This window comes from Temnothorax nylanderi, unplaced genomic scaffold (assembly GCF_030848795.1).
Source record: "Temnothorax nylanderi isolate EJ_2023f unplaced genomic scaffold, tnyl_v1.0 TNYL_tig0330_pilon, whole genome shotgun sequence".
NCBI lineage: Eukaryota > Metazoa > Arthropoda > Insecta > Hymenoptera > Formicidae > Temnothorax > Temnothorax nylanderi.
The window spans coordinates 133,743-205,831 of NW_027249392.1; the positions used below are offsets into that span (position 1 = coordinate 133,743).

The following is a 72,089-nucleotide window of genomic DNA, read 5'->3' on the forward strand; positions in this document are numbered from 1 at the left end:
ACCCGGAGGAAAAAGTTTGTCTAAGAGGCGGTTTAAGACCCTCGGTTCCAGGGTCACGCTGACAATGAGTGCCGGAGCGGGTTTCCGCAGTCTACCCATGACCAGCCTATAAGGGAGACCCCAAGGGTCTTCGTCGAGCGTGGATATCAGTTCCTGCCATGCAGATGACTTGGCTCTGCGTATTTCAAATTTTAGTTCATGATTCGCCGAAATGTAGGCCACCCTCTTGGCCTCCAGAACCTCCGGTCTATCTTTATTTCAACCACGAGTCCAGGCCCTCCTGGCTGCGATAGCGGTGGTTCTTAGCCGCGCGATGGTGTCATTCCACCAATACGCTGAACCCTTTCTACGAGCATGCAGGCGGGGAACTGCCGCTTTACATGCACCAGCGATGCAGTCGTGTATTCAGCGGTCAGGTTTAGCCTTAATAAGATATTCTGGGTCCTTGGGAGTGACCGCACACGTCCATTCGATGGCCTCCCGGTATATTCCCACATCCATCTTCTTGAAGTTCCAGCGGGCCCCGGATGGTCGTGTAGGGCGCTGTGTAGAGGTATCCGAGTTTCGAAAGGACATATATCGGTGATCCGATATGGACTCCATATCTCCACGTACGGACCATTCCGCTATTCTGCCGGATAAGCCCGGAGAAGCCCAAGTCAGGTCTATAATTGAGTTTCCCCGATGGCTCTCAAAAGTAGAGTGGTTACCTGAATTTATTAAGCGTAAGTCAAGTTGTGCGGCAAGTTCCTCTAGTGATTCACCCCTAGCGTCAGCGAAGTTTGAGCCCCATGATTGGGCATGTGCGTTGAAATCACCGCACACAACGATATTATTGTTGTGTGCGATACTTGAACATAAATTGGCCAACTCCTCAAGGAAGTCTAAATATTCACGCAAGTTAATATTCGGCGAGACATAACAAAACGCCATAAAAATGTTTCCGAAATTAATGAGGACAGAGTTACGTCCACGAGCCATAAGTACGGCAGGGTAAGCCGCGAGCTTCACATTAACGTATATAGCCTGTAGATTTGAACCTGCTCTGAGTCCGGCTGACCAGGCCGCGACTCTGGGACCGGTAATTCGACGGCCAGGCTGGCCGGGTCGTGGCTCGTCGACCGGTGGCGGAATTCCGTGGGAGATGGCTGATCTATTCCTCGGCGGAAATCTCGTCGGGGCGTCCCCCTTCCTGGATCCTCCGTGCTCGGGCTGTTACTCAGCGTTACGGGCTGAGCGCTCGGACTGCGAGACGCTCTGCTGTACCGGCTGTGAGCCCCAGCGTGACCTGCCCGTCGGCCATCCTTCCGCAGAAAGCCTCCACCTGCAATTCCCGCGGTGCGACCCAAGTCGTTACAAAATTCAGTGGCCACCTGCTCAGCGCCACCTCACGCAACCTGTAAGTCTCGCAAATATAATTAGAATCTAATTCTAAACGCAAACGCCTCGCCCCTCTCGGGTGGAGGCACCACCCCTGACGCTTCTCTCGGCCAAGCTACCATCCGGACAGGGGATGGTAGCTTGACCTTGTCATGTCACAATTTATGTGCTCCCGAAATATCCACAATGAGATTTTCGTGCTCATCTCCTTCGGCCGACCCGAACGTGAACACTCCATACGTACAAGAGTAAATTACCAGTTAAAATACAGATAGCGAATTAGATTTTGTCTTAAAATGTTTATCGATTAATGTGCTCCCGAAATATGCACAATGAGATTTTTGTGCTCATCCCCTTCGGCCGACCTGAACGTGAGCACCCCATACGTACAAGAGTAAAGTACCAGTTAAAATACAGATAACGAATTGGTTTACGTCTTAAAATGTTTATCGATTTATGTGCTCCCGAAATATGCTGTCACGGATTTTTCGGCCGGAGCAAAGGAACGCTAGGAGAGTCGAGTGATAGGCCTCTCGGGATAATCCCTCGCGCGAGTCAGGCAGTTCTCAATTAAATCCGAGTGGGCGCCAGACGCAATGCCCTCGCGTCCACTAAATTCTCGATAACTTTAACGCGAAGTCGGGAGAACCAAAGCCTGTCGCACGAGGGGCCAGCCAGCTCGACCTAACGGCAGAGGGGCAGGGTAGAGGCAGGGCGGCGCAGTTTCGTCGAACGAACACAAAATAATTCCACACAAATCGCTAGCTATTCAATGAACAATAGGTTTCGTTTATTAAAATAAAAGTAAATAATCAGCGTAGTAAATTTTGAATAATAAAGAATAAACAAGTCTGGTTATTCGGGCAAGCAGAGAATTCACGGAAAAGAATCTTAAATTGTCGTTGAATAATAGATCACACGGAAAAATAAACAGGTCGGATGAAATTAAAACCAAATTACAAGTGAGTAATACGCAATAAAGAAAACTTGAATTTAGGCGATGTCCGGAGCCGAAATGACGGCAATATAACACTATGAAAAAGTGGTTGACGAACAGATGTATCGCGGAAACAACTTAAATCTAACTTATCACTAATGACGCAAAGTAACTAATTTGTATTGCGATGTTCGCAGGTAACGTCGACGCGATTTCAAAATCCCTCGCGACACCCTTATCACGAATAACACAAAGACGAAGACAACAATTCTGTATTTACGCGATGACCAATAATCGTTTCGTACAAATCGCGAATGACGACGCAGCGCTGGTCTCTACGCAGCACGCAGGCAGGTACCCCGCAGGGCCACTCTCCGGCGACGCGCGATAAAGGAACGCCGACGCGAACCCCGAGAGCAGATTGCTGACGCTCGTTACCACGCGAAAGGTTCAAATACGCGAATTCTATCTACGACCGGATGTCGTGATATCCACGATCTCGCGACCCCGCGGTCGCGATCCCCAGGAGGCCGATCCTAGCAGCGCACGGATATGTCGTCGCGAGGCTCCTCGTGACTGCCACCGACCGCCAACACCAATACGTTTCCGCCGCGTCCGGCCTCTCGCCGATCAGCTGCGCCGTGCGTGTCCGCCTCGTGCCCCGCGGTCGGACTCCTCCCTGGGTCTCGCAATATCCTCGCGCCGCTCCGTCCCTTGCCGTGGGTCTCGCTCCCGTCGTTGGCTCCCGCAATCCTGGTCCCGAAGCACGGTGCCTCGGCGAGGTGCCACATTTTCATACAATACAAAGTAAAATAAAATGAATAAATGATACGCATTCTAAAGTTTCGGTAGCCCCCCTGGAGATTTCGCGGTCGCTCTCCTGGCTCGTCCGAGGGCGCGAACCCGCGCCTTGTGACGGCGGCGGGGCGCTCCCACGCGCGGCGAACCGTCACGTCACAATGCACAATGAGATTTTTGTGCTCATCCCCTTCGGCCGACAAACCTCCCCGAATGTGAGCACCACCATACTTACAAGAATAAAGTACCAGTTAAAATACAGATAACGAATTGATTTTTATTTTAAAATGTTCCTTAATTTATGTGCTTTTGAAATATGCGCAATGAGATTTTCGTACTCATTCCCTTTGGCCGACCCGAACGTGAACACCCCATACATACAAGAGTAAAGTACCAGTTAAAACACAGTTAACAAATTGATTTTTGTCTTAAAATGTTCCTCGATTTATGTGCTCCCGAAATATGCACAATGAAATTTTCGTGCTCATTCCCTTCGGCCGACAAACCTCCCCAAATGTGAGCACCACCATACTTATAAAAATAAAGTACCAGTTAAAATACAGATAGCAAATTGGTCTTTATCTTAAAATGTTCTTTAATTTATGTGCTTTTGAAATATGCGATATGAGATTTTCGAGCTCATCCCCTTCGGCTGGTACTCTTGTAAGCATGGTGGTGTTCACGTTCGGGGCAGTTTGTCAGCCAAAAGGGATGAGCACAAAAATCTCATTGTGCATATTTCGGGAGCACATAAATCGATAAACATTTTAAGACAAGAATTATTTCGCTATCTGTTTTTTAACTAGCACTTTATTCTTGAGGTCACACTTTAAGGTTATTTTTGCGTATAAGGGATGTAGCACAAAAATCGTCAGCTTGCAGTATATTTTGTAGGATCGTGCACGATGTTTCGCAGAAAGTTACATGGAATTCTAATGATTGGTTTTACAGCAAAAGAGACATATCTAACATAGGGGTTGTTTTCCGCAAATGAGAGTGGAGCAATAAAATTGGTCAATATGTATTTTGCGAGCAATGAAATCATAAAACAGGTTGCGATCGATAAATTTCCGAAATCATTATTATTTTTGGCACTTCTTTCTTGTATGACGCACATTTTGGGGTTGTTTTCGGCATAAAGGGTAGCGCACCAAAATTTATACTCGTGTATATTAAAAGCACATAATTAGCACTAAATTATGGCATAAGTGCGTTATTATTATTTTTTTTTTTAATGGGCGTTCTAACTTTTTTAAAAGTTAGCATAAAAATCATTTCTTGCTAAATGGCTGGAGCAATAAAATCAGGATTAGAGCAATAAATTAGCACATAAAGAGTACTAAATCCTCCGTACGTTTCATATGATTGTGCCCATGTTGGCATGTTAACTTAATAGACATGCCGTAAGGGGTGTTTGCGTGTTACCGGCATGTTATGTGCGCCAATCCTTATGAATAAAATGGATTTGAAATATTTTAATTGCTTAGAATTGAAAGAGGCTACTTACTCCGTCGGCCGAGCACCGTGAGCCACGCAGTCTGGTGTATGTCTACGGTTGGGTTTAAAATTAAGTGTGTTGTTTTGTGACATTATTCATGTAAACAATATATATCTTGATGTTTGTTGGAAAAGGTTATTTTTCAACTCCGCACGCGCGCTATTTAAATTTTAGGTAATCTATCTCAATATCAAGATATGCGTGGTGGAGGGTCTCAGTGTCGCTTTGTAAATTGAGACTGTTGGTCAGTCTTTTTATGTGTATCATTTCAGACACTAGTCATCTCCCATAAATACGTTCTTCATCCAGGATTTCTACCCTATCCCATGCAAATTCGTGATTTTTAAGTCTGTAGTCCGTGATGACCGAGTGTTGTGATGTGTTTTTTTTTAATGTGATTGCGAAGTTTATTAATTCGTGTTTTTAGGAGGCGTGTTGTTTGTCCTACATATAAAGCATTGCAATCATTGCAAGGTATTGTTACGCTTGTCGCGCGTCTGCCGCACTTTCACTCACACGCGACGCGTACTCCGACACTCACACAAAAAAACAAAGCTCGTTAACAAAGAAAAAGAACTCGTTTATTAATGTAGCTCGTTTGTACAAGGAGCTCGGGTAAACACGTCCGAACGTGACGGTATCCCAGAGCGTAATCTGAATATCATAATTGTAAACAAGACAGCCGTCGCTAAGGACGATTCGCAACTTCTGCTACGGGGCGACCCGCATGAGCGCACGGCACGGGCGTACAGCACGGGCGTAACACTACCCCTCCTCTTCCGAGATTGTCGCCCCGACAATCCGGAAGAGTAGTTTCTTGCGGTACAGCTTCTTTATCGTGAGCCCCAGGGCACCAAATACCTGCCCTCCTCGAGTTGCTGCTCAGAGTTACCGGACTCTATTTTTTTGGTCCCTGGTAGCCGCACACCAGTCTCCGTCCGAACCTCTTCTGGAGAGAGCTGGCCAGGCTCCCCCCTCTCCGACGGTCTCAGGACGACTTCGTAAGCTCCGCTTCCCCGGTGTAGACTCCCCCGCTGCCGGCCTCCTACGTCGTCGTTCCACCAAATCTTCGGACAAGGGGGGGGGGGGAACTTGTGTGGACCCAACGCCTTTTCAGGCTCCCCAAGTTCCTGCCTCAGCATTTGCTCAACGTCCCACGGGAAAACCACAACTCCAAAAACCGTGGGCGAGGCAGTCTTCTTATAATAAGAAACTCCCCTCCGAAGAAGTCTTCGGCCGTTGTTCTGCCACGGTATCTCACACCTCCACCTGAACCGCTGACTTTCTCGGATTTCATTCCTCTACAAAAAACAAATAGAACGCACAGAGACAAGAAAACATTTGAATAATAAAATCAAATTACAACACTTTTCTCAGTGTTCCACAACTTTTTATTAAATACACATTACAAATTCCAAATAGCGTTGCCCAAACAAAACGTCACACGCAAAAAAAACAGAACAGAATTTTTTTAAAAATCCCAACTTACAAAAAAAACATTCCCGAGCAATTTCTCCCCTTGTCGAGATCAATTAAGTCTCGCTTTTCTCGAAATTGGGGCACTCGAAACGTAGATGCCCCGTCTCTCCGCAGGACCAACACTCCCTCCGGTCAGTCCTGAAACCATCCCGAGGCCCATTGCCTTTTCTATCCTCTTCCTCCTGCTTCCCTTCTCCCCCCTCCCCTTCTAAGCTTCGCGAAATGCGACTTTCCCCTTTTTCGGAAGATTTTTCAAAAATCTCCCCCCCTTTCCCAAATCCTCCGAATTTTCCCCCTGTATGGCCTTAACGGCCTTCGCTCTCTCTACCGTCAATTTCAAAGAGATTAACCGCTCCATTTGTAACGTCCGTCGGATAAAGTGGTCCGTGACGGCCGTCACAAACTGTAAACAAGCGATTTTTTCACGAATTTCGTGGGGGCATTCAGGATATGCGAGGCGCGACAGTCGTTCTATATCAGAGCCGAGAGCGGCCAAGTCCTCCCCGAATCTTTGTCTGCGATTCGTGAGCGCGGAATAGTAGTTCTGCGTTAAACGCCCCTCGCCGAAACGCAACTCGAGCTTCGACTTCAACTCCGCAAAATTAAGACACTCAATGTCTTGTACCGTCTCGAGAATCGTGCGCGCCTTCCCTCTCAGGCTCGAAGCCAGTGCGACGGTTTTCGTCGCATTGTCCCAGAAATTCGCTCGCGCAATCAAATTAAATTGCGAAAAATACTCCTGCAGTGGGACTGTCCCATCGTAAGTATCGGGCTTTAACTTATAGCCGAGCCCGACGCCTATTCCTGTGGCGGCGTCACCCGCGCGCGCGGTACGGATGCCGACATCAGCCACATTCGTGCCCCTCCCACTCGAACATACGACGAAGTCACTCATGGCGCTCGCGCTCGTGCTTCTCTCAATCGGACGCGTGTCTCTTTCACTCGCGCCGCCCGCGATCGTGCTTCTCTCAATCGGACGTGTATCTCTTTCACTCGCGCCGTCCGCGATCGCGCTTCTCCCAATCAGACGTGTATCACTTTCACTCGTGCCGTCCGCGATCGCGCTTCTTTCGGTCGGGCGTGCGCCGCTCTCATTCGCGCCGCCCGCGATCGCATTTCTTTCAGCCGGGCGCACGTCGCTTTCACACGCACTGTTCGCGATCGCCCCCCCCCCGCGCGACCCGCGTCCCTTCACCGTTCGCGCTTTGTACCCCCATGTCCCCAGACGCTCTAATACTGGAAAGACTTAGCTGGGGATTGTCGTTGGAGTTTGTCCCCCCAAATCTTGTAGGGTGATATCTGCGACGATAGGTGAAGGCGGTAAACCCATAGGTGTGCCAAAGGTTTGTTGATATTATACCCCGTTGAACACGAAGAAAGTGGACTTGAGAACAAACCGGACTGCCATCAGAAATTCGTCACGCGATAATGTACAATTGTTTTCGATGTAGCTCCATCTTTTTATTAAACTTTCAATGGCCAAGTTTGTGGGGATGTTGGTAAAGAGTGATATAACGTCTAATGAAATTAATTTGTAGCCATCAGGTATATACAAAGTATAAGTCTTGTAACTTGTCGACTAATTGGAAACTGTCCGATTGCTATCGGGTGTTGGTATTGATTTATGAATGATGACGTGTAAAAATGTAGCTAATTCGTAAAGTGGGCTATTAATTGACAATACCTACTATTATTCTGAGCGGCGATCCTGGTTTATGAATTTTCGGCACACCATAGGCTCTAGGTAACATTCCGTCGGTGCAGTTAAGTCTTTTATAAGTGTGTTCATCAATAAACTCGTGTTTTTTCCATCTCGCGAGCATGTCGTGGAGGCCTCGAATTAGTTTTTTCGTGGGATCTTTTTTTATAACAGTATACGTGTTGGGATACTCTCCTAGCATGGAATTTATTTTCTCAAGATAATCTGTCTTATCTAAGGCTACGGTGACGTTGCCTTTGTCTGCTCTTGTAAAGATTATATTCGGATTTTCACATATAAAGTGTCGCACATTAAGAGAGGCATTAATTAGTTCTTTGTCTATAGGGGAGGTTTTAAATGAGTAATTTAAAAGGTTTTTTGTTATAGGAGTTATTCTATTCCGTGTGGTGGTACGAATGTTATTAGGGAGTTTATAGATGTTATGTTCTGTGCATTTTATGAGTTCTGTTATGAGTTTAGTTTTGTTATATGTTGGTAAGCACAAATTCTTCCCCAGTTGTAAAAGTTGTTGGACTTTAATTGGTATATATGAGGCGGTAAGGTTGACGAACCATTTATTCTGGATATGTAAGGGGGAGGGGGAAGGATCATTGAATGAGGAAGGGTTTAATGAGATTGTGTGAGTGGTGGTCAAGTTCGGGTTGAACGGTTCTAGGGAAAACCATTTAGATGTTGCTGTTTTTATGTGTGGATTTTCGTTTTGTGTCGGACCTGTGTTTGGAGGTGACGCTTTAGATGTGTATGTTGCTATTTTGCAAAAATAACGTACCGAGCGTATCTTGTTTTTCAAGGATTCTTTATGTTTATTGAGTAACCATTTGAATTTCTTGTCTAGCCTATCACGTTCGCTCACGAAATGGAAGTACAAAGATTTATTTTGCGTGTTAAAAAAGTTATTACACAGTGAAATCGGTAGCATATGTGTTATAATTTTTGTTAATTTAAAACAGCGCGGTTGTAAGGCGCGGATCGTATTAAGCGCGTCGTATATTTCATTACGAATCATACTCATAGCAAACCTTTGTAAAATAATGTCAAATTTGTTAACGGATCTTCTGTCTTGCAAATTGTTGGTATAGTGTCTGAATCGATTTATGTGTGGTAAAATAATGTTAGATCTTATGCAACTTTTTAAAAAATTGCTGCGTAGATGCATCTTAGAAATTGATTTCTGGGAGTTGATCCACGTTTTTATGCGTTTAACGACGTCAGTTCTGAAATCATACTTAATAAAGTGAAAAAATGATGTGGTACGCATACTTTCAACTAGCGTTGATCAAGTTAATGTAGAGGCTCCAGTAATAAACATTTAAAGAAACGTGCAATAATTAAATTATATTAAGCCAATTAATAATTTTTAAAATAAATAATTTACTTGAGACTAAATATTCATTATTGAAAAAATTAATAATTATTTTCTACTAATTATTAATTTTTAAAAATAAGTAGATAGTAATTCATTTTCAAAAATATTAATTATTTTAATAATAAAAATTTATTTCTACTAATTACCGATTTACAAAAGAAATTAATTTATTTTCACCTAAATACTAATTTTCACGCAACTAGAAATTTATCTCTGACAAATTACCAATTTTTTAAGTAATGCATAATTTACTTGTACCTAAATATTATATTTTATGTACCTAATTAGTAACTTTTTGTGACTAATTAATAATTTGCTAATTCAATAAAAATTTAATTTGTTTCCCTGCTTAACACTACAAAATGCGTGATATCAGTACAAAATTACCTTTTTCAAAAAAGGTAAAAAAAGGCGCCAAGTACACGCAATGTATTTTGTAAATTCAAAAATCCAACCTAAATGGTAGTAGTTTTATTTCTCCTTAACAAAATTGTATCACAAAATTGCGTTACCTAACTCAACCTAAGTGACATATTATTTCAAAAAAATATATGAAATCTTTAAATTGCGCCAAGGCGGCAGTGTGGTCTAGTGGTAGAGCGCCAGACTCGTAATCTGAGGAACCAGGTTCGAGTCCACTAGAGCCATGTAAACATGGAAAGTTTTTTCCGAAAGCTGCGCCCTCCGTGCAAGATAGGCTCTTGTGCGGAGCAAACTGGGCTCCGTCTTTCGGAAAGAGACGTTAAGCCGTTGGTCCAAAGGGTTAAGTGAGAGGAGAAGGGTAGTATTGGATGAGAATTGAATAAAGGGTTGGGAACGTCCCTACAAAACGCCTTGCAACCCTGAGGGGAGTCAATAAACGTATTTATCTTATCTTATCTTATCTTTAAATTGCGCCAATTACAAAGAGAATATTTGTATTGCTTTGAAAAATAATTGTTATGCAATTACTTTTAAAAGATAAAACCTAAGCGGTACATATCTTTGTGCTCCCATTTAAGGGTCTTCCTATTCCAATCCAAGTAGTAGCTTTAATTCTCCTTAACAAAATTATAATATTGCAAAGAATCATTTTAATCACAAAGAATTTAAGAGGTAACAGTACAAAATAAAAATATTTAATTAAAATAAAATAAATGAATTTTTCTTGTAAAAAACTTGGCGCTGCTTTTTTACTCCCGTCGCATTCTTCCCTAAATTATTTTTATTGTTTTTTATTCAAAAATTTGAGTACTTTATTAAATTTTTAGCAGAAGTTTAGCAGCGCCAAGTTTTTTTACAAGAAAAATTTATTTATTTTATTTTAATTAAATATTTTTATTTTGTACTGTTATCTCTTAAATTCTTTGTGATTAAAATGATTCTTTGTAATTGATGTATCCCGCTCCGATCACGTGCACAGCACGAGGGACTGCCGGAGCTTCGGCCGACCGGCGAGTAGAGCGTGCCTCGAGCCTCGAGTCGTGTGCTTCGTCCCTGTCGCGCTTTCGTTTTACACTATTGTGCAATCGGACAATTCACCTAATGAATAAAGCTGTGATTGTTCCCAAAGGACTGAATAACTGAGTATTCATTAATGACGACGAAGATGGGATGCAGTTCGCAGTGATCTGGGTGATTCCGAGAGGCGATAACCTGAAAAGAAGTGATTCGAAACCACGTGGTAAATCGCTTGGGAAAACCGCATGTCGGATTCTCTCGAAGGGCCTGCGGAAGAAACGGACGGAGAGGACGACGGTTTGTTCGAAACTGAAGCGAAACATTCCACACCAGCCGACGGCTCGAAACGAAGGATTCCGGCGATCTTGGTGCACCGGGAAGAAGACCCGGAAGACGAACACATGGCTCGCACCATCGGCGCCGTAACCGAATTTCATTCGGAAAGGGACACCTGGGAAGATTACCTGGAAAGGTTTGAATTCTACCTTGAGGCGAATGAAATTACGGAAGACAGGGGTAAGAAATGCACTCTATTAACCGCTATCGAGGCTAAGACTTATGAGACGATTAAATGCTTGATCGCTCCTACTAAAGCAGTCGATGCTACATACGCGGAAATAATTCGTAAATGTAATTACCATTTCGGTAAACCCGTAAATGAGCTCGCCCGGATACAGTTCCAAAAACGCGACCAAAGACCGGGAGAATCTTTGAAAGATTTTGAGAAAAGTCTGCGAAAGCTTGCCAGAAACTGCAAATTCGGGGCGGACGAGGACAAATTACCCACTGCTATTATGTTAAGAGATCGATTTGTAGCAGGAATTCAGGACTCCGAGCTACAACGGTACCTCTGCCGGCGACACGAGAAGTGCACGACGGAGCAAAACCGGCACGGTCTCTCCTTGGAAAAGGCGCTGAAGTTAGCATGCAGCATCGAAGGTACCGCATCTCTCCAAAAACAACTATAAACTGCAGATTTCAACAATGTAAAGAAAATCCAGTCCAAGGGAAATAAGAAGCAGGAAAATTCCAGCGAAAGGGGTAATAAGCCATGCTTCCGATGCGGTAAGACAAACCGTACGCCTGATAATTGTCACTTTAAAAATGCTAACCTTCAAATTCTGTTCGAAGGCAGGACACATTGGGTGCGTTCGGGGAGACGCTACTGACGCTACCAACGCAAACGCTACCAAAACTGTTCGCGGAGCCAATAGCGCGATAGCGGTAGCAAGCTCTGCGAACAGGTTAGTAGCGTCTAGTAGCGTAATGGCGTATCTCGAGTTTACGTCGTATAACCAACGTAAATTCGAGGTTAAATCCCGAAGTGTTGTGTGTGAAGCCGCAAACGAGCCAACGGCAGACAACGTAAAAATCGCAACGTTGCGCGTTGGCAAAGCATACTGAGGGCTTTTCTGGATCTGATTTACAAGAACTTTGTCGGAATATATATCGTATTAGAGATTACCCTCCTAAGGGCTGGCGTGGCAATGGATTCCGTTGAAATAAGTTTTCTGGATGCAGAAAACTGGATGCAATCCAGTTTTGAAAGATCTAAATCTCCAAGTCCTTGCAGTAGTAGCAGTTCTACCTGTCAATCTGATAGTAAAGTTTCTCGTAAGTAACTATTATTGATTATTAATTGAATTAGACTATGAGATATAAAAAACAAAAATATATTAAATTATAATAGCAACTAATATAAATATTAAATTTTATTTTTAGGTAAACGTAAAGCTGCAGATGCAATGGAAAAAATAGTAGAAAATCGGCGAATAACTGAGGAGGGAAAGATAGAAGACACAAGGAAAGAATGGAAATACAAAAGAAGTTTATGGAAAAACTCGACAAAATTTTAGACAAGTTGTAGTTCGAGCTGGAATTTATTGTTACGCAATTTTTAAAGACTGATATGTACTACACTTTTTTATTATAATTACTATTACTAGATATACTAAATACGTACAATTATTTTTATTATACTATTAGAGGGTTTCTACAATGAGTTGCAAATGCCTTGTCGCTAGTCGTAAACGCCATATGGCGATGTGATTTATCAATTATGTTCTTTTTGCATTTGCAACTTATTGTAGAACCCCCCCTTACTTACATTATACTATACTACATGAAGTACCTACTAAACTATATTATTAATACATATCTTATACTGTTCTTAAACTAGTTTTATACTGTTTCTAAACATGTCTAATTCGCAACCGTTCTGCTATTAAATCACGTTTTATAATACCTGCACGAGCATTTTGTATATTTTCATTATTATCCCTCACACAATCTATCGCGTGTACGTCCTCATTACTTCGATATCGAGAATATCATTTTTCATCAAACATATATTATGCAAAACGCAACAGGCTAGAATGTGTAATGGTATTAAATCTACTCTATCTAATGCAAGAGTTGTTAGCAAACTTCTAAAACGTCCTTTCAAAAGTCCGAATGCTCTTTCTATAGCCATTCTTGCTGAAGAATGCACAAAATTATAATTTCTTTGGCGGTCTGTCAAATGACCGTTATCTCGATATGGTATCAACAAATTTTCATGTAGCTTATATGCTAGATCACCAAGTAAATGAGACTCTTCTGGAAACTACGGTACTCTGGGTATTTTTCTTCTAGTACGTAATACAGTTTCTAACATTGCGAATTCCTCATTATCACTATCACTCGATGATACATCTGCTATCTGTTCGCGTATTTGTAACGCTAATAACAATAAAAATTGTTCTCGATTTGCCTCCATAAATTGGGAGAGACCATTAATTTCCTGAGGATTAACTTACGTTCCTGCAAACAGAAAAGAATACATAGTGTAAATAAAAATATTAGCAATATCGCAGCAGTATTAAGCTAGATCTACATTAGTCGTATCGCAACATCGCGAGCATCGTAATCGTAAAGTCGTGATCAATCACAATCAAGTTTTATAAGAATTCTTAATTGTGATTAGTTACAGCCTTACGATTACGACGCTCGCGATGTTGTGATACGACTGATGTATACCTAGCTTTAAGGACTGCATCCGGAAACATAACTCGTGTATTATTTTACCCTTGTCTAACATTCAATCCGTTCGATTAACTTATGTTCCTTGGCTGCATGGACAGGACAGTCTCCGAGCCAACCAACAGAAAGAAGAAGAACTTATGTTCCTGCAAACAGAAAAGAATATACAGTGGAAATTAAGATATTAGCAGTATTGCAGCAGTATTTATACATATTCTTATATACAAAATATACTTACGATTTACTGTAAGAAAACTGTCCGAACACGTTCCCGGTTTACAACATGCACATAACCTTCACGTGAGCACAGAACGTAAACAGTTCCAAAGGCGCTGATAGCGTCTCCCTGAACGTCCGCAAACGCTAACGCTACCCATGCACTACCTCGGAAGAAATAGCATTAGTAGCGCGCAGTTATGACGTCACACGCTATCCTTAGTGACGTCATGATATCATTTGGTAGCGCTACCATCCAGCTCCGCGAACAGCTTGTAGTACGATATAGCGCTAATAGCGTCTCCCCGAACGCACCCATTGAGAGCGCCTGCATCACAAAAAAAGAGTGATGGAAAAAAGAAGGCGTCTCAAGCGAATAAAGTGAAACAGGAAAGCAACTCCAGTGAGGATTCCTAAGTGTATTCTATTAAGAAGACAACAATTAACAAAAAAAAATGTATTTTTAGTGTGAAAAGTATGGAATTTCTCGGGTACCAGATTTCTGAAGAAGGAATAAAACCGCTAAGAAAAAAGTAAAAGCCATACTGGAAATGCCGGCACCGACATCGGTTGACGAGCTCCAAATATTCTTAGGAGGTCTAAATTTTTACAGCCGCTTCCTGGAAAATAGAGCGATAATAGCAGAACTACTTCACCGGCTACTAGATAAAAGCACCCCTTGGAAGTGGGACAAAAAACACGCAGACGCGTATGAGCAGCTAAAAAAACAGTTCTGCACCAATATTGTGCCACTTTGACCAGGCAAGACCTATAGTACTGTCCACCGACGTTTCGCCAATTGGACTAGGAGCAGTATTATCAAACGTCCTGATAGATGAAGCTGAACATCCCGTAGAATTTTGGTCAAAAACGTTGAACAAAACGCAGAGAAACTACTCTCAATTAGATAGAGAAGCCCTAGCTTTTAGTGGAAACCGTAAAGTACTTCCACTACTACCTAGCAGGAAGAAGATTTAACTTAATCACCAGCCACAAACCCTTGTGCGGAATCTTCGACCCGCATCGTCCAACACCAGAAACTATATCACCAAAACTAAGAAGATACGCCGTAGTGCTAAGTGTAAATCTAATCGCCCAGGAAAAAAACATGGAAATGCAGACTTTCTGTCAAGACTACCAATAACGGAAAAACTTGAAGAAGAACAAGAAACCTATCAGGAAATCCTGATGATCAAAAACGATAATATCCAGCCGATCACACCAGAATCACTCGCAAGCAAGACAAATCAGGACAAGGACTTGAAGAAAATAAAAAATGGATAGAACATGGATGGCCAGCTAAAAGCAACCAGCAATACAAAAGTTATTGGATCAAGCGAGACGAACTATCTACTTACAAGGGATGTGTCATTTGGGGATCCAGAGTAGTTATCCCGAGAAAACTACGAGAGACAGTGTTAAATTACTTGCACGGAAACCATCCAGGGATATGTAACACAAAAGCGATAGCCAGATCGTACGTTTGGTGGCCAAAAATAGATGACGACATCGAAAAAATGGTAAAGAACTGCAACTAATGCATAAGCGCACAACCCGCTCCTCCAAGGACGCCTACAGAAATTTGGAATCCACCAGAAGAAGCCTGGACACGCCTTCATGTCGACTTCGCAGGACCACACCAAAACCAGACATTTCTAGTCGTTGTAGACGCAACCACTAAATGGTTAGAAGTAAGACGAGTCACATCAACGAGCTTCTCAGTGGTGATTAAAGAATTAAGAAGATTGTTTTCAACTTTCGGGGTACCAAAAACAATAGTCTCAGATAATGGAACAGGATTTGTTTCAACAGAAATCCAGGAATTTTATCGAAGAAACGGTATAAAATCGTTACAAATCGCACCGTACAACCTCAAGCAAACGGCCAAACCGAGAGGATGGTACAACTGACAAAACAATCTCTAAAAAGCTAGACAAAGGAGATTGGGAAATGAAACTCGCCAGGTTGCTCCTAAAGCAACACACAACTCTATCCACCACAACAGGAAAAACTCCAGCAGAAATGATGTTTTAACGTAAAATAAGAACAACATTAGAGAACATGCTACCAAAAAAGGATGATGAGTTAAAAGAAAAACAGGACAAATACCAGAACATCAAAAAAATCAATCCAAGATCCCGTATTAGAATGAGAGGATACCGCATCGACGGACCTAAATGGATAATCGCGACAATCGTAGAACGAATCGGACAACGTACATACAAAGTCAAAGAAATGACACAGGCATTATACATAAACGGGACATAGACCAAATAGTCGAACTGCCCAATGAACCAAACAGAACTATAACAGCCCTCTTCTTCGACAATGGCTCGACAGGACATAAAGGGGAAGAGGAAGAGGAAGAGGCTATCCAGCAAGAGAACCAAGAACAGCCTGAAGAGCAAGCTCAAGGCCAGGAACGCAGATGCAGGCCCAGAAGGAAGTGCGTCGAAGGAAGTAACAACCGATATCGGGATAGCCTAGAAAATACGGACGGATACCGAATACGAACGGATACCGAATACGGACGGATATCATAACAAAAGCTTTATATGTTCAGACTCAGCTATTCCCTAAATAAGGTCCAGAAAACTAACCACGCTGTACCAAACTCCAGCTAAAGGAGAAGAGATGTATCCCGCTCCGATCACGTGCACAGCACGAAGGACTGCCGGAGCTTCGGCCGACCGGCGAGCAAAGCGTACCTCGAGCCTTGAGTTGTGTGCTTCGTCCCTGTCGCGCTTTCGCTTTACACTATTGTGCAATCCGACAATTCACCTAATGAATAAAGTTGTGATTGTTCCCAAAGGACTGAATAACTGAGTATTCATTAGTAATATTATAATTTTGTTAAGAAGAATTAAAGCTACTACTTGGATTGGAATAGGAAGACCCTTGAATGGAGCACAAAGATATGTACCACTTAGATTTTATTTTTAAAAGTAGTGCATAACAATTATTTTTCAAAGCAATATATATAGTCCCCTTTGTAATTGGCGCAATTTAAAGATTTCATAGATTTTTTTGAAATAACATGTCACTTAGGTTGAGTTAGGTAACGCAATTTTGTGATATAATTTGTTAAGGAGAAATAAAGCTACTACCACTTAAGTTGGATTTTTGAATTTACAAAATACATTGCGTGTACTCGGCGCCTTTTTTATCTTTTTTAAAAAAGGTGTAATATTCCGTAATATTTGTATTAATTTGCAGTGTAATATATGACTTTTAAAGTATTATTATAATATTCCACAAATATTACTATGTGATCTACTGTAATATTAGTGCAATATCGTATGAATATTATGATATGATATCGAATTGCAATATTATTGCAATATCGTATAAGTATTATAATGTGATACATCATACTGTGATTTTATTATATATCTGAATAATATAACGTTATGATATATCGTAGTACAATATTACTATAATACGTCACAAATATTATTGTGATATATTATTCTGCAATATTACTGATATATTTCAGTAATATTACAATGTTATACATTGCATTCCGATTTTCCTGATATATATTGTGACGTTGCAGTTTCGCTGCATCGTGGCAGCGCCCCGCCGCCGTCACAAGGCGCGAGTTTCGCGCCCGAGGACGATCCAGAGAGTCGATGCGAGATCTCCAGGGGCATAATGTAATCGCGTTTCTGTTTTCTGATCCCTTTTATTTCAGATTAGTTTTCAGCGACCTAAAAAACCTTTAAATTTGAATAACATAATTAAAAAATACTTCATCGATCCTCAATAGCTATGTAAGTCGCAATTTTGACGCAACAGACTCTACGTTAATCATCAATATCTTTTTAATCATAAGCGACACAAAAAATTCCTTTTAAGAGCTGAAAGTCCTAACAACATACTTAATTTTAATTGCAATTAAACTTCTCCGATACGTCACATATCGTATTTATAATATGCCAAAGTACACTATAATAGCCCATTTTTGCAATTTTAACTGCAAATTTCTCAAAATTGTAACGTGATAAAGCAATTGGCAAACGGGATCATTTTCTGCGTCCAAAAACCTTTCGAATGCCGCAAGATTCGTTCTTGTGCTTTTTTGTTGAATAGTGTTATTACTGTCTGATATGTATATTCAAATTCAAAATGTTTGTAAAATATTGCACTGTAATAAAATACTAAGTACGTAATATTATTCATACATGTATCAGAAAAAATTGGAATACGATGCATAACATACTACTGAAATATGCTAGTAATATATATTTGGACGGACGTCGTTCCGCTTTTTAATCGCTAAGATATTTTGACTCTTTGGTTGTTGTTTTTAATTGGTTTTTTTTAGAACATTTTATTTATTTTTTTAAAACTCTGAACATTACATTTTTAAATAATATTTCTTGCTTCACAATTAATATCTTCTGCGTCGTCCTCGTCCTCGTTCTCGACCTCCTCGCCGTTTGGTCTGCGTTGCTGCTTCCTTCCTTTTCCGTCTGGTCTGAATCCAGAATTCCTGTCTGCGTCGATGAGTCTCGAAGATCAGGATGTGTTGTCAGCGTCGATTTCTCTCGCAGCACCACGTTGTTTCGTTTGTGATGAGATCCCTCGATGCTTCGGCTGATCCGTTTGAGTTCCCTCGGAGAACCTCCTAATTGGTGACAGCGAGGGAAGAGAAAGGGGTGGAAGGACCCACGGATTTGTCGGCGTTGATCCTCCGGAATCCGGCGTCGATGTTCCAATCTCGAAGGGCCTCTTCCTGCTCTTGGAGTTGAAGCTATAGGAGTAGGGCAACTAGCGCCGAGAATCGGCATCCCGGGTTAGGGCGACCAGTGCCGGGAGTCGTCGTTGAGGACGGGCGACTGGCGCCGGGAATCGAAGAGGAGCGGCTAGCGCCAGGAGTCGGCGGAGCGACGGAGACTGGGCGACTGGCGCCGGGAGCAGGGCGCCTTGCGTCGGCAGACAACGGCTTGGAGCCGTGAGCCAGGCGTCCTGCGCCGGAAGCTGGGCGGCTAGCGCCTGGAGGAAGCGGCTGAGCGCCTTCCACAGGGCGACTAGCGCCTAGGGCTGCGGCTGGCGCAACCTCCTTCCTCTTGACCGCGAAGATCTGATCAAGAGGAAGTGGGCGAGTCTTGCGCCTCTTGGTGATCCCTTCCTTGTAGGAACGAGGAGGATCTTTGTTAGTTGAATCAACGCTATTTTCCCTACCCTAAAGTATTTTAAAAAATCTAAAAAAATTTATGAAACATCTGTCTACATTGTAGTTGACGATTTTATAGTCATTTTGATAAACATCGTTTATTTAATATCTTCTAACAGGCCTGCAAGTTTTACAGTTACGAGCAGATATCACTTTGGCTCGGACGCCGCAGACCCACGTATACACGTTAAGGGTTAAATATACTAAATGCTACAAAAATTTTTAATTTTTTTTTAAAACCTTACATTCACACAAAATAATGTAAATATGCAAAACTAAATAAATTTTAACATAATTTTAATGAAGTGGCCATCGCGTTCTTCTTCAAGTACATAAAAAACACCAAAAATGTGTACAATACAAAATCTAAAAGAGTTTGTGCTCTTAAAAAGCTTCAGTAAATTTTTACTAAAAGAACTCCTTAGAAGAGGGTGTGTTTATGTCCCCTCGTTTGCTAAATTTCTATAACTCGAAGGACAGAGGAGGTGTGTTGGCGTCTCCTCAAAGCGAGCGAAATAAACAAAAGCAAAAGCGACTCACCGTTCGGTTGGCCGTCGTCTCCTGGAGGGATTCGTCCCTTCTCCTGGCGAAGCTGGTTATGGCAAGCACGAGCAGGCAACAGTTAGGCTTAGGCGACAAGCAAGCACACTCAAAGCAGGCAGGCAAAGCAGGCAAGAGCAGGCGAGATCGCGCTTCGAGGAGCGAGCACTATAGGGCCTCCCGGAGGTTCAGATGTGCAACCGAAGGTGTGCAACCCAAGACTTCGTGACGATGAGTGATGAGCAAGTTCTCAAACGCGTGTTGCGAGCGAGTACTTGCTCTTCCTTGATGACGGGTGCCCTCGTAGGATGAACGATGGCAGCATCGATTAATGAATCGCGAAAATATCGATAATACGATTCGATCGCGATCTACCGACGTTTCGCGCGAGTCACCGAGAATAACTTGATTTATCGGTAATAGTTTGTGCCGCTGCCTTGAATTGGAGATCAGGGCCGGCACCGAGTTCTTGAGATCCGCCGAATTAGAGGGAGAGAACAACACTCGCGAGATTTTGGTTGTAGAAGCGTTTGATTAAAAAGGATAGATCTTGACTACACTTGCTTTACTTCACTTACTTTCTCTTACGGGTTACAATTATACTAGCGTTACGTTGTCTCGCGGTACGCGCTCGGTTCTTAGACTGCCCGCCGGTCCTTGGAAGGGCGGACTTTTTATCGCGCTCGGTATTGCTGACTTAGCAGTCAGCGGTTTTGACTTCGAGATCAAAGTCCCTAGCGGGCTGGTGATGTCCCGAATGCCCATATTTGGTCATTACCGCGACGCATGCTGGCTTTCGCGTCATCGGTCTTCGTCGCTAGGGTCGGATTACCAAGTAATCCGGCCCTCGGTGTTACCAAGTGCAATAAGTTATCTCTAGTACGTTGTGCGCTTACAACACCCTTCCCTTGCGGAAAAAGAAAAACTGAGTTATACGAAGTTTTTCGTTATTTGTTTATTTGTATTTTTCTTCTTCTTGGGAGGTTACAATTTAATTTTCTTATGTGCTAATATGTATGCTATGGTTTCCCCTTTTAAATTCTTAATGATTCTCTTTTTTCTTTATTTCATAGATGATTACAAGTATAATGCTTACTACGACTATATTATGGTCGCGGAACCTACAGGGTTCATACAATATTCTTATTCGAAAAAACGCTGGGTTGGTTATTTTCCACTTCTTTTTTAATTTCATCTAGACTTAAACTTAATTTTATTAATTCCGACGGATCTTTGATTACTGGTTCTAACTTTATTTCTTTTTCGGAATCTAATTTGTTGTCTAAGGTTATACTTTTTTCTATGGTCTTAGTTATATTTAATTCTGGTAAATACATTTGTACATGTTTAGTATAAATTTGGTTTTTTGTTTCTAAAATTATATCTGGTGTAGTTATTTTACAATTATCGCGTAATGTTATTTTTCCGGTTTTTTCAATTTTAATTTTATTTTCTGGCATCTCATTACACTGAATTATTATTTCCGATATTTTTGGAGTGGAATATAACCATGTTTGGGGTTCGGCTAATGTTATCCAAAATGTTACGTTTGAGATGATGTGGCGTTGTCCACGGTTTTCTATGTATCTAGGCGCTTTTATATAAAGCTGCACCTCGCTTGGTGCATTCGCAGTTAAAAAATATATAGGTAAATTTTGATCGCATCTACTTTTATTGGTTTCTCGCGTACATTTGATTTTTATGGTCTCTTAATGGAAGTACGCGTGTTAGTAATGTTATTTTGTGTCTACGTTAAGCTGTGGAAGTCTGATTTTAATGTGGTTGCGTCTATTCGTATCGTCGTTGTTGTCCGATTCTTTCGAGATGGCTGCCTGGCTCGTTGGTAAATTGTGTCACCTCGTGCGGTGGTATGGGTGATCTCTTGTTACGAGGTACTGATAAAGGATGAGCCTCGTTATCCTTTAATTTCGCTGACACTGACTGTCAGTGGGCTGTTACTTTGTTCTTGCTTGGAGAGTTTCTTCAGTCTGAGTCTATTGCTGGTGGAGTCTTCGTGACGTTAATATGTCACCGCTTGAGCGTTTGTCAGTCCGGGCTGACGTTGTGGACCCGGGTGAAATTCGGGCTGGCGAGGGAGAGGAGGATGCTGCTCTCCCAGTCTTGGTGGTGCCGGAGCCTCTGGGCCGTGGTCGCGCTCGATTGATGCGCGAATTTGTTGTTCATAGTGAGCAGCGTGTGCCCGAGCGGTTGATGTCTCTTGGTCGTGGTCGGTCCCTTTCCGATCCCATGACTGAATATTTGTATACCCACTTTCGGCTCCTTTTTATGTCGGATAGGCCTATTCGTCCGCCGGCTGGTCTGGGGCATGGTGCTCCTCGTCGGGATTAATCGTAAGTTCCGTTTATTTGACTATTACTAGGTTATTCCTTGTTTTTGGTAAATTCCTTAGCTATTCTTATTGTTTTGTTTCTTTCCCTCTGTGTGTATCTAGTTTTCAATAAAAACCTTCAAGCGATTTGCGTGAACGCGTAACGTTTTTCGTCCCTTTTTAATTATATAGTTTATGTCATTGATTTTTTTGATTACTGTGTACGGTCCTATCCCTTGCGCTTCTAGTTTCTTTGATCTTCCTCGTTGGACCGTTTCGTCATATAACAGTACTGGGTCTCCTGCTTTAAAAGTTTCAGTATTCGTTTTTTTGTCGTATTGTTGTTTCGCCTTAATCTTTTCATGCTTGATGTGTTCTCTAGCTATTTCGTTTTCCAGATGAAATATATCGCAAAAGTCGTCGCATCTCTGCTCTAACGCCTTCTCCTCTTTATTATTTAAAATTTTCATGCGTTTTTTACGTAATTTCTCGCGTTGTTCTTGAATTGAGTTGCGCTCTTCAGTCGCGGGTAATGTGAGTCCGTCAACCGTGTCATTCACCGGCCTCTCTTCTCGAGTTACATGCGGTGTAAACATCTGTACTGTCTTCCCGGTGACGTTTAATTTGCTTCTCAGACAAGTGGAATCTATTGTTTTTATCATGCAACTTCCGATAAAAACTCCAGAAATAGGTTTTACACGTTTTACAATACCTCTCCTATTTCGATCTGCACCTGTCGTCTGTATGATTGTTTTACTGCGGGGGGGTTGAATTAGCTTCTTATACGGTCGGAGCTTAAGATTTACTCCGCCGATTCTCAATACGTTTTTCCCATGGAGACAATCAGCTCTGTGCTTTTTGATGAAATCGATTCCTAGTATTCCTTCATAATCCATCGGGAAGTCGTCGTTTACCACGTATATTGTGTGGCGTATGATTTGTTTTCCCAATTTTATTGTGGCTTTTATTTTTCCAAGGGTGTACAGTTGGTGTCCTGTTATCCCTGTCAGTGCTAGTTTCTTTTCACGCATTTGTGTATTGCCTTTCAAATTTCTTATTTTGATAAAGGTTAGTGCTGCTCCGGAATCGAGCAAAAATTTCATTTTTCCCGTTTTGGTTTCTTGCATCGGGAGTGTCACGAGATCTAGATTATAATTTTTACTAGTCTTGCTTGTCACTTGAGTAACTTGATACTCGCTCACGGCTCGCGCCTTATGCTTTCTCGGTCTCTTTTCCTCTTCACTGCTACTGCTGCTGCCGCTGCTGCTGCTATTCGATATTTCATCGTCCTTGTCTGACGTATGCTTAAACGCTTTCGCTGTGGTACATACCTGTGGTTTTTTATTTCCATCCGTTTTAGATTGGCGTGTTCTTTCCCTTTCGGGTCGGCCGTTCAGCTGCCAACAATCTTCCCGTTTGTGCCCCTCTTTCTTGCAGTGGAAGCAATACTTCTCAACAGTATTTATTCCGCGTGGTTTTTCTGCCCTCGGGAGAGAATATCTATTGGCGTATCGGCTAGTGCGGCATTCTTGTCCGCTATGGCCTAGCTTTCCGCATTTATCGCATTCAACTCCAACGCTTCAGGCTTGTCGGGTTTGCTCCTGACCGTTTTTGTTTCGGTCGGTATTATATGTCGAGCGCTGAGGAGGTCCCTTCCATTTCTCCTCTGACGTGGCGCCGGTTATTGCTTCCTGCAAAGTTTGGTATCGCTGCGCCCTGACTACCATTTTAATGTCCTCGTGCAGCCCGATCTGGTAATTGTGGAGGGCCTGCACCTTTATACTGTCGAGAATGGCCTTCTGCTGCTCTTGTGAGTGTCCTTGGCCTTCCTCCATGGCTTCATATAGTTCTCGCGCTAGTTTTTCTACGCGTCACCCGAATTCCTGCGCGCTTTCCCCCGATTTTTGCTTTAGGGAGTTAAACTCTAGTTGCAGGTGGGTCATACTGCGCTTGCCTAGATATTCTGTTTCTAGTTCGCGTTTTAACTGCGCAAAATCATGAATATCGCGCGTGTCAAAATCTATCATGGCTTTGCCTTTAAATTTGGTGCATAACATTGCCTCCAGAAGTGTCGGTTCATCCGCGGGGTGTATGTTCTTCATTGCGTAATTACTGGCGTTCAGAAATTCGCGGACGCGTTCCCGGGATTCTCCGTCTATCTCGGGTATCATGTTTCGGGCGTCCTTTAGGCTAAGGCCTAATTTATATTATAACCGAATATAAATAATTTTTTACAAGAAGCATGCCTTAAAATGTTACTTTCAAAATCGCTAATATTTTACGAACATTTTATGCACAGTTTTAAAATTATAATTATAAACATTTTTTTGTCTAAAAGTAATAATAATAATAATAATAAATATATTGTATATGATGTATGCTGTAATATAAGTAAAAAAAAAAGAAAAAAAATTATATAAAAGGAACGGGACGCGAACCAGCAACCTTCACGCTTGTAGTCCGACGCCTAGTTCGCTACGCCACGCTGACACTTGAAAGACGCTTTACTACAATGGTAATAAAAGGAGCGTGCTAAAATTCACATCGCGATTTCTCGGCAACGGTTGAGAAGCGCATCGTCTCCGTACAGCATTTGTCACTTCTATATCAATACTACATTTTAGTAAAATTTCGACAAAATCGGTGACCCCAAGGGTTGACCCTTTCCTTGTTAGTGGTAAAAAATATTTATTGTTAATAGATTATTTCTCTAAATTTCCGGAAATCGCAGAACTCGGAAGTAACATGACTAGCAATACTGTAATTTAAAGGATGAAAGCAATATTTGCGAGACACGGCATACCCCGGACGGTGATATCTGATGGAGGAACTTAATTTACTTCAAGAGAATTTGAACAGTTTGCAAAAGATTATGAGTTTGATCATATACCATCGTCCCCGATGTATGCACAATCCAATGGAATGTCGGAAAGAAATATTCAAACTGTCAAAAGTATGTTTAAGAAAGCATTAGAAGGGGAGTCGGATCTAGATCTCGCATTGTTACACTATAGAAACACACCAATACTGGGGAATGTCTCACCTGCGGAAGCGTTAATGTCGAGAAAACTTAGATCTAAATTACCGTATACAAGTGAAATGTTAAAACCTAAAGTCGCGACAAAACTAATGGCAGAAACTGTAGCTAAACTACAAAAAGATGAACAAAAGTACTATAACGCGAGAAATGCGAAAGAGTTGCCACAGATACCAGACAATTCTTTTGTATACGTTCAACGTAATCCAAGGTCTAACTGGGTTCCTGCCACGGTTTTATGTCAGATGAGAGATAGATCATATAAAGTCAAGTTTTAAAATGGCTCAGTACTAATTAGAAATAGAAGGTTTATAAAGCTTGTTAAAACCCTGACCGTATCGTTACACGCGGCTTCTAAAACAGAAGTGTCTAAAAAAGCGGAGAAAAGGATAGAACCAAAGATTTATATTGAAATAGTAGATAATGAGGTCGAACCGAATCCGGATGTAAACAACGACGCGGAACTGCTGGCTAACGGAAGCACCTCAAGTGCAGAAGAGTTTGAAGACTCTAGAATGGAGTCAGGGAGTACAGGATCAGATTCTGAGGTGGAAGCAGGAAACCAAACTGTAAGACCTGCGTCAGGCAGAGTAAGCAGACCACCTCAGAGACTGAAGCTGTAGGTAGATAGAGGTGCCAATGGTTATATCCAAACTCATGTTTATATGATTATTTTTGTATTGCATAACTCTTTTATGTTCTTGCTTATGACTAATCCTAAAAAGGGAGATGTAAGGTAGATGGCACTGCGTGCACTTTACGAAACAAAGAGCGCAACGACCGCCTACAGTCGTTGTGAATAAACTTCAGTTTGCTTCCTACCTGCCACGAGTACTGACTATATTCTTGAACCTTATCCACCTTACAATATAATAGTAAACGAAAACTGGGATGAGTATGCGGACTCAGAAGTAAACTGTCTCGTGCCGGATCGGAAGTGAGTGCAAGTGCGTAAAATCGCGATTTTTATACAGAATTAAGGAGGCGGGATTATTTTTTTAATATGATTCGATTGGTGGAGTTCTCTTCCGATCGTGACGTTGAAATCGCAGGATAAATCCTCCGTTTCCCAAATAAGCCGGGACTCCGTCGAAGAGACGCCCGACATGTCCCACGACACCGGGAAATCCAAAGTGGCGCCGAACGTAAATAAAGAGCAGAAGGAGCAGCAGGTGCAGCCAGTAATGGTGCACCAGAGTGGCGAAACGCAGCCAGAACTGACCCAGGGGGGACAGAACATCCACGAGGGTCTAACAGAGTCATCGCAGTTTGAGGAACTTCCGGACGAGGAAGTGCAGAGGTTAATGGCAAAGGGCAGCACGAGAATCGAGGAGACGACATCGCCCGGTTCACAAATCTTTGCGGCAGAGGAGACGGTGCAGCGAGAGCTGCATTCCGAGAACACCAGCCAGCCCGAGCCAGATGCGGATGAGATACACTCGCAGGTGTATACTCAGTTATAGCCTTTTTTAATGTACGAGAGTTTTTATAAGAGCGTAAAACGCACGATTGATTAAGTCGAGTAATTCGAGACGTTATTTTATATTTATTTTATGCGGAAGCAGCATTCCTGCACGTGAAGTGCAATCATTTAATTTTAACCAACGGTTAAGGGCAACGAGCCAACGCGATAGATTTTAGAAAAAGATTTGATATACATTTATGTGACACTCGTTACACTACCAAGTACTGATATACAAAATACACTTGATTTATTAGAAAGATATATAACATTGCTTACCTGCCAAATCATATCCTATTCCTGAAATAATTAACAATGGACTCAGATAAATTCAAGATAATAGTTTTATCATTCATATTCGTTTTATTCGCTATTGCAGTAATTTGCCTTCTATTATTAACATATTCGCACAAAGTGCAATCAGAACCTTATTATCTACCTTAACTATCACATCATGAATTTCAAAGAATATCTAATAGTCTCAGTCATAATATTTTTTCCTTTGATAATAAATTTCCCTGATCCACAAATACTCGTTACACTCTTTACACTATATACACTATACGTATTAATTTTAAGCATCGGAGTAGATCCGCGACTGATCCACGAGTGACAGTCGAGTAACATGATTCATTTAACGTTTATCTTAAGACCAAGTTTTATATAATTCAAAGTAATTCCAGCCAGCGTCGATGATTCGACATATTTCATATATTACATTTTAATTTCATTGATATTTTGTGTTAACAACGAGCGGGACGAATTCCCGAGTATTTCCTGAAGGTTCACATATTTTAACGCGATTTTAGCGTCTACACTTTCAATACACTTTCTTTACACCATCTACACCTGTATCATTAGATTCAGCGTGCGAGACGAGCCAACGACGGCTCTACACTTTTGTTACATTAACAACACTTTCTACACTCGACGACTTAGAACAAGCGTGCGAGACGAAGCCACCAAAAGGTGCAACACCTTTTACACTTTCTACACCCACTAGTTGGAAACATGCATACGAGACGAAGTCACCGAAAGGTGCAACACTTTCTACACTTTCTACACTCGACGTCTTAGAATAAGGGCCTGAGCAGAATAGCTGACTTATAATTTTAAGACAGTGTTTTATGCTTTAAATCTTTGTTTTTAGCAACGCACAATACTGTCTTATGTCTCAAGTCTTACAATGTTGACACTTTGTACACTCGTTTAAGACTTGAGACACAAGACAGTATTGTGCGTTGCTAAAAACAAAGATTTAAAGCATAAAACACTGTCTTGAAATTATAAGTCAGCTATTCTGCTCAGGCCCTAAGCGTGCGAGACGAGCCAGATACGGCATTACACTTTTGATACACTTTTAGCACTCCGAGTGCAGATTTCATTAAATTCATTGAATTTTCCATTAATTATTAATAATTATATTTTACAGTATAGAAAACAGCCAAATGGAGTCATTCCAGGCGAAGATTTACTTAACATTACATTTTGCATTAATTTTGATTATATTCAGTTACACTTTCTTACACCTTTGTAAACTTTCTACACTTTTAGACGGCTTTCAGCCAATTTAATTATTTCATTATGATTTTGATACTTTTATAACATTCCCTGTCGATTTAAGAATTTATTATTATATCATTACGCGTGCGATAGTTTTAAGTCGCGTTATACTTACCTTTGATACTTACCTTTATTACACCGATACCGGTGTTTAGATGAAACGATTCCATAGCGATCCCGGGTACCTGAAAAGAAAGAGGAGAATTAGAAATGGGTAGATTTACCTGTATACTTACCTGGTTTCATAGGATTCGTCTATTGTGACGTTGAGAGTCACTCGGTGCAAATCGAGTGACTTTTCGTTCGCTTGCGCGAATTTCGCCGTGCAGCGACGTGATTGGTTCACGCGAGCGCGAAAGCCAATTCACGCCGTTGCACTTTAGTGTAGCATCTCTCGATTAGGTGCCGAGTCCCAACAGTGACTCGGTGCGCGAAGTGCAGATGGAATCGTACCATCTACACCCCGAGGTACGAACAGCCAGTGCGATGGCTGCGCGCCAAAAATGTAGACTCAGCGCATGCGTGAGTCTAAGGTGGGAGAACTCGACCCGTTCCTCCCGGACAGTCTTTCGCGAGCTTTCGGTGCGTTAACACGTTCTACCCCACACAGCACAGGTAGATTCTGAGAATGTACTCAGTATATCACAAACGTAGATTGTGTATATCCTGTTGATATTCGAAATACGTCCATGATATTTTGAGAATGTACTGAGGATGTTCTAATGTCTGCCCTAAACGCTGACTCAGTATATACTGAGAATATTTTTTTGTATATTGTGAGTATATTAAAAAAATATTTCGATTACATTACCAGTATCTACTATAGAATATCTCCTGGTATATTATCAGTATACTTATAAAATATTTTAAGCATATTATTAATTTATATATAATTGGAATATATAGGTGTAAGGTAAAAAAGTAGGTATTTTATGTAAAAAATAAATAAAAATGTGAAATTATTTAATTCATATATAAACAAAGCTTTAGACAAAAATGTTATTTCACACTTTTTATTCATTTTTATATAAAGTATCTACTTTTTGATATAAAAATGTCTCTCATTTTACATTGCACATATATTTAATATCACATAAATCATATATGTTTCATATTACATAAATCACATATATATATTTCTACATTCATATACTCTACATATCATATAATCGGAATTTATACGAACTAAAAAATACCTCTTTATTCGCTAAAAGCGAGATTCCCGGCGAACCTGGCACGATACACGCTGACCGAACACGCACGCGAACGCATGCTTGCGCAAATTACCCGCGACGACGCCATGAAAAACGTCGATGTTGAGGTCTGCGGTTCCTGTACCTAACACCGACGCATTCTTCGCTGCGACACGGAGTACGTTGTTACAATGAACTGGAGTATAATGAAGCAAGACGTGAACAGAGTTGTTCAAATACGTGTAATTGCGCAAATTTCACGAATAAAATAACGATATAATGAAATGTTATGTTAGTATTATATTTTTAAATAACACACTCAAAAGTAACTTGTTTTTCAGTAAAGTCAGTGATCTACTTTAATTTTTCTCAACACTTGCAACAGGCAACACAGCACAAGCTCGCACAATCGTGACCCCTTCGGGCGTAATAATTAGTTCGGTATCACCGGCATTAGCGGTCGGATGCCTGTAACGCGTGAAAAGGACAGCGGTTTTCGGCGACGCGGCGCGGCAGTTTGACGTGCGACGATAGGTCGTCGCACGCATTTAACACGCTCGCGTTTTGACACCCGTCCGTCGGACGCGCGTGTACACGCGTGCACGTCCACACGCACGGACGCGCGAGGAAACCGCAAAATTCATTCGCGATCGGCCGACCGCGCCGACGTTCCGATCGTTTTTCCGCGGCGATACATTTTTTTCTATTTTTTTTCCACCGGGCTTTGTTCGTCTCGTCGAAACGGCCGCGCGGTCGTCGTCGTCGTCGCCACCGCCGCGCTGCCGAGAGCCGCGGTTGTGTACGTCGGTAGAAATTCGCTTTTCATAATTGGCCTGCAGCGTTTTCTGCGCCTGGCACGCTAATGAGCGGTATTGGCAGCCCGTCTAACTTATCTGTGCCGGTGCGTGTGCTGCTGTCGCTGCCGCTACCGTTGCTGCCACCGCCGTTGCCGCGGTCACACTTCCTTCAAATATCTTTTTTTCTTTGGCAGCCCGTTCTTTGGCATGAGCTAACCATATTTTTATCGGGGCTGATATCTGATCATCCGTTGCATTCGTATGAGCCTTTCTTATCACACCTGGAACATATTAATTTTTAAACTTTAGTAATTTGTATTATTTTCAAAATAATTTGTTTAAGTGTAAGTTGATTACAAAATGTAGGAAAAAATTTATTTCAATGTTAATATATAAATAAAAATTGCTTAAAATACCAACATTTGTAAAAAAATATCTCTTTACTTAATTCAATAAGTATATTACTATAGATATATTTATAAATAAATATATATATGGGGCAAAATTTGTCAACCGGGACACCGGCCTGCCCATAATTGTTTTCATTGCAGAAAAACGACCTTGCGCCTAGAGGTAGCTATGGGTAAGAGCTATCGAAAGCCGTGTGCAACTTTGCAGAATTCAAAATGGCGGTCCCAAGATGGCGCTTCAAAGTGCCAAAAATCTCTTCGTTCTCATATGAACCTTGGATCTTTAGCTCATTCATGATTAAAACAGCTCTAAAATGACCTGTGTTAGAGTTAATAGTAGGTTGACCACGAATCAGTAGCTGGGTGATCGAAATTTGGGATGGTAATCCAATATGGTGGCCAGAAACTTCATTTACGCACCGCAAACTACTGACAATTGACCGGATCTACTTGAAAATGGTTGTGCGAGTGGTTCATAGACTGTATATGACAAATCCGATCCCAAAGAAGCAAAATCCAAAATGGCGATGATCGGAATCCAAGATGGTGATCCAATATGGCGTTCGATCCACTCTGTATTGTAAGTCACTGGAAATTCAGCAGATCCACTCAAAAATGATTGCGTGGATGATTTTGGGACTGCTCATCATAGATCTGACCTCAGTCATGCCAAATCCAAAATGGCAGATCCAATATGGTGGCTGAACACTCTATTACGTACTGCAAATCCTTGAAAACCTGTCGGATCCTCTCGAAAATAGTCCTGTAGGAGTTTTTACGGCTTCTCATTGAGAATTCGGTCCCAAAGAAACCAAGTAGGCATAGACATGATCTGATACGAAACAGATGGGACCCTAGATTTTGGCAGAATAATCAAAGTTGACGAACGGGTGAAAGGATTGGTTCCTTTGATATGTCGATTAATTTGCTCTCATCAATGTCCATTGTGTAGTAATGATCTAGCAAAGTAAACTCGCATGTTATTGTGCTAACCCGTCCTCTCACGTATTCTAACATTATTGGGATTCACCGACTTCGTGGGACTGACCTTTTCCTTCGTCTCATTCTTATATTACTATATCATTTGGTTCAAACATCATCTGACACCTACATCATTTCAAACCACACCTAATATCGAACGGTATCAGCTGTCATCTCCAATCAGAAAAGCTTTCTGCATTTTACAGGGTTAAGACTGTCTTTATATTTGAATAAAGCCTGCATTTCTTTTCTTATTTTTTTAATTTTTCCGAATTTTTTATTTTTTTAATCGACATATCAAAGGAACCAATCCTTTCACCCGTTCGTCAACTTGGATTATTCTGCCAAAATCTAGGGTCCCATCTGTTTCGTATCAGATCATGTCTATGCCTACTTGGTTTCTTTGGGACCGAATTCTCAATGAGAAGCCGTAAAAACTCCTACAGGATTATTTTCGAGAGGATCCGACAGGTTTTCAAGGATTTGCAGTACGTAATGGAGTGTTCAGCCACCATATTGGATCTGCCATTTTGGATTTGGCTTGACTGAGGTCAGATCTATGATGAGCAGTCCCAAAATCATCCACGCAATCATTTTTGAGTGGATCTGCTGAATTTCCAGTGACTTACAATACAGAGTGGATCGAACGCCATATTGGATCACCATCTTGGATTCCGATCATCGCCATTTTGGATTTTGCTTCTTTGGGATCGGATTTGTCATATACAGTCCATGAACCACTGGCACAACCATTTTCAAGTAGATCCGGTCAATTGTCAGTAGTTTGCGGTGCGTAAATGAAGTTTCTGGCCACCATATTGGATTACCATCCCAAATTTCGATCACCCAGCTACTGATTCGTGGTCAACCTACTATTAACTCTAACACAGGTCATTTTAGAGCTGTTTTAATCATGAATGAGCTAAAGATCCAAGGTTCATATGAGAACGAAGAGATTTTTGGCACTTTGAAGCGCCATCTTGGAACCGCCATTTTGAATTCTGCAAAGTTGCACACGGCTTTCGATAGCTCTTACCCATAGCTACCTCTAGGCGCAAGGTCGTTTTTCTGCGATGAAAACAATTATGGGCAGGCCGGTGTCCCGGTTGACAAATTTTGCCCCATATATATATATATATATATATTTATTTATATACAAAATTATGTAGTTTAATAATTCAAAATTTAAAATTACAATTTTGAATTTATTTTACTTACATATAATTACTTTACACAATTGTAAGTGTGAAAATATATTTTTCTTCTTTGCTCCGTACCAACTATATTGCATTGCCAACTGATTTGTAAAAATCTGTCTCATTAGTCGAATGCACGACATTTTCATATCTTGGCACATAATTCGAGCCAATTGTTTAATCTAAAATATAATTACACTGTTAATATTAGTTAGATGTTTTGCCTAATGTTAGTATGATGCTGTAGTAAAAATATACTCTAATAAAAATTTAAATCTTGAGAAATGAAATAGAAAACTATTATGAAAGCAAACTTTGAATACAAATGAACTTTTACATAACAAAATGTTAATATGTTAGGTCTTAAGGTGATATGCAACTTTAGAATATTTATAAATAAAAAATTATCTTGCACATTAATATTTATATCTATCTATATTATATTATTTTTTAGTATTGCAAACGTTTACATTTACTATGTTATCCAGTAATTGTATAATATTATTAAATTACAATTATTTTCATAAATATTCTATGTAGAACAACAAGTGTATAACTTACCATATGTTTTCTATAAGCTGAGTCATTGTTTAACTTGCTTTCTAACGCTTCAAGTTCATTTTCATTTGTCAGTGGTAGATGATCGAAAATGTCGACTTCTGTTTCTTCTAAATTCAAGGTACTAACTGACTGTTTCTCTAAAATTAACTTTTGATGTTTTTGGATTATATTCATTTTTATCTCCAAGGATATCAGTTTTTTAATAACAAATCGGCGAAAATTTCCAGTTACTGTAAATAAATAAAAATATTATAGTTATGCTAATAAAAACATATAAATAAAATGCAAATTTTAAATATAAAAAATTGAAGCATATAATAAGAATATAGTTATCTTTACTCCCAGTTAAAAAGTTTTTATATAAAAACATACTTAAACATATTATATATAATCATATATAAAATATGTCCATACATGTTTTCTTTCTTTTATTTAATCTCTGTTTGTGTGTACAAGAAAAATAATAAGTGAATAACAAAAGAATGAAAACATGTATGGACATATTTTATGTATGATTGTATATATTTAAATATGTTTTTATATGAAAAATTTTTTTTACTGGAAGTTATATAAAAAAATATCAAAAAAATATATTATGAAGTATATTCTAATTCAAATAAATAACAAATGCTAATATACCTAAATCATCATCATCAACGTTTAGATCAGCAGTTTGTTGCTTGCTTTTAGTTAGCAAGTTTTGTGACTTTGATTGTAGTTCTAAAAATAACAAAAGATTTAATTGTAATAATATTAATTATCCTGAATGTACCAATTCTTCTGAGATTTCGGTTATCTAATATATGATAATATCACAAAAGTAAGTATAAAATTGAAGCATATAATAAGAATATAGTTATCTTTACTCCCGGTAAAAAATTTTTCTTATAAAAGCATATTTAAATTTATATATAATCATATATAAAATATGTCCATACATGTTTTCTTTCTTTTATTTAATCTCTGTTCGGATGTACAAGAAAAATAATAAGTGAATAACAAAAGAATAAAAACATGTATGGATATATTTTATGTATGATTGTATATATTTAAATATGGTTTTATATGAAAAATTTTTTTTACCGGAAGCTATATAAAAAAATATCAAAAAAATATATTATGAAGTATATTCTAATTCAAATAAATAACAAATGCTAATATACCTAAATCATCATCATCAACGTTTAGATCAGCAGTTTGTTGCTTGCTTTTAGTTAGCAAGTTTTGTGACTTTGATTGTAGTTCTAAAAATAACAAAATATTTAATTGTAATAATATTAATTATCTTGATTATATCAATTCTTCTGAGATTTCTGTTATTTAATATATAATAATATCACAAAAGTAAGTATAAAATTGAAACATATAATAAGTATACAAGGGTGTTCTATTTTAACTTTTGCACTGTAATATCTCGGGAACTGATGATTTTATTGAAAAATGTTTCAGATGAAAGTTGTAGAGTTTGGAGAGGGCTATCAGATGAGCTGATTAAATTTTAGGTCTGGCACTCACTTTAAAACTAATAAGACTTAACTTGATTTTTTTTTAGTTAAAGTCCCAATTTTTTATTATACTATCTTTTCCTATTAATTAATATGAATAACTTTTGTCCGAAACATTTTTTTATTTGCCTAATACTTTTTGAGATATTCAAGATAGACTTGGTAACTTTTTGAATATTTAGCTTATGATAGCTCGATAATTATTTTGGAGGAAAAAGTGGTACAGAACTTTTTAACTTGAATTTGTCTCAAGAAAATGCTATTGCAATAGTACTCCATTTTTTTTTAAATATTTGTGTATGCATGAGAGCTCCAATGAGATGCATATACAAATATTAAAAAAAATTAAAGTACTATTGCAATAGCATATTCTTGAGACAAAATCAAATCAAAAAGTCCTGTACCATTCTTTCCTCTGACAAACAATTATCAAGATATTGTTAGTTATATATAAATATTGAAAAAGTTACCAAGTTTTCCTTGAATATCTCAAAAAATATTAGGGCAGATAAAAAAATGTTTCAGACAAAAGTTGTTCAAATTAATTAGTAGAAAAAGATGGTACAATAAAAAATTGGGGTTTCCACTAAAAAAAATCAAGTTAGGTCTTGTTGGGTCTGAAGTGAGGCCCAAAAAGTCAGCTTATCTGATGGCCCTTACCAAACCCTATAACTTGTCTTAAACATTTTTCAATAAAATCATTAATTCCCAAGATATTATAGTGCTAAAATTAAAATAAAACATCATATATAGTTATCTTACTATAATTATATACAATTATACTATATATAATTATTATTGCAACACTTGTTATATTTTATAACTTTTATTCATAATAAGTTATTACTTTTATTATAATATATCAAAAGGTATAGTTCTTACACATTGACCGGTGTTACACGTCGGGTTTAATAACATCGGTAGTTCTTAGGCTGGCAAATCACAGCTATTCCCTTCTTTTGAAGAATGAGTGTGATTGGCTAGTCTAAGAACTACCGATGTTATTAAACCCGATTAACGGCGCCGTGTAACAGCGGTCATTAATGTCAAATGTAAAAAATTTGATACAACAGATGTACAAAGATGTATCATTGAATATGTCAAATTTTAATGATATATTCCATCAACATTACAAAAAAACAAACAATATTTTGGAACTGCTGGATAATTAATCAATCTAATTTATATATTTTTTAAATGTATGTATCAAACAACAAAAGCAATACACCAATCAGCATTAGTATAAAACGCTAAATTATGTTAAATGTAACTATTATTTTTTTGTTTATTCTGTATACATAGATACTGAACCATTAAGGGCCTGAGCAGTATAGCTGATTTATAATTTTAAGACAAAGTTTCATGCTTTAAATCATTGTTTTTAATAGACGCACAATCCTGTCTTGTATCTTAAGTCTTAAACTTGTGTATAAAGTGTCAATATATGTAAGATTTGAGACACAAGACAGGATTGTGCGTTACTAAAAACAAACATTTAAATCATAAAACATTATCTTAAAATTATAAGTCAGCTATTCTGCTCAGCCCTAAGATATTTTTTGTCAATAATCCTCACAAAAGCAAAAATTATGAAATTGTTCATCAAAGGGTACCCCACGTTAAGATAGGCAAAATGCCACTGTCAATGAAACGGAAAAATGACTTTGGATTTGCATAAGTACACTAAAACAAGAATTTTCTACGATTTTTCCGACCATCCTTCCCTCCTTCTTTTCCTAGTGGCACCAAAAAACCGCTTTTTTCGACAATTATTTTTTTTCTCCGGTTCCTTTATGTTAAAAATTTTGAAAAAATTTGAGAATATAGCTTATAAAAAGTACTTAGCACACAATTTTTTTTAGCTTTAGGCGCGTTGAATACCTAACTTAAAAAAATAAAATAAATATTTGAATCAATTTTTTTCTAATTTCTTTGATAGTTGCAGGTCTAATTACTCTAGAAAATTGTATATTTTAGTGTTCTACATGTATTAGAATTTTTTCAGATTTTTCGGAATGGTGGGCCGTACTCAAAAATGCGAAAAACCCTATTTTTAACCACTTTTGGGCCTTTTATGGTCCTCAAATGATTGATAGTGCCTTAACTGACTCTAAAATAAACATAATATATTACTTTTGGATATATGTTGTCAATATTTGATACATTCCGATACGTCTCATATGTTTTTGAGCATGAAATCAGTCATAACTCAACGAGAAAACCCTACTTTTTGTATAAAAGTGCCTATTTTTCGTCGATTTCTGGATTTTTGGTTATTTTATCTAAGTTTTTTTGCATATGATTGGTAAATGTGAATATAAATATAATAAAAAATTGTACCTCTTATACATATATTTCAAAGAAATCGTTCATTTATTCAAATATATACATTTTCATGAAAAAAAATTAATTTTTATGATTCCATGATCGTCTCTTTAATCCTCCTCGTCACTATCTTCCTCAATTACTGGTGTTACTTCTTCGAAGTCAAACAATGTTGTAAGTATCTCAGCTGGTCGAATAATCCTTGACAAGTATCTTGCATGAGACAGGTAAAAAACTATGGCGGCTATATGCGAGCAACACCCTATAGTTCTGTTACCATTAGCGCAGTTACAGCAATAACGTCTGACACCGTTGAGTCCCACACTATCAGGTTGATATTGTAAATAAGATTTGTAATATCAACCTGATAGTGTGGGACTCAACGGTGTCAGACGTTATTGCTGTAACTGCGCTAATGGTAACAGAACTATAGGGTGTTGCTCGCATATAGTCGCCATAGTTTTTTACTTGTCTCATGCAAGATACTTGTCAAGGATTATTCGACCAGCTGAGATACTTACAACATTGTTTGACTTCGAAGAAGTAACACCAGTAATTGAGGAAGATAGTGACGAGGAGGATTAAAGAGACGATCATGGAATCATAAAAATTAATTTTTTTTTCATGAAAATGTATATATTTGAATAAATGAACGATTTCTTTGAAATATATGTATAAAAGGTACAATTTTTTATTATATTTATATTCACATTTACCAATCATATGCAAAAAAACTTAGATAAAATAACCAAAAATCCAGAAATCGACGAAAAATAGGCACTTTTATACAAAAAGTAGGGTTTTCTCGTTGAGTTATGACTGATTTCATGCTCAAAAACATATGAGACGTATCGGAATGTATCAAATATTGACAACATATATCCAAAAGTAATATATTATGTTTATTTTAGAGTCAGTTAAGGCACTATCAATCATTTGAGGACCATAAAAGGCCCAAAAGTGGCTAAAAATAGAGTTTTTTCGCATTTTTGAGTAGGGCCCACCATTCCGAAAAATCTGAAAAAATTCTAATACATGTAGAACACTAAAATATACAATTTTCTAGAGTAATTAGACCTGTAACTATCAAAGAAATTAAAAAAAAATTGATTCAAATATTTATTTTATTTTTTTAGGTTAGGTATTCAACGCGCCTAAAGCTAAAAAAAATTGTGTGCTAAGTACTTTTTATAAGCTATATTCTCAAATTTTTTCAAAATTTTTAACATGAAGGAACCGGAGAAAAAAAATAATTTTTGAAAAAAGCGGTTTTTTGGTGCCACTAGGAAAAGGAGGAGGGATGGATGGTCGGAAAAATCGTAGAAAATTCTTTTTTTAGTGTACTTATGCAAATCCAAAGTCATTTTTCCGTTTCATTGACAATGGCATTTTGCCTATCTTAACGTGAGGTACCCTTTTTATGCATTCTAAAATTGTAAAAAAGTATTAATGTATCCATGATTACCTTGTAAAAAATTCTTGGATCTACACATGACATTTGATATTGATGCATCAGTACTCTTATACTGCTGTAATTCTGAAAAAATTCAATAATTTCATATCAACTTATCTATTTTCATTATTGCATTATTTCTTTATAAATATTTCCAAACTTCAATATAAATTTATTTATTTTTATTTACTCTTTCCGCTTTTATTATAATTTCAAGTTGTTTTCTTTTAAAGAGATTATACTGACGGGAATCTTTGTTTGTCGTTATTTCAGAACATGGTTTGACATCTTTCATTATTAACTTATTTTTACTTAGTTTAACTTGACTTGTTGCACAGGAAACATTTGCATTTCCTAAATTAATTTTAATTTATTATGTAATATAAATAATCATTTTCATATATCTATTGCTATATCATTAGATTTTTACCTTTTTGCATAACTGTTCTTTTACTGTGTGTAGTACTTATTTGTTTCTGCGAAACTTTTGGGACATTTTCCAATAATTCGTCTTCAGATGATTGATCACTATTACTCGACGAGTTATTCTGATTTTTAGCAGCTCTGTCTTTTCGCGATTTTCTTAAATGTTCTTTTATTTCTGTACAGGAATTTGTATCTGAAATATCTTCAGCATCCTTTAATTTTTTCTTCGTCTTTTCATAACAAGCTGAAAAAGAACAAAACAACATTATATTATTGTAATCAATTTATTAACGTTTTTTACTGGACTGGTTTACTAATGAGGTAGTAAATCATTAGTGCTGGTCTACAACCTTGCTTTAAAAGATATTTAAGCTCTAAGCCGTAAGAAATTGACCAATCGCAATAAAATGAAAAGAGAATACTCGACTGTGATTGGTCAATTTCTTACAGCTTAGAGCTTAAATATTCTTTAAAGCAAAGTTGTAGACCAGCACTTAGGTATAGTCAAAAACGCTATCTCTTTGTGTATATCTTGGACCTTTGCACGTTGCTTTAGACCATTAAAAATATGATTACAACATGATATTTAAATGTTTTCATTTGCGAATAATATATAATAATGTATGGTAGCATTAATATCCATTTATATTTGTTGCACAAGAGACATTCGTATTTCCTAAATTAATTTTAGTTTATTATGTACTATAAATAATTATTTTCATATATCTATTATTGCTATATCATTAGATTTTTACCTTTTTGCAAAAATTTTCTTTTAGTGTGTGTAGTACTTATTTGTTTCTGCGAAACTTTTGGGACATTTTCGAATAATTTGTCTTCAGATGATTCATCACTATTACTCGACGAGTTATTCTGATTTTTAGCAGCTCTGTCTTTTCGTGATTTTTTTAAATATTCTTCTGTTTCTGTACAGGAATTTAAATCTGAAATATCTTCGGCATCCTTTAATTTTTTTCTCGCCTTTTCATAACAAGCTGAAAAGGGAAAAAACAACATTATATTATTGTAATAAATTTATTAACGTTTTTTACTGGACTGGTTTACTAATGAGCTAGTAAACCATTAGGTGTAGTCAAAAACGTTATTTCTTTGTGTATATCTTAGACCTTTGTACGTTGCTTTAGATCATTAAAAATATGATTACAACATTATATTTAAATGTTTTCATTTGCAAATAATATATAATAATGTATGGTAGCATTAATATCCATTTATATTTGAAACTATCATCTCTATTTATAAAAAGTGGAAAAAAAGTTAAAATAAATAAAATTTATATTAATATGTTATTATTTTTAATATTTAATTTGAATCACTATATTATCATACAGGCCTAGTTTACACCGATCACTTGATATACATATTAAATAGTAAATAACTAGTAAATTAGTTTGATTATTGGCTGATCACCTAAAATATACTATTTGATACGCGTATCAAGAAATCAGTGTAAACTAGGCCACAGTAAATAAATATAAAGTAAATTTGTATTCTTTCTGATAGATGGACTAAAATAACCTTAACAGAAACAACGTACAAACCTATGTTATAATATTTAAAAATGTATATATATTTATTTTATATACATCATACACAATATTTTAATTAGTTTTAATAAAAAGAAAATCAGAAAGTATTACTTACAAAATGTCCCGAATATTTTTCTAATTGAGTGTTCCATCCATGTAGATTCATTAGGCTGTTCCATTAATTTAACTGCTGTATCATATCGTTTGTTACTTGTATAATGTGGCCAAAAAACTGTTTTCAAATCTGCGCTGAATCAATTATTTGGAATAACTTGAAGCCCATCTTCAAATTCAACGATGGAATATAATTTTTTTCCTGTCATCCTAGTACCATACCAATGAGCACATTATGTTTCAATATGTAATAGTGGGAAAACGGCAAATTTATCATTTCCACAAGGTAATTGTACATATTTCTTTATCACACTTTGTAATGGCCATGATTTCAAATGTGACAACAAATATACAGAATATATCCCAAGCAAGGAAGATGGACAAGGAACGTCAAAAAGATCCTTTTTTTCCAAAAATTCATATCCTATAATCATAGGAATGTTTCGCTTTTTACAGTGTGCCACATTTTCAATACGTACAATAGTACCATCGCTTAAGCCACAACAATTATTTGCAACTGTTCCAACTTTGAATGTTATTCTATCATATTTAATAACTTTATATTGTGGATTATTGCAGTCAGATGTAAGTGGGCCATCAGAATGTGGTGATATTAGATTTGGATTTGTTAAAATAGAATCTGATGAAATATTTTGTAATGGTGATACATCTAATGGCAAGTTTCTTTCTTTCTCAGTGCATCTCCGTACTACTTGTTGTAATGGCTTTTCAGATTTTCTAAGTAATTTCTTTAATGTTTGCATATAATTTTCAAATTTAAATGCGCTGAAGTTTTCAAGTAATCCAAATTTTCTAACATCATCTACAAGATGCATTAGACAATGAACATTGTGCGACACATTGTGGGCTCCGTAAAGTTTTATAAATGTTGTAATAAAAAATAAAATTAGTTCTTGTGCATAGGATAAATATTCATGTAAGTCTTTCGAAGATATAATTCTGATAATTACATGAAGTATCATGAAATGTGTATATAATTTTTTTTTTTTAATAGATTTAAAAGCCAATGGCCCTGTATATAGCAGTATTAATCTGTATTCTGTGGCTTTCCACAACTTTACGCAATCCATCCCTCGTGGTTTTCTAGCAAATTCTGAAGGTATGAATGGTTTTAATTGTGTCAATAAACGTGTAGAAATTTCTTTTACTGCACTATGTGGTACACGGTAATCTAAATCTCCACCAAGCCATAAATAAATTAATTTGCGCATAATTCCCAAATACAGTAAGTGCATGGGATCTAGAGGAACATTTGTGACAGGTCGAAAATGAGGTATTCTTAACAAGCAACATGTTACATCTGGATTATGATAATTATCGTCAACTTTTTGCATAAAATCCTCATCTGTTCTAAGTGGCGCATTCGTTTGTGGAAAGCATATCCGATATTTTATGTTTTTATTCTCCTTCAGTAATGCACTTAGTGCAACTGGAATATCCTGAATGTCCTTTTATACATAAAGCAAATGCTTTGGCTGGTGCATCACAGATCAATGCTTCAATTCTACATTGTATGTTACGATTATCGATGTCAATACCATTCTCACATATTTCTATTGCTTCATTAACGAAGTCTTGTAAAAAATCATTTGCGTCTGCTGGTTTTTCATTTCCATAGCAAATTCCGATGACAAATACGTTGTTATAAGGAAGGATTGAGCCTAATATAGGCCAAAATTGTTGTTGCGATGACCTTGACAATGGTAATCCATCAATGTTTATCGTAATTTGGACACAATCAATATTTTTTTTTTGTAATGTCAATGCATTTAGTATAACATTTTTTAATCCAAAATGATAGTATATTCCTGGTACTACTACACGTGTAGTTTGTGTTCGTGGTGTTTTTAAAAATGATCGTGGATCTGTCAATAATGTCGAAAAACAAGAATGTTGTTTTAATTTCAGAAGTAGTGCTTTCAAAGCATTATGTTTAATTTGATATTCCGTAGCCCAGACAACAAGATTATTTTCAAAATTGCTGTTTGTATTTTCAGATGCCACATGAGCTATTGATTCATCGCAAGAAATTCTTGTAATGCATTGTAGAGAATTGGAAGTATGCTCATTTAAATATTCGTCTGTATCGAAATGTTCATAATTCATTAATACATCGTTATTGCTGTTTTCTTCATTAAAAACATTGTCTTTTTCAGTTATTTGTGCATCGCTTTGACTACCTGTCATATCAGATTTAATTTCTAAGATATTTCCCACATTTGTACATTTATCATTAATATTCTTATGTGATGATATGGCAGTCATATTTAACACAGATGCAGAAATAAGTTCTGATTCTTGTTTAGTCAATCTACTTAATTGTCGTTTTGACATAGCTGAGATATCTTTCCTTTTTCGTTTTCCACTCATTTTGACTCTGTTTAAATCCATTATTATAATTGTTATTAATTCATAATTTTAACCATAGTATTATATATTACATAAAATATATTACTTGAAATATTGTGGCAATAATAAAATGATCATAAATAAAGTGATATTTAAAATAACAATATAAATTTTTAATATTATCAAAATTTACATGTTAATAAAATTAGAAACGGAAATATTGAGCAAAATACAAATAATATTCTAGATGAAATATTGAATGTGATAAATTAAAAACCTGAACATTCCAGACCGTGATAATATAATATCTTTATCAATTAGAAAACGTTGAAAATTAAATAAACTGTAATTAATAATTAAAAATTTTGCTATCCTTAAATTATTCAGTAGTTTCTGCAATTCTTTTATGTGTGGGAAATTAATGTAGATATCCTAAAATATTATGAATATAATATTCAAAATTCTATAGGTTTTACTGTAATTTATCTTTCTTTTAAATGGTGCTTAATAAAATAAATAGAATAAAATACAGAATACATTACATTTAGTACCATGTTCTATGAGCAGAAATAAGAAAAAAATGTTACATAAACATACATCTCCAAAATGCTTCATTAGAAAGTTATAACCAAAATACGAAATGTATAAAAAACAATTTTATTTAAGTTTGTATTTTAAAGTACCGTCCTTCTCTCCTGTCTATCCCTGTCAATACAAGCTATACAATGTAATATTGAATTTATCACTCTAGAGATTTTATGTCAATTTTGCTTTATTTCTGCAGCTGTATACAATAATACAAACTTCCACTTTTTGGGACAATGTTCTACATGGTATATACTGCTTGGTACTAGTAATCATAAAAGTTTTCACAATTACCTTCAATCATTTTAAATAACAAATACAATTAGAAGAATAAAATAATTGGCATGTTACTTATTCATGGCAAAATTATTATTTCCTCGATACAAAATTCTAACTTTTGCTATAACTTTCTTTAAAAAAGCATTTTGAGATCTATGTTTATATAAAATATTTTGTCTTATTTCTGCTTATAGAACTTGCTACTAAAGTTTGTACAGAGTTGTAGATCTCAAAATGCTCTGTGGGCCAGATAAAACGTAGTTGTATATGCTTTGTCTGTATGGATTTTGTCGTCTGGAAGTTTTCTCTCGATTTCTCGATCTCGTTCAGCAAACATAAGGGAAAAATAAAAAATAGCGTCGAGGTCGTAACTCACTTGTCGATGGACAACCGCTCGGTTCTGTTTTTAATCTTAAAAGCTACTCTAAATTTTTAAGAGGTTTCCGCGAAAGAGGGAAATCGTGGAGTCCACAGGACGTAACATTTACATACATACATACATATTTATTAAATCTGAAAGTAAAACAATGTTATATAATATTAGAATGTTAATTAGTAATAAACAACACGAATTAATAATTCGAGTGGATCGCAATTTAAACTGAGTTATGATCGCGTCGCAAAGTGACCTCAACCATATTATGGGAAGTATACTTTATAAAATATTTCTTGTTCTTTTATATGCAAGCTCATTAATATAATTTACTTTTTATCTATTATTATGTATTTATTTTGAAAATAGTACATTGCAAAGCAAAACCTATCTGAGTTTAACACTTTGGGACGCAATCACCTCAGTTCAAATTGCGATCTAATTTGCAATGCACTATTTTCAAAACTAAAATATAATGTATAAAATTAAATTAATAATAATAATAAATAATAATAAATAATAATATTATTAATAATTAATAATTAATATTTTAATATAAACAAATATTAATATTATTTCAAAAAAAAAATTAAATATTGAGATTATAGAATGGGCCCCTCCAACGCCCATTCCCGTGAGAACGCAACCAATATTCTTTTATCGTCTCTCCGAAATTTTTATGTTACTATATATGTTCTATACAATGACGATTGCAAATAACTTCTACCATCTTATTTTATCGTTGTTTCTTTTTGCATAATGGCAGCAATAAAAACTTACAAAGATGTGTTAAATAATGAAAAATATTAATTCGGGAAAGGCAATAATTTTTTGCTTTCTAGAATTGTAAATAAATGACGTCTCATGCATTTTATGTCAGTAGAATATTTTTCATTACAAGGATTTCCTTTCAAGGCTACAGTTGTAGCGAAAGCCGCAGCATAAATTCCGCAAGAAATGGAATCCTGTTGTATTATTTGTACTTTTTCACAAATTATATCATATTTCGTTTAGGATAACGAAGGCGAATATATTCTTTCTCTTTAGCAGCCAATTTATCATACGTAGTACCAGATAGGCTGCCGTACACATGAAGTTTGGTGCCATCAAAATAAATACATTGCCAATGATCTGTGCAAGTTCCGCCAATAATTTGTAAGCTTTTATTGCTACGACTAGCTTCAATTAAGTGCGGGTATTGTAAGTATAACACACTTTGTGTTTCAAAGCAAGAAGTCTCTCTTACAATGCGTAAAAATAGATCTAACGATTCATCATTTAATTTACTATTTATAGACAAAATATTATTCTTCACTAATGGGAGAGAAGTTATTACATCATCTAACATTTTTTTGTCTTTTTATGTCATCCTCAGTTAGATCTCGTTTTGAATAATCAGTTATAATGTAATCGTCATCTTGCTCCATTTCTGGAATAGCAACAGTGGTAGTGCTTTTGATAACACTTTCCACTTTTATGTCATGTTTTCTAGCCGCTTCTTGCGCTTCGATGACATACTGAGGTTCCCGAATAGGCATATTTCTTGCTGCTCTACTATCTACTATTTCAGGAACCAAGCAGTCCTCGTAGAATCGTTTAAGCAGTGGTGACATTTTTGTTTCCCAAAATCTGTCATCACGCTCGACAATCGTGTACTTTAATCCAAGGGATGTCCACACAGCAAAAATGCAATACTTTCTTTGCGTTATGTGGAGTTGTCCCTGTACTTGGAAATAGTACGCGTGTCTTTGATTCATTCGAGTGTCATCGGTTTTATCAAATATTCTATGAATATCTGAAATCTTTTTGAGCATTGCATCGATGGGATGTACATGCCGCGCCGCATAAGGACATTTAATCTCAACGATAGTATCGTCTCCGACAATGCCGTCAGGCGTCGCGGCAAGATATGGGATTGTTTCATCTATAAATATACCACAACGACAAATTTCTATCCCTAATTCCATCTGCAATTGCTCTCGTGCCATCATCTCTTTTTCTTTACCCCACTCGACAGCCGCAGTAGTCAATCGAGGAGGATAAAGAATTGCTTTTACAAGATTTTGGCACGAAGTTGTTTCTCTTCTGCTACAAACTCTTCCAAAGTTTGAAGCAGTGAGAAGACCTCGCCGTATGTTGTGCCACTCCGAGTTTGCATGCTGATCCCGTGTAGCACATTCCAATACAGCACGATTAAGTTGTTGTTCTAATAACATATCAAAATGATAACGTCTCAGCTGTTCGTACATTTATCTTGGATATCTGGCCGTTCTGCATTAGGTCCATAATCTTTATCAGCTGTTATTTTAGCGGAATATTTAGATGTATGAACAGAGAGTTGTAATTCTTTCGCCGCACGTGTTCGTTGAAGTTGGTTGGCATTCTTGTTTATATTTCTATTTTCAATTATTTTTACTTAATGACGTTGTGGTGGCTTTTAATAATTATCACCCTCGGCTCAAATTCACGTATGAACTGGAGAAGAACAATGGTTTGAATTTCTTAGATACTATGGTTTTTATAGCGTTTTTCACTGGCAGAGCTGGGGCGCATTCAGTGCACATTGGTGCACATTAAAGCCGTCGTACACAAACCAACGTAAAATGTGTGTTTAACCCTCAGGGTACGGACTGGGTTAGCCTAACCCGAGCGAATTTTGAAAGTAGCGCCATTTCAAAGGAAGTGAATGGTGGGGGTCCGTACCGGGGGGGAAAAAATCTTTGAGGTAGCTACTATGTGAGTGCCAAGGGGCAGCGTCAGTCTACGCTTGGTGCTCAAGTTATACGATTTTGAAAATTGAACTCGGGTAGTCTACACCCAGTCCGTACGGAACGTTACAAAATCCGTGTTTTTCAAAAAAAAAAAAATTTGTGTTTTTCGAGTATTTGCTGCAGTAGAGTATTCTGGTATGTATAATTTACTATTTTTAATATACTTTTGTGCATTCTAACCTCAAAATGATGCTCTGTAGCATACCAGCATAACGTATCCGTGCATGCATGTTATTTCTCGAAGAGTTGTGCTACTCTTAGCATAACTCTTCGTACGATGCGTCGAATAACGATTTCTAATATTTATTTTTACGATTTATCATTGCAGAGTTTTTTGTGAAAATGGCATCGCGTCGGAGAACTCGGAGTGTTGCAGCTCTCGAAAAATTATACAGAGAAACCGAGGGTGAGAGTGTAACTGAAAACGTACTTGTACTTGTAAAACTTTTTACAAGTGCCTAAGATGTGACAAGGCTATGTGCAAATAGGGCTGCCATCTGTAATTTCACTAACCTAGGACTGAAAGGTTTAAAACCCCGGACTTTTCCGACTAAAACCCGGACACCTATAATTTATAACGTGAAATTATTGCAATTGTTGATAAAGCGAATAAAAGTAAAAGAATCTTTTATTTTGAATTACAAAACATACAAATAACATACCATACATACAAAATAACGAATATATTGTAAAATAATCTAAAATTTAAATGACTTAGATCATCACAGAAAAGAAAATTAAAAATAATATTTTTACAATAAATAAAACTAAAAACAATTATGTTATTTATAAATGTATATATAAATTTTTCTCATATTTTTCACCCTTTCCAATTGCAATTAAAACTTCTTTTTTTGTTAGAAGAAACTTATAAAATTCAGAGCAACTAAATTGTTTAAAATTGTATTTTAACTTTATTAATGAAGAAACAGTATTTAATTCCAAAGCGTTACGTTCCTTAGTCCACTGAGACGTTATTAAAGAGAAAATTCTTTCAATGGAAGCGTTGTGAGCAGGAATGCTAAAAAAATACTGCGTGATTTTTATTAATTCAGTATAAATATTAGCATTAGGCGTTTTGAAAAATTTTAGCCATAATTCATTCATATTCAATTTTTTATCTTGTTCAGTTAGATCTTGACAGAATGTCTTTAAATTTATCCATTCATCAAACAGTTTGGAATCATCTATTGTAATATTTTTTTCATTTAAAAATGAAATGCAGGATTGAATACTGCTCCATGGAATATGTTCAGTTATCGTTGCTAAATCCATCCATTCAAATACAGTAAACTCATTTAAGGGTTCAATCCAGCTTTGGATATATTCTTTTATTTCTTTATAAAAAGATATAGAATTGTTTAGAAAATCTTTTTTTATATGTTCATCTGAGAACTTTTTCAAAATACTTTGAACTTTGAGCGGTATGAAATTATTTGTTATTCTGTCTTCCAAATTTTTAGTGATAGATAGCAGTATCTTTTTTGTTTCGATAATAGAATTATCATCTTTTTCTAATTTTTCGATTTTTGTATGGAATATATTCATAGTCGAGTGAATGAGGAACATGAAGGATTCTGATAGTTCATTGTCGAAGAATTTTTTTATCAGAACTGGTGGTTTCTCTACAGAGTCAAAGTAATCTTTTAAGGGCTCATAAAGTTGAAGAATTCGTTCAATCGCCGGAAACAAACTTAACCACCGAGTTTTTGAATGATACAATAACTGTCTATGTTGTATATCAGCCTCAGCACAGAATTCTTTCAAAGTTTCAGTCCGTACTGTGTAAATTGAAAAATAGTTATAAATCTTCATTATAATAGATTCCACATCCAGAGGTAAGATGTCACATCCATGTTGAACAGCATTGTTGATAATATGCGCTGAACAACCTACACCCATAATATTACTTTGCAATTGTGATTTTAATTTGGTGAAAACATTATTTGTTCCTGATCGTTGTCTTCCGCCGAAATTTGTGTTGCAGTTATCTCCGGAAAATGCAATACACTTAGATAAAATATTGAATTTTTTAAGTTGTTTTATAATCAAGCCAATAATTGTATCAGATGTTTCATTTACGGCATTTTCTATTTCCAACAGCTTTGAGGTGATTCCATTTGCTCGATAATCGAAGTACTGAATAACAACCGGAATTAATTTGATGCTTCCGTGATTACTAGCATCAGTAGATACGCTTACAAATTCAACGTTTTGCAAGTCGTTCAGAAGTTCAGTGGTTGACAAAGGAGCCAGCACGTTGTTCACTATTGCAGTTGCCTTAGTGCGATTGCACGATATCTTCTTTGCCGTATTTGAGTCCGAAAACAATTCCTTGTTCAAGGAATTTGTACAGTCTAATGAATTGAAAGACATATGGTGACTAACTGTGTGAAATGCTATAGCACCTTCTGCTGCTCTAATACTGTCATCGGTTTCAAGCTTAGTAATATATGTTTCCATGACAGATCTTGAAGTTCCTGCTTGACTTTGGAGTCTCGTTTTATGTTTTAATGTGGCAATATGCTCATTTATATCAGCGACTCCCTTATTAGCAATTGAAATTTTTGAATTGCATATTGTACATAAAACTTCCCAATCAACTTTCTGTTTTTTGAACATCGGAAACTTTTGTTGTAATTCAGTATTGAATGTACATTTACGTTTTGGCATATTGATAAAAATATAATGTTTGCCCTGAAAATGTAAGTTAGAAAAGATTATCCACGAAACAAAAAACAGAATAACAAAAATTTATTGCTGTAGTACCCAAAAAAGCAAATTTCCTCGCTCGGCTCGCTCCACTGCCACCCTTCAACCGCTACAGCTACAGGCTAATGTATACAATACAATTATCAACAGACACAGAGCGTATTCAGCAGAACAAACCGCTTAGTAACAATCGAACGTGATTGGCTCTTAAGCTTAAGTCTTACTTTCAGAACTAACGAATCAACGTAAAGTGTTGATGCTGATACAAGATATACCACTGCGCATAATGGCGATTTTAGGGACAATCTCTGATTGGTCTGATTAGGCACATATAGTGTAAAGAAACAGTTTCGAAATGTGACGAGCGCCGTAACGCACCGCCTTATGTCACGCGCTCGAAAAACCCGGACTAATTTGAAAAATCCCCCCGGACGTCCCCGGACGCTCGCAAAACTAGGACAAATCCGGGGAAAACCGGACGGATGGCAGCCCTATGTGCAAAGAACATGTAGCGAAAATATGCTGTGAATGCGGAAACACCGTGTAATTCTCTTTTTTTTAATTTTATACAATAAAAATTTTATTTAATAATCAATTTTTGTTATTTATTTATATTATACTAATCAACAACATCCAAAAGAACTATTTTTACTTTAAGATATTTTTTTTTTTGCGTTATTACGATAAATCAAGCAAGTAACGTTATATCGCTATCGCAAAAAAACGGGTATTTTCATAGTTCAAAAAAAATATACTTTTTGGAATGGATCAAAAAACGAATTCAGCCATTTTAAAGAACAACTTTTTAGCTTTCAAACGCGACTAATAAAATGTCGATATTTTTTTTTTCATAAAGTTATGCAATTTTAAAGAAAATATGAATTTTTAGGAAAATTTTTTGAGAATCGTTGACATTTTCAAATGTATCTTTGTTTAAACAAATAATGTAACAAATCTATCAACGCCATTGTATTTTTGAGAAAATTTCCGATCCAAACAAAAAAAAATTGTTTTAATTGACAAATTACAGCCCGATATACAGTCAATCAAAGTCGTCGGGTTAGGCTAACCCAAGTCCGTACGGAACGTAACTTTTTTATAGTCCGTACCCTGAGGGTTAATATAAACGGGTTATATCATGAAATTCTCAATATTCTTTATTGCACTATTTGGTAAAATATGTACTGGGTATTTTATCAGTCGAAATATTTGCATTTTACTTTAAATATTAGAGATTAAATCAGTGTACAACGGCTTTAATGTGCACTGAGTGCGCACCAGTTCTGCCAGTGAAAAACGCTATTAGATATGATAATCGCTTAGTTACGAACTGGTATCGAAAACCAACGTTTTCGGGCCGTTACATCAATTTCTTCTCCAGCCATCCGTTGAAATATAAGATCAATACCATCATTAGCTTAGTCGACCACGCAATACTCTTGTCAGATAAGCGGTTTCATGACGAAAACATTAACTTGGTAAAATCAATTTTATTGAACAACTGTTTCCCAGACGCGTTAATTAACAAACATATTCAAAAACGGGAGAGTAATAATCGACGCTGACTGGCAATATATAAATTTATTATATCTCACGACGTTTCGACCGTCACTTTCGGTAATCAAGTTAAGAACACTTGAAAGTTATATATCGCTTACAAACAATTCAGTCCTGGCATTGTGCCAACAAGCCAAAAGTCAAGAACTAAAATTATGAAAAATACAAAAAGAGAGATGAAAAGAAAGTATAAAGTATAAAACACCAAGTTTAAATAACTTACAAGTTTGCGCGTCATATGTAAAAGAAGTGGTATATGAGGGAAAAGCATGTCAGCAACCCACAAGTGACAAAGGCACACTGATCACGATCAACGTTAAATGTTCTTTATTATTATATCATATGCCCCGGTCAAATTATCCGTGTCTTTCTGTAGGTTAATTGTAGGAGTTCCTCCGTAGCCCTCGGCGGGGGAACAGGTGGATAAATGGTAGGAGCGTGAAAGGAGATGAAGGGAGAGATTGAGAGGTGAGGAAGGTGTTGATTGAAGGGGGTAGATAGAGGAGTGCGAGAGGAAGACGGGAGAATGGAGGCGAAACGGAAGGTGATCTGGAGGAGACGGGAAACGTTGGTGAAAAGTGGCACGTGGAAAGTGAGGTTAGGGAGAAGGGCGGGATTGAAGGAATGGAGGTAGCAGCCCAGGTTACACGACGAGAGAGTTGAGCGAGTTGGCAGCAGGGAGTATCGATCGGGCGATCGATCAATCTGTCGCGAGACAGAGGGATTGTCGATGGTGGCGCGGCAGGTATGGAACGGAGCAGGGAGTCGTTGCGACGGATCGAAGGATCGAACGATCGAAGGGGCCGGACAGATAGACAGGTGATGGAAAGAGAAGGAGAGAAAGCGACGGAGGGGTAGAACGAGGAAGGAGAAAAGGTAACGAGAGTGCGTGAGCTGGACTTTGGAGGCAAGGAGAAAGGAGCTAGGGGAGTAGATTAAGGGTGAAGATGGACGAGGATAAAGCGGTGGAGGCGAGGGTATGGATACGGACGAGGATGAGGGCCATAGGAACATAGGAAGAAAGGAGAGTAAGAGGGAGGCGTGAGGAGCGGGGATGGAACAGGGGGGAGGGAAGGCGGCGAGCGGGAGGAGGGAGAGAGAAGGAGGGAGGGGAGGAGAGCAGTGGCAGAAGGGAGGGAAGCGGAGAAATGACAGAAGCAAGGAAGGCGAAGGGAGATGGCTGGAGTAAAGAGGAGGGGAGGGGAAAGGAAGTGGGTTTTTGTTTCAGAGCGAAGACAGAATAGGAAAGAGGGAAGGCGGCGAGCGGGAGGAGAGAGAGAGAAGGAAGGAAGGGGAGAGAGCAGTGGCAAAAAGGAGGGAAGCGGAGAAATGGCTGAAGCAAGGAAGGTCTCCAAGGTAAAGAGCCTCTAGTCGATAGACTAATGTAGGTAAGGGAAGTCGGCAAATTGGATCCGTAACTTCGGAATAAGGATTGGCTCTGAGGAGCGGGGCGTGTCGGGCTTGGTCGGGAAGCGGGTTTGGCTGACGTGCCGGGCCTGGGCGAGGTGAACCGATCGGCGTTCTCGCGCCGGTCCCGGGGATCCGAGCTCGGTCCCGTGCCTTGGCCTCCCGCGGATCTTCCTTGCTGCGAGGCTTCCGTGGCGGCGCGAGCCATCGTGGTCGTCCTCTTCGGCCGCCATTCAACGCTCAGCTCAGAACTGGCACGGACTAGGGGAATCCGACTGTCTAATTAAAACAAAGCATTGCGATGGCCCTCGCGGGTGTTGACGCAATGTGATTTCTGCCCAGTGCTCTGAATGTCAACGTGAAGAAATTCAAGCAAGCGCGGGTAACTATAGAGGCGGGAATAACTATGACTCTCTTAAGGCGTAGGGCGCTCTGATTTTCTCTTTCTTTTCATTCTCTTCTACATGGACCGACTATTACCACAAGCTCTGGGCGGTTTCCAGGGAAGGGGAACCCTTGGCCGGGGTCAGACATAACATCCTTTTGGCAATAGATTTATGCAAGCTATAAGGCTGCACTCGGACTGTTTTGCCGATGGTTTTCTTGTTTCGGACTATGGAAAGGTAAATACGCGCAATCCGCCATGCGCTGTACCAATAATTTAGGCCGGCTCAGGGGGAGCGAGGAGACACCCGCCTGGGAACCGGGTCCTCCTGGATGGGAGTCATAGTTGCTCGTTCACAAGGGGGCGCAGCCTGTTGTCTGCGCCCCAAGTCTGCCCCACCTCCAAGATCGGTGTCCGCTGGGTACCCGGCTTGCCGGGGAGCTAACGGGGTTCAAGCGACACGGGAGCATGCCCTGGGCTCTCGGCCGGTTTCGACCGATGCCAGCGGGTTTTATTCCCGTCAGGGCAACAACATCGAGAACATACCCTGGGCTCTCGGCCAGTTCCGACTGGTGCCAGCGGGTTCATTCCCGCCAGGGTAATAACGAGAGCACACCCTGGGCTCTCGGCCGGTTCCGACCGGTGCCAGCGGGTATCACTCCCGTCAGGGCAATACAGCTGGTTACGGCTAGCAACCCCGGCTGGCTTATTTTAAAGTCGCTAAATATAGAAATGGCAAAGCCTCGGACGATGGGGAACACGGCCCCATTCCCCTGGAACACGGCCAGGATGCTGTACGGAGACAACCAAGGCAAGAAACACTGGTCTCGAACGATGGGGAACACGGTCCCATTCCCCTGGAACACGGCCAGGGGGCTATTCGAAGACAACCAAGGCAAGAGATACAGGGCTGTGAATTATCGCTCCCCTTCAATCAAAGGCGGTGCGAAAGTTGTGCCGGAGTGGGCGAATATATGGCTCTCACTATCAAAGATGAGGCCCGGCATATCGAGGAAGTGCACCCTCACCTAAGCGTCAGATATAAATGTGAATGGTGTGGCAAGTCGTATGCGTCGTACCATGCGGCTGCATGCCACCTGCCAAAGTGCCCAGCAGCCAGGATAAATGAGGGGCAGCGAACCTTAAAGCAGGGCCGGTTCGACTACCCGGAGTGTGACAAAAATTTCACTTCACAACGAGGGCTGTCGCAACACCAAAGGCTGGCGCACCCGGTAACAAGGAACCGATTGAGATCAGAGCAAACAGCTCCGAAGGTAAATGAACAAAGACGGGGCAGAGTTTTTTCTGCCGAAGATATCAGCAGAATGCTCGAACTCGAAGTGGAGCTCATGGACGAGAGGAACATAGCGAGAGCTATGGTTCCGTTTATGCCGGAGAAAACCCTGAAGCAAATAAGGGACAAAAGAAATGAGTCGTGTTACAAAAGATGGAGAGAACAACGCCTCAGTAGTACACTTTCTAATCAAGAGGCTGTCAAGGAAGAGGACCAGCAAGTGGGCGGTGCACCACTAGAGGTCGACGAGGTTTTTGTTGATGCAGAGGAGAACGAGGATGTTTTCCTGGATGCGGAAGAGACACCAGGCGATATTTACAGCTTTGAGGAGTCTACGTCAACCATGAGTTGGAGGCAAGCCAGCATTGCGGCTGTGCTTAAGGAGCTCAAGAGTAGTGAGCCCAAGGAAACGCTGGAAGTACAACGGCATATTATCGAGCTCCTGACGGCAAAGAGTGAAGGTCAGGCAATAACGCAGGTGGAAGTAGACGCAGCTTACGAGCTGGTGGTCAGTTTGTTCCACGCCCCTGCAACTGGGAAGAAAGGTGGTAATTCCCGGAAGCATCGGAGTCAGAGGAAAGGGCTCTCGGGTAGAAGCGAACGCAAAGCCCGAGCCTATGCTTTTACGCAAGAGTTATATAAAAACAACCCCGCTATGCTCGCTAAAATGGTAAGAGAGGGTATGGACATTCAAGCGCAAGATACAGGTGAATCGGTGAGTCCATCAGTGGAGAGCGTCAAGGAGCTCTACGAAGGGCTGTGGGGAAAGCCCGGTCGATGTGATGTTGAACAGGAGAAGCGAGAGGCCACGGTGCCATATAACCCAGCAGAAATTCTACACCCTATCTCCAGTGCGGAGGTTCTGAAGCGTTTCAGGTCTACACGGCTGAGGGTGGCAGCCGGGCCTGATGGACTCCGCAAGGGAGATCTGATGAGAAATGAGGGAGGATACATCCTCCAAGCGATCTTTAACGTAATCATGCTGGCACTGAAACAGCCAAGCGCATGGCGCTGCAATAGAACAACGCTGTTGCTCAAAGATGGCAAGGATCCCTCAGTAGCGGCTAACTACAGGCCAATTACTATCTCCTCGATACTGAGTAGATTGTATTGGGGTATTATGGACCAACGCCTAAGAAACGTGGTTCACCTAAACGCACGGCAAAAAGGCTTTGTACCAGAAATGGGATGTTATAATAACATCAACTTGCTAAATGAAGTCCTTGCAACAGCCAAAAAGGGCAAAGGAATCGTTGTCACTCAGGTGGACATTGCCAAGGCGTTTGATAGCCTTCCGCACCCAGTTATTAAGTATTCTTTACTTAGCCAAGGGTTGCCGGAGGAAGTGGTCGCACTGATAATGGACTCGTATAAAGGAGTCAAAACGACCATGAAATGCCGTAACGAAATGTTCGACATAGAGTTGAGAAGAGGTGTCAAACAAGGCGACCCTCTGTCTCCACTCATCTTTAATATCTGTATGGATTTAATCATTGACAAGCTGGAAAGGATGGAAGGCTTCCAAGTTAAGGAAGGCCTTAGCATATCGTGCTTGGCCTTTGCCGACGATATAATTCTAATAGTAAATGATCGAATAGCGGCGAGTCGGCTTATGGATGAGCTCGTTGGCTTCCTCTCAAGTTGGGGAATGGCACTATCGATTGGGAAGTGCGTTGCCTTTGGTATTGTCACCACCAAAGATAGCTGTTATATGGTGGACTCTGAAATATACAGTAACGGCGAGAAGATCGCCTACTGCGGCCCTGCGCAGTCAATGCAATACCTAGGCATACAGATTACTCCATGGGAAGGAGTAGTTATTAAGCGTGCAATCGCACGGCTAAAGGACACGCTTCCAAGAATTAAAAGGCAACCCCTGAAGCCTCACCAAAAAGTCGAACTCTTAGCGCGGTATGTATTGCCGCACTTTAGTAGGTAAGCTATGGGCGTTCTAACCCACCGCGGGGGTATCGGGTTACACAAGGGTATCGGATTTCGCGGGGGAAGGGTATACCGCGGGAAGGGGTCGGGGGGGTATACCGCGGGGGGGGGGTACCGCGGGAGGAAGGGGTCGGGGGGTATACCGCGGGGGAAGGGGGAAGGAGGGGAAACCGCGTGTTCGGGCGCCGCGGGGGAGGGGGTGGGGGGAATCGCATTTTTTCCGCGCCGCGGGCGGGGAGGGGGAAGGGGAAACCGCGTTTTCGGGCGCCGCGGGGGAGGGGGAGGGGGAACCGCTTTTTTCCGCTCCGCGGGCGGGGAGGGGGAGGGGGGAACCGCGTTTCGGGCGCCGCGGGGAGGGGCGACCGCGTTCGCGTTTTTGCCGCGCCGCGGGAGGGACCCGCGTGCAACGACCGCGTCGGTCCGCGGGACGTCACACGGCACGCTCCCGCTCGCGTTATCTCCCCCTCGTAGATGTTCTCTCGCGCCCCCGTCCCCCGTTCGCGCGCGTCTTCTCGTTCGCGCGGTCTCTCACGCTCCAACTCGGGTGATCTCGTTCATTCATTCTCCATTATATTTAAACTTATTTAATGTATAAATAATATTATATGTTAAGCTTTTTTAAACATATTTAAATTATAATGTTTATATGAATCATATATAATCTTTTTTTTTACTATTTTTATAAAATTATTTGCCCTTTTTAAGCATCACTATTACTAGCTTATCTAAAGGGAATGGAATCGGCGAAATAACGGAAAACAGATTTTAAAAATTATTTTATATTTTATATTTTTAATTTTGAAGTTATACATTTCTTCAAATAATGTATTTGAAGTATTTTCGAAATAATTTTACCAAATTTCCGGCTCGTAGATACGCATTCCGAACAAAATTTGTAAATCGAATATGTCTTCCTCGCCACTCTGCTCCCATATTAGGGTCCGTTCCGTTTCACGCATTGAGCGCATAGAGTGCATTCAATGTGCTGCGCGCATTGATGTCGTTCCGTTTCGTTAGTGCGCATCAGTGCGCATGATGCGCGTTTGGAAACGGAACGGTTTGCTAGCGTTTGATGCGAATCAAAAAAATGGATGCTACCATGGGTGACAAAACATTATCCGTATTAACCTTATTTTTGTTGAATAAAAACGCTGAAAAAGAATTCAGAAATTTTAGCAGTGATTCGAGTGATACTACCAATACCAGCGATGATAGCGAAAATGATGAAGATATTTTATCATTAAATAGTGAATTAGAATTAATATATTCAGTATTAATGGTTGGTGAAACACGCGGAGAGACTGTTTTTACTGAAAAAATAGAGGATTACGTTGAGCGAGTTATTCCTGGTTACAGTAGAACAGTATTTAAAGAACATTTTCGGTGAGTAATATAAATATTTATTTTTAAAAATATAGGAAAAAGTTTTTTGTATAAAACTATTATCATAACCACCAAAAATCACTAATAAACTTTTTTACTGATTGATTACTGAAATAATTACATTTTAAAATAAATTTTATATCGCGTTATTTTAGAATTTTTCCTGAAACTTTCGAAATGGTGCTGGAAACAATTGGTCCAGGATTACGTGCAATTAATAATGCACTCTCTGGCAGAAAGCCAATACCAGAGAAAAACCAACTTCTTATCGCTATTTGGTTTATGGCTACTCCTGATTCTTATAGGTATTTACATGGGAAAATATATATTATATATATACAATAAAAAACTGTCACATTATTTAATCTATATGATATATGTACGTCACTGTTTCAGATCTGTAGCAACGAAATTTGGAGTAGGCAAAGCAACTGCTTTTCGAGCATTGAGACGTGTTACGTATGCTCTTCATTGTGTTGCACCTCGATTTATTACATGGCCGAAAGATCAGGTTGCTGTAAATGTAATGGAACGATTCGAAAGATCATGCGGCTTTCCCAATGTAATCGGAGCTATTGACGGGACACATATTAAAATCCGAGCTCCCTCTGAAGATGCAAACTCGTACATAAATCGAAAGGGTTTCCATTCTATAAATGTGCAAGTAGTATGTGATTCTCTCAGTCATTTTACACACGTATATGCTGGACAAGTTGGATCGGTCCACGACTCTCGAGTCTTTCGGAACTCGCCAGTAGCCCGTTTTCTTGAATTGCCTGAAGAGTATTTTCCGAATGATTCACATATCATCGGAGACGCTGCATATGGCATTCATCCTCACATAATGGTGCCTTTTCGGAATAATGGACATCTGACAGACCGGCAAAACAATTTCAATTATTGTTTGTCGTCCACGAGAATGGCAGTTGAACGTGCTATAGGGTCCCTGAAAGTGCGGTTCAGGATACTTCTGGACTGTTTGCCATTAACAGATACCAAAAAAGTTCCAGAATTTATTTTAGCTTGCTGTGTATTACATAATATCTGCCTATTCCAAAATGATGAAATGCCCATAGGTGTACAATTCAGACATGACGAGGAAATCGACCATTTTATACACAGCAATGCAATAGAGTTCGGAAAACAGAAGCGAATAACAATCATGAATGCGCTACGAATGAAAATATAATTAAGGTAACGTGGAACTAAAATAAGAAGAAAACATAAAAATAAACGATTTTACCGTATTGAAATCAATATTTTGTGTACTTCTTGGAGTACAAATACATGTATATTGTACAATTGTAAGATTATTTTTCAATAACTTCGTCAAAATATAACTGTACTTATTAGAATAGTTATAAATTTGTATAAATTTGTAGTAGTTATAAATTTGTATAAATTTGTAGTAGTTATAAATTTGTATAGGGTCTTAATGAATGTTATAAAATAAAAGATCAGATTTCATAAGACTATTTATTAATATATTTATTTTATTTATATAAATATAATTGTATATAAAAATATGTATTACATATTAATATTTATTACTTAAATCTGTAATATCACAGTGCACATACAATTGCAGTAACGGTAAGTAATCGTTTTGATTTTTATTTCTTATTTGCTAAAGTCTGCAGGACGGCAAGTAATGATTTTTGTACTTCCATATTATCACTATGCATTTTTTCACGCTCTTTCTTCCTTTCTTCGTATTTTTCTTCTCTTTTTTCTTCTCTCTTTTTCCTTTCTTCGTCTCGCTGATTTATCATACTCTCTCTTTCGTGCTTTATATCGCTAATGTAATTTTCTAGGATACTTTCAACTCGTCTTTTTTTAGGCGCACCTGCAATACATATTAATATAAATATTGACAATATTTTTTATGCATAACATTAAAAGCAACTTTTACTCCAATCGTAGTTTATTAGTTATGTTATTACTTCGTAAGTCCTCCAAAACAAGCAAAGGAGATGATCCTGATATAGATGGTTCATCGATATTAATTGGTGGTGTTGGACCTTCGCTGGATGCTTCGGCTAAAGGTTTTATATAAGCCTTCTCACCGATTAATGAATCCATAACCTTCAAACACAAAATCAATTTTGTAAGTCTATATATATAGTACAAATTATATTTACAAACACATATGCATATACTTACTGAATAAAAACCCCAACTACTATGGGAGTTACCGCTCTTTTTGTTCTGCTCATATATATTTTTGTACGTTCGTCTCAAGCCAGCAAATTTTGTAGAACATTGAAGTCCAGTAACCTCATACTTTTTGTTGGCTTCTTTCATTTCGGTAGCAATATCTCCCCAAATGACGTTATGCCTCTTTATCCCAGTATTAAATTCATGCTCTTTTCCCCTGTACTGTTCTATAAGTAAAAGTACTGCAGCATCAGGCCACACAAAACATTTTGATTTTGACTCATCTGAAAGTTTATAAAGAAGTCATTATAAATTAAATTTTATTGCAAAGTTCACACTAATTGCTTAGCAAGATGTAAAATTGTGAAAAACTATACTGGTTCTGGGTTCTTCGGTGATAGTTTCAGTAACTGCAGATGATGGCAATGCATCTTTCAATCCATCAGCATTTTGCTTGTATTGATTTATAATTCTTCGCAAAAACTGTTCATCTGTAAAAATCTTTCGTTAATTTCGAGGTTATAATTACATGTTATATAAGTATATACTAATTGTACATATTTTGTACCTTGATTAGCCTTCGCAGCGGTTTCTTTGTCGAGAAAAAGGGTGATAACTTCATTACTTTCGTCAATAATGACTGGAAATTCGATCATTTCACTTTCCATAATTATTTTAACTGCAACTCAAATGAACGCAAATCCGAGCAAAAGGCGCCTTTTTGAATTTTCCGCGGACGCATTAACTCTGCATCAAATGCTTCACGTCCGAGCTGCGGTAGCTGATGCACGTTTAATGCGCGAGAAGTGGTGGGGGTCTGGGGAATTCTGTGCGCTATCGATACTCACTGATGCGCGCATTGAGTGAAACGGAACGGTTCTCTATGCAGTCTATGCGCTCAATGCGTGAAACGGAACGCACCCAGATCGTTGGCTTCACGATCAATCGATCTGAAATAGCGAGTCCACCTTTGATGCTCCAAATTCGAGAAGCCATCGATTCTCACCTCATCACGATATAATCGCTGAACCGTCGCTGAAATCAGATTACATAAAATTAAAAAATGTTAAAAATATAAAAATACGAAGTATACATACCTGGCCACGAAGAATTCGAATTTTCACCATGTCTGTAACGCGCACCTCAACGATGGGTATGTTATCAACCCATACTATCTGTAAAAGTTATATACCAGTTAATATTTACAAATTTGCACTTTAATCGCGAATTGTATACACACCCCAGTCGTTGGATAAGATATTTGAATCACTTCAATATAAGCCATTATATAGCAGTTATGTAACAAAATGCATGTAATAAGCCGTATGTTTGCAAAGAGAGACGGTGCTCTGACCCGAGGCAGAGCTCAATTTATAAGGAACGAAAAATGTAGAGAGAGGGTTGTACGTGATTTATCTGCGGCATTGAAAAAAACTAGCTGTCATGAAAAATAATCTTCTACTTACCGTTGCATCTTGCAATCGCGGGTGGATACTCTGAACCGCTATCGAATATAATGAGAAGCGAGGATGCGCGTGATTTATCTGTGGCATATTATGTTATGCGAAAATAATCCTCGCGAGAAAAAAGACAGCTATTGAACAGCTATCAAACAACTAAAACATCTTTAAAAACAACTAAAAACAACTAAAAAAACAGCTATCAAACAACTAAAAACAGCTATCAAACAACTAAAACATCTTTAAAAACAGCTATCAAACAACTAAAACATCTTTAAAAACAACTAAAAACAACTATCAAACAGCTATCACACAACTAAAAAACAACTAAAACAGCTTTAAAAACAGCTATCAAACAACTATCAAACAACTAAAAACATATTTAAAAACAACTAAAAACAACTAAAAACAACTATCAAACAGCTATCAAACAATTAAAAACAACTAAAACAGCTATCAAACAACTATCAAACAACTAAAAACAGCTTTCGAACAGCTAAAACAGCTTTTGAGAACAGCTAAAACATCTATATTATACTACAAACTATGTGGGAAAAAGGAAATAAAACATTTTATATATACATATATATAGTTTATTTAAAAAATCATAATTTTTTCTGGTGTCGCGACCACCAGTTAATTATTTTTAATACATTTTGTAATGCGCAATTCTTAACATGTTTTTCACATCTTATAGTATTAGCAACATCTAGATTATTTAAAGATTCGATATCTTCGTAATCGGCATCCAAAGTCTCAATGTTTAGATTTTTTCTCGCTTTATTCTCAAGTAGATCCACCAGCCATTCTCGTTTCTGGCATCCCTTGACGTACACAAGAGTCGACATCTCGTCGCCCTCTCCAAGCACGGCCGATGTAATTAGATGTTTCGCCATGCTGTATGGCACGTTTCCGTTCTCCCATCGTAGTCCATGGTGATTTGCAATCAACCAAGAAGCGCATGACTTGTCGGATTTCATGAGGAGACTCCATGGCATGGGACATGTAAAAATGTAATGCGCCAAAACGGTCCCGTTTCTCAGAACCGCCACCTCCTTTACGACAAATTTCATCCCGACGGTGAATCCTTGCAGATCGACAAACGTTGGCACGATCATGACGAAACGACGGAGCAATATGTATCTTATCGCGGTACATCAGTGTATCTTATATCGCAATACCCGCTGATATTGCAATTTACATGATTTTGCGCACTACGTTCGACAATGGACAGTATTCGATTACGCGATCATGCAAGATGAGACAATAGGCGGTAGTATTTGCCGGTACATTCTCTTTGCAGTCAAATTCTATTCGCACATCCACGGTGGCGCTCTTGACAGATTCGTTTTGTCGCGAGTAATCGATGATAACAAAAGGTCCTTTTGTCAGAAATGTAACCACGGTGCAAAGCGTTTCGAAGCAGTCGTATCCGTAATAAGCTTTACGAAAACGCGCATACATATCGAAAAGGACGGGCTTGGAAAAATTCCCCGTTCGCGCACGTCTTCTCGCTCCCGTCACCCATTATAGTTAGATCATTTTTATATTATTTTAAGTGATTTATTTATTGGAAATAAGAGGAAGAATATTTAATAATTTATATGAGACAGATGAGAAAAACGTTTAATGATCGCGCGACGAGTGCGGCACGCGCATTCTTATCGAGAGTTACCGCTCTGTAATTCTAAACCGCTGACGGTGGACAAGGGAACGGTAGACAGAAGGAAAGATAATTTTAGATACAGTGATATGCATTTTAATATACATTTATTTCTCATGTAATGCATCGTGTATAATATTATCTGCAGCATACGCCAACAGTTCACAATCAATAATTGAATTTTTATCATAAAATTCATGCAAGATTCTAACTGCAATACATTTATTGGTGATACAATTTTGGCGTAAAATGGTTACAAATTGTTTAAATTTTTCACTTACGCCATGAACATTTTGGCATAGTTGAAAATACACATTCTCGACGCAATGTTCTAGTTCGAACAGGAAGAGTACGGTTGACGGTTTCATGTACAAGCTGGTGTCGCACGATGTTAATTTTACAATATCTGCGTCACGTATTTTAACGAGTTCCAGATCTCGAAACGCTAGCGATGATGGCGCTGGTGACTGCACGAGTCGCTGAATATCTGCACGTTTTTCGATGAATGTCACCCACGTTGCATGAGGCAGAATTATCCGATTGCCTCGGTTATCACCAATAAGTATATCCACAGAGGACATAGGTCCCACGTTGATTCCAACATCCAAAAATTTATACGCTGTCGATGTCAAGGCAAATCTCCTTCCCAAAATACGAGGCGTATAACGGGGTTTATCAAAACTGAAAAAATACAATTATGTTTATAAAAGTTTTTTTTTTTGCACAAGTATATACGAAAATTAGCAGTACTTACTCATTGTGCTGTTTCTCGCACGTTTCATCCTGAATCGGAACGTAGTAGTTCACACCGTGAGTGTTCATCGTATCTGGAGGCTGTTTGTGACGTAACAAACTCTTGACTGCGCGCGCTAGAATCCTCGTAGACTATTTATACATACAAAAATGTGAATCTTGCAAATAGCGCCAATGTACGGCTGGTGCATGGTGACCACCACCACCACAATCCACATATATGTTAAATGTGATATCTTTGTCAAGAACATTTGTAATGAGATCACCTCATCGGGCAATAGCATCAAATATGATTTTTTTTTTCAAGACGTGTTTTACGTGTCTCGCGATGATTTCATCGAACACATGCAAAACTGCAAGTTTTGCAATTTCGCATAAGTCAATGGCGCAATATCGTTTTCAAAAACATGTCGCGACGTGTCTCGATGATTTCATCGAACACGTGCAAAACTGCAAATTTTGCAAATAGCGCCGATGTACGGCTGCTGCATTGATACAGATCAAATCACCGAAAGTCAATGGCGCGATATCGTTTTCAAGAACATACGTGTCCCGCAATGATTTCATCACACACGTGTAAAACTGCAAATTTTGCATTTTTTTTCGGAAGGCGCAAATGTACGGATGCTGAGATCACGGTGAAATTAGATATGATAAAAAAGCAAACGATGCATCATTAGTAGAATATAAAATGACAAATCTGGGACATACGCTCAGTAGTCGAGAATTGGAAGTCGTGAGTACAATAAAGTGTGTCAGGAAGAGGATCGTGTAATAAAATGTGTTTTGTAGAAATACCGCGAGAAATTAAATTGAAGAGAGCGGTGATAAATGTGCGATCAATGGATAATGCATGTTTCGCATGGTCAGTGGCGGCTGCTCTGCATCCAGCCCAAAGAAATGCAGAACGGGAATCGTCGTATCCTCATTACAAGTCGGTGCTAAATCTTACAGACATTGAGTTTCCAATGACGATGGATCAAATTAAACAGTTTGAAAATCACAACGATATATCAATCAACGTCTTCAGCATCGAGAAAAAAAACAAGGAACTTGCTATCCTGCCAATACGGGTTACTGGTCGAAAGATGGACAGACATGAGTAGACCAATAACAGTACTCAGCGCACTCAGGTACAACCGAGGGGAAGCGGGGGGGGACGCGCGCCCGCGGGGGGAACGCCATAAGAGATGGGCGAGGGGGGCGAGGGGGGAGCATGGGGTGGGGATGGGCGAGGGGGGGTGAAGGGTGGACAGGTGCAAGGGGTAACAGGGGGGGGGGTGAGGGGGACAGGTGTGCGGGGGGAATTTCCCCTGTAACTGGACAAACATTCCCCTGGAACTGGACAAAGGTGTATCGCCGTCCAATCAGATCCAGGGGGGGTGAGGGGGACAGGTGTGCGGGGGAATTTCCCCTGTAACCGGACAAACATTCCCCTGGAACTGGACAAAGGTGTATCGCTGACCAATCAGATCGCGGTACGAAGACTCGAGGCTGTCCAATCAGAAGCGAGTATTTTGTGGGAACACCTGTCCCTAGGCGGGGTGATGGGAAAGTTCGCGCCGCAGTGTTGCCACCATGCGGTAACCTCAAAGACCGAAATTCCCTAGGCGGGTGACGGGAAAATTCGCGCCGCAGGGTTGCCACCGGGGGTGGGGGGGATCGTCGTTCCCGGACGCTCCGAGAGGGCGCTCGGATCGGCGTTATCGACCGCGTTATCGACCGCGAGCGGAAATCCGCCCCGATTCGCGCGTCATCGCGAATAATGTTATCATCGCGCGCGTTCGAACGCGTCCAAACTCGTTGCAACTTGTTCAAGGTCGCTCTTCTCGACGTCCCCGCGCGGTGGGATTGGTGAGCGCGCGAAAACACGTTTGAACGTGTTCAAGGCCGTTCTTTTCACGGGTCCCGATAACCGTTCTTCGTTCTTGTTCGTCTCGGGTCGAAAGTTGTTTCGATCCTTCCCTACGCATCGTAGATGACGCAATCGCGGCGATCGTGGAGTAAGCGGAGTCGGGGGACCTAGGGAGCGCGGGATCGTATCGAGATAGATACGGAAAAGAAAGAGAGAGAACACATATATGAGATATCCGCGTACGAGCGGTAGTTTTTTATTTTGAAAAATAAAATATGTATTTACATACGTCGATACTCGTTTACATTGTTTCTGTGTGTATAAATATATATATATAAATATGTAAACGTGTGTCGTGACGTTCAGGATTTGAAACAAAGCGCGGTAATCTCACAGTCGACGATCTTGTTAGGATCGAAAAACTCGCTTTTCAGTATCGCAGTCTTGGCCGAAGTTCCCGTCTTAATCGCGTTGGCGGCTATCTCCTGATAGCGCGAATACTTCGCGTCGACTTCCTCGATGACCGCGCTCAGCGCCGAGACGATGCGATCGACGCAAAATTGGAAATCGTACAGCGAGAGCAGGGTGGGGAGCGACATTGCCAGACGAGCCGCGTTGGGTAGTTCCATACGCAAGATCGACAGGTTGTTGATCAATCCGAATCGCAGCGTCAGATCTCCGATCGATATCGGCGAGGGGGGACGGGTTCCATCGACGAGGTTGGATCGCAGACACGCCAATATGTCGTGTTTGCGCTCGAGTAGTCCTTTCCACATATCGAGCGTCAGAGAGATCTCCTTGCCTTGCTTATCTCCCAGGGCGATATCCACGTACGAAGGTGCGGGTATACCGTACCACGGTGACTTAACCGTGACACCGATGGCTAAGTATTTGTAGCCAGTCGTCGTCAGCGGATAACGGGTCGCCAGGATGCGCACCGCAGGCGCGACGACGGGGTTGCGAACGTCGTTGGAGGGGTGAGAGCTGGAACGCGACTCCCGATGATGATGATGCTGATGATGATCGTCCGTCGAGTCGATCCTTCGTCTTTTGCCGTTGTCGTTCACCTCCGAATCCGTCTCGCGAGGGGAAAGATCCCTCAGCGCGGGTCGATCGGCCAACGTCGAGAACATTTCGCACGCGCGTTGCAGTATCGTTCGTTTCTGATTTCTGTTTCGACGCGTCGTATTCAGCTGACGATGCGATACTGATGCTTTGGCGGGAACACATCGGTATAAGTAGAAAAGTTCTCACTTATATCGCGCGATGTGCGGTGTGGTGTGGGGATTTGCGCAGTCCTCTACTTCCTTCGGCGGACACGGCGATCGTAAAGCTGAACACCGCCGCCGTCGTCGTCGTCGTCGTCGTCCGAATCGCTCGCCGGTGACGTTAAATCGCCGACGCGTACGATTCGATCGAGAAGATCGCGCAACTGTTGCAACAGTTCGGTCTTAGGGCAGACGATATTCAGCATCCGTAGATCGAATTTACCGGCGGCCGTGACGGTTTTCGTAAATTCGTTGAATCTGTAGAACTGCGTCCGAGTGGTGAAGTACAGATTGCCGTCGACGTATCGGAAGATCGACGTCACGCCGGTCGGTATTCCGGGAAACGTCGCCTCGAGAGGCGTACGTCTGACGACTTTCTTCGTACATTCGTCTATCTCGCCCACCGAGTTACCGTTGTACATCACGAAGGAACGGCCTCTATGGGTGTTTACCGCTCCGTTGAGTTTCGCATCTGCGGGAAATCCGAGTTCTCGCAAGGTCTTCGGCCAATTTGGCCTCAGAGAAAATTCCGGATATTGAACCATGTATACCAAATTATCTACGAACACCATGAGATCACCGGACGGAGATTGATAGGCGGCAGCTATGCGCGTGTAATTGTCGTGAAGAAAGCTCATGTGATTCGACAGGGCTAACGGTCCATTGTACGTCCTGCCGTCCAGATCGATCGACCAAACGTAACGCCCGTACGAGATGTACATTCGATTTTCCAAAATCAATATCGCGTTTACGCGACCAAGGGCGCACAGGTCCGGCGATGGTTGCGGCGGCCGTGACCGCGGTGGCGGTGGCGGCGGCGGCGGCGGCGGCGGCGTCTGTGAGGGCGCGTTCGTCCGTTTTTCACCGTACAAACGTTGAATGTCGAGAATGTCGAATCTGTCGAGCTTAACCGGATACTGCTTGTCGGGCGAGTACGCGAACATCACCGAGGTCTTGCGCTCATTGTGCCCCAATCCGAGAGAGTGACCGATCTCGTGCGTCAGCGTGAAATGCAGGGAAAACGTATTCGGGGAATTTTTACCGACGTGAATATGCCACGGCTCGTCACCGTCGACGTGCACCTCGGAGACGAATCCCGCTTCGTTCGTCGGGAGATACGCGTGGGCCAGCACGTTACCGGGACCGTCGAATTTGGCCGAGCAATTTGGGCCGTTTACGTTGATATTCGTGTTACCGTGACGTCGGGTTCGCCAAGATATTATAATGTCAGGATTCGTTTCGGAGCGTTCGAACGTCAACGCCGAATGTTGCGACCACAGGTCGAACGCGGCCCGCGCGGTATTCAGCTCCTCTTTGGCGGCTACGTAAAAATCCCACGTCAGGTGAGTCCTCGGCCATTTGGATAGACTCGCCGCCGTTCCGTGCTTCAGGATATCTTGGAAACCACATCGCGGTTTACGCATAAATTGCAGCGTTTCGTCGTCGAGCGTTCCATCGCCGGGCAGACCGTAGTATCGTTGAAATTCCTCGATGGCGTTACGAAGAACGTCGTTTCGTCTCTGAGCCGGAAACGCGTCCACATCTTCGGTCAGATATCCGTATTTCCGCAGGTAATCGATCGTATGTGCGTAATTCTCATCCGTGGGATTGACGCACCTCGCGGCGATAAAACACGCGGTTAACGCGATTACGCGCGAGAGCCACATCGTCGAGGGCGAGAGAGAGCGAGAGAAACGGCGGAACTGCGATAACGGCGTTTCGCGATATGAGCGCGATCGCGACGCGCGGCTCACGCGGTGACGCTCGTTGCCGATAGCGCGGACAGGTGGCGGCGGGGTCTCGCGGTGGAAAATGCGTCGATTCCGGCGGATGAGTCCGTTTTGATAAAAAAATTGCATTTTTTCCTCTGTGCAAAGTTTCTAAAAATAGTTTTTTTTATTGCACAATATCCTGCTTTTTTATGGACGATGACGATGCGTCGCGATACGAGCGACTTACATGGGCATGCTCGCTACCGATAGCGCGGACAGGTGGCGGCGGGGGTCTCGGGGTGGAAGAAATGCGTCGACGAATCCGGCGGATGAGTCGGTTTGATTAGAAAAATGCATCTCTTCCTGTGTGCAAAAGGTCAATTTTTTACATAGTTTTAATTACACACGCAATATCCTTTATGATTGCACATCCCTTCTTTGATTCCGCATCCTTCTTCGATTGCGCATCCTCGATATATATAAGGACTCGAGGCTAGACTCGGGTGTAGTTCGTTTACAGTTTTTCGAGCTAGTGACGTGAATTATTCCTAAGAACACGTAATGGACAAAATATCCAAACTGAAAGGAGTGTGCGAATTGGCGCAAATCCAGGCAACGTCCGTAGCTAGGGCTACGGACGACTTACACGAGGCGGTGCTGCAGCTGCAGCATCGCCTTAGAAATATCGTCGATGGAGCGCCGCCCTGTCTGCAAGTCACGATCCGCGTCGACGAGGACGCAGGGATGTTCGATCGAATGTGAGTATGCAAATGTAAAATTATATTGTTATATATTTATTTATTTATTTATAAATTCACTTATATATTCAGTTATATATTTATTTATAAATTCACTTATATATTCATTTATATATAATTATTAATAATATGTATTTTTTGTGAAGAGGACTCATCGGAGCGGTGTTAAAAAAATCCAGGAACCACATGCGTTTGTACGCTGCGAGGATTCGCAGCATGTATCGGGACGCGGCGCGACTCGATTCATCGGCGAAGCGTCCCGATACGTGCTGCGGCGGCAACGCTGACAACGACAACGAAGACAACAACGACGACGACGACGACGACGACGAGGAGGATGAGAGCGGTCGCGGCAATATTGATATCAACTTGATTGACGTCGACTTCGAGGACGACGTCGTCGAGGGCTGGCCCTCCGTTTCTAACAAGATATAATATGTAAAAAAATAAAAAATAGTAAATAAGTAGTATATAATATAACATAATAGAAAACATAATATACTATAATATAATATAACATAATATAATATAACATAATATACTATAATATAATAATATAACATAATATAATATAAAGGGGTTAGCTCTCTTCATAATAAAGTGGATAAAATTATATTGTTATGTATATAATTATATCAAACAATAAAGATTTTAATGTCATTTATGAAAGATTATGTTACAACACCATATGTCAAATATCCTTTCTTTGGTTTCTTCTACTCCTATTTTATATTTCTTTTTAATTCGGTTGAATAGAGCAAACTTTATACCGCAATCAAAGATTTATATACGAATTTACGAAAACAAAACCTCCTCTATGAGGAAGCAATAAGTATAAAGTAGTAAATAAGTAGTATATAATATACAAGAATAAATATAATATTGGATGAATATAATATTAAATAAAGATAAATACGTGTGAACAGCAACGAGATTAGACGCTCCCGCCGCCGATATCGCGCTTCCGCTCGACGCTCCCGACTCCGCGCTCATTGACAGTTTCGCGCGCTCGGCGTTATCGTTGCCGTTCTTCTTCGGAGTTCGACGCTCTCGTTCGCTTACGCATCACGCTCGTCGCTCGCGCGCTCGACGCTATCGCGCTCGGCGTTATCGAGTACGATTATACGTATGGTGTAGGTATGCGAATAATGAATAACTTTCCTCGTTGATTTTACATCAGTTTTTTATTGAATAAAATACAGATAGATAGATATTTTTATTGAATAAAATATAGATAGATCTTTTTGTTAATGATTACAATATATACATATATAGATGGATGGATACACATTTATATTTGATCCGTGGAGTCGATGCTGGAGAGACACTCGCGTCGCTCGTTCCACCAGTCGCGCAACTTCATCACGTTCTCCATCGCGCAGCACCGTTGATGGCGTCCGCAGCGAAACGTGCGATCGGCGCGAAGAAACTCCAGCCGATCGATGTCGTCGTACTCGGCGTCGATGGTCTCGATCGTCGCGTCGACGTCGCCGAGAATCTCCTCCAGCCACCTCTTCTTCTCGAGGCCTTTCACGTATACTCGCGCGCCGGGCGTCTCTTCTCCCTCGCCCAGGTCGTCGCACACCGCGCGTCGAATAATCGACCTGGCCAGGCGATAGTCCACGTCCCCGTCTTTCCAACGGAGGCCGTGATGGTTCGCCATCAGCCAGTTGGCCCTTGCTTTTTCGGCGTTCGTGAGCAGGTCCCACTTCATCGGCGCGCGAAACACGTGATGCGCGAGTTCGCGCGTCTCGCTTCGGAGCACGGCCACCTCCTTCGCGACGAATCTGTCGCTCACCACGAATCCCTGCAGGTCGACGAAGATCGTCGTTGCCGCTGCGGCCATCGAGTCGGTGCGCGTCGAACAATTCACGCTCAAACTGCTCGTTCTTAACGGGATCTGAGGAACGATCGAAGGATCCCCGTCTTTATATATATCTCCCGTTTCCGGGGTGTGGTATCCTACAATCGCCATTTCCGCTAGATGATTTTGCGCACCACATTGGTCAGCGGACCGTACTCGATGACGCGATCGTGAACGATGAGACAAAAGGCGGTGGTCTTCGGCGGAACGTTTTCCTTGCATTCGAATTCGATGCGCACGTCCACGGTGGCGCTCTTCACCGCTTCGTTCTGGCGGGAACAATCGATCACCACGAGCGGCGCTACTCGCGCGAAGTCGCGCGGGGAAAAGAGCGCGTCGTCGCGACTGTCCCCGTAGTACGCTCCTCGAAATTTCGCGTACATCTCGTACAGCACGGCGAACTTGTCGCTTTCGAAATCCGCGTTCACGTCGTCGTAGGGATAGAATTCCGAGTTGAGATACAATTTCACGTTGGCGAGCGCGCAATGATCGAACCTCGAGGAGTCCTCCGTGAATTCGTTTCGCCGTCCGGTCTGCAGCGCGAATATGACGTATCGCGGCTTCTCCAACTGCGGCGCGGCTTTCACGGCCCACGAATGCTTGGTCGTGCTCTGCAGCAGAGGAAATTCGTACAGGTCCCAAGAGCGAAAGCCCACGCTCAGAAATCGTCCGCTCTCCAACGTTCGCAAAAGCGACAATTTAGTGACGTCGTTTAACGCCACGTGCGGCATACGCCATTGCACCTTCAGTAGCGTAATTTTAGGATCCTTGGTGGGATCTCTCGGCACGGTTTTTTTCGGATCTACGACGCAGTTGACGTCGTTCCGAGCGCGTATCAGGATAAGTTCGTGTCGCGCGTTTATCACCACGCGTCTGTAGTCCTCGCAGAAACCCAAAAGAATATTCAAAGGTACGCAAAAGTTGAATTGATGGGACGCGTCGTTCAGATTCGATTCGTTCGTCGGATAACTCCATCCGGCGTTCTGCAGTCTCCTGGCTCGTTCGGCGGTCAGCGACGCGTAGTTCTTTATCGTGCTGGTTATGCCGACGTTTCTACACCGGTCGA

General features: G+C 39.8%; 6 protein-coding genes, 1 long non-coding RNA gene and 2 pseudogenes across 7 annotated transcripts in view; 3 read left to right on the top strand and 6 right to left on the bottom strand.

Moving 5' to 3' along the window:
- Positions 1-10,466: 10,466 nt before the first annotated feature.
- Positions 10,467-12,404, top strand: LOC139781350 (uncharacterized). Its single transcript, XR_011720508.1, has 3 exons — positions 10,467-11,683; positions 11,750-12,232; positions 12,341-12,404. It is a non-coding gene; the product is annotated as an uncharacterized lncRNA (long non-coding RNA).
- Positions 12,405-29,871: 17,467 nt separating this feature from the next.
- LOC139781338 (uncharacterized) lies at positions 29,872-40,685 on the bottom strand (annotated as a pseudogene).
- Positions 40,686-40,709: 24 nt separating this feature from the next.
- On the bottom strand, positions 40,710-42,684 carry LOC139781339 (uncharacterized; annotated as a pseudogene).
- Positions 42,685-57,115: 14,431 nt separating this feature from the next.
- LOC139781345 (putative nuclease HARBI1) lies at positions 57,116-59,008 on the top strand. The gene is made up of 3 exons (XM_071720213.1): positions 57,116-57,533; positions 57,689-57,838; positions 57,930-59,008. Exons 1-3 carry the CDS (start codon positions 57,223-57,225, stop codon positions 58,720-58,722), a joined length of 1,254 nt encoding a protein of 417 aa, XP_071576314.1. The 5' UTR covers positions 57,116-57,222; the 3' UTR covers positions 58,723-59,008.
- Positions 58,996-60,587, bottom strand: LOC139781346 (uncharacterized). Its single transcript, XM_071720214.1, has 5 exons — positions 60,259-60,587; positions 60,068-60,181; positions 59,697-59,974; positions 59,477-59,618; positions 58,996-59,379 (listed from the first exon to the last, which is right to left on the bottom strand). Exons 1-5 carry the CDS (start codon positions 60,356-60,358, stop codon positions 59,147-59,149), a joined length of 867 nt encoding a protein of 288 aa, XP_071576315.1. The 5' UTR covers positions 60,359-60,587; the 3' UTR covers positions 58,996-59,146.
- Positions 60,588-62,783: 2,196 nt separating this feature from the next.
- On the bottom strand, positions 62,784-63,635 carry LOC139781340 (uncharacterized). The gene is made up of 2 exons (XM_071720210.1): positions 63,568-63,635; positions 62,784-63,503 (listed from the first exon to the last, which is right to left on the bottom strand). The coding sequence occupies exons 1-2, from the start codon at positions 63,633-63,635 to the stop codon at positions 62,921-62,923; spliced, it is 651 nt and encodes a 216-aa protein (XP_071576311.1). The 3' UTR covers positions 62,784-62,920.
- Positions 63,636-66,721: 3,086 nt separating this feature from the next.
- On the bottom strand, positions 66,722-68,356 carry LOC139781341 (stromelysin-1-like). The gene has a single exon (XM_071720211.1). It carries the CDS (start codon positions 68,354-68,356, stop codon positions 66,722-66,724), a length of 1,635 nt encoding a protein of 544 aa, XP_071576312.1.
- LOC139781347 (uncharacterized) lies at positions 67,730-70,560 on the top strand. Its single transcript, XM_071720215.1, has 2 exons — positions 67,730-69,159; positions 69,306-70,560. The coding sequence occupies exons 1-2, from the start codon at positions 68,963-68,965 to the stop codon at positions 69,592-69,594; spliced, it is 486 nt and encodes a 161-aa protein (XP_071576316.1). The 5' UTR covers positions 67,730-68,962; the 3' UTR covers positions 69,595-70,560.
- Positions 70,561-71,139: 579 nt separating this feature from the next.
- The window catches only part of LOC139781342 (uncharacterized), a 1,266-nt gene continuing 316 nt past the window's right edge, over positions 71,140-72,089 (bottom strand). The window contains exon 1 of the mRNA XM_071720212.1: positions 71,140-72,089. This exon is cut by the window's right edge and continues 316 nt beyond it. Coding sequence (XP_071576313.1) covers positions 71,140-72,089 — 950 coding nt within the window.

Bases quoted from the DNA above. Each gene is read 5' to 3' on its own strand.
- LOC139781345 (XM_071720213.1), top strand. From the start codon at position 57,223: ATGCGAATCAAAAAAATGGATGCTACCATGGGTGACAAAACATTATCC. The intron at 57,534-57,688 runs GTGAGTAATATA...GCGTTATTTTAG, and splicing joins GTATTTAAAGAACATTTTCG to AATTTTTCCTGAAACTTTCG. The intron at 57,839-57,929 runs GTATTTACATGG...TCACTGTTTCAG, and splicing joins GCTACTCCTGATTCTTATAG to ATCTGTAGCAACGAAATTTG.
- LOC139781346 (XM_071720214.1), bottom strand. From the start codon at position 60,358: ATGGAAAGTGAAATGATCGAATTTCCAGTCATTATTGACGAAAGTAAT. The intron at 60,182-60,258 runs GTACAAAATATG...AGATTTTTACAG, and splicing joins CGCTGCGAAGGCTAATCAAG to ATGAACAGTTTTTGCGAAGA. The intron at 59,380-59,476 runs GTAATAACATAA...TATGTATTGCAG, and splicing joins TGTTTTGGAGGACTTACGAA to GTGCGCCTAAAAAAAGACGA.
- LOC139781340 (XM_071720210.1), bottom strand. From the start codon at position 63,635: ATGAACACTCACGGTGTGAACTACTACGTTCCGATTCAGGATGAAACG. The intron at 63,504-63,567 runs GTAAGTACTGCT...AACATAATTGTA, and splicing joins TGCGAGAAACAGCACAATGA to TTTTTTCAGTTTTGATAAAC.
- LOC139781341 (XM_071720211.1), bottom strand. From the start codon at position 68,356: ATGTGGCTCTCGCGCGTAATCGCGTTAACCGCGTGTTTTATCGCCGCG.
- LOC139781347 (XM_071720215.1), top strand. From the start codon at position 68,963: ATGGACAAAATATCCAAACTGAAAGGAGTGTGCGAATTGGCGCAAATC. The intron at 69,160-69,305 runs GTGAGTATGCAA...TTTTTTGTGAAG, and splicing joins GCAGGGATGTTCGATCGAAT to AGGACTCATCGGAGCGGTGT.